The sequence below is a fragment of the Arachis hypogaea genome, chromosome 9, assembly GCF_003086295.3.
Source record: "Arachis hypogaea cultivar Tifrunner chromosome 9, arahy.Tifrunner.gnm2.J5K5, whole genome shotgun sequence".
NCBI classification, from domain to species: Eukaryota; Viridiplantae; Streptophyta; class Magnoliopsida; order Fabales; family Fabaceae; genus Arachis; species Arachis hypogaea.
Window position 1 is genome coordinate 54,311,290 of NC_092044.1, and position 72,089 is coordinate 54,383,378.

Sequence of the window (72,089 nt, forward strand, 5' to 3'; positions counted from 1 at the left end):
TCCCTTGTGTTCTTCAGTGAATTCCTCCACTTCTTTGCAAACTTCTTCCATTCCAACCATGTCTTGGTCAAAGTCTTCCATATCTTCCTCATCACTTGAGTCATAATTAGGAGGTTGAGAAAAGTCTACCTCAGCATTATTTTCGTATTCACTCGAGGAAGATTATTCTGTCTCAAAGAATTCACTTGCGGATGCAAGTTCATTACTAGGAGAACTTGACTCGTGAATCTCATCATCAAGGAAACTTGCGTCCTCTACTCAAGGGTTGATCATATCCTCCCGGCTCCATCCATCTTTGATTACTTAGACCGTGATGCATAGTCTTGAGATAGCTTCCATTCCTTTCAACAAAATTGGAACCAAACTCAAAGCGAGAGGGGTGAGAATTCATAGTAGTTATCAGAAATAAGAAGGGAAAACAAAAACAAATAAACAATTAAAAGAAAAATATTTACAATAACCAATAATAAGGCACACATTTGCAATTCCCCGGCAACGGCACCATTTTAAAGAATGAAACTCTCGCGTGATCTAGAGTTTTCACAAATAAATTCCCGTTGTAAGTATAGCTTCTAGATCAACAAGAATTCCTTTCTTACAAATGTTTCGGTTGTCACAAGTAACAAAACCCTTTAAAATTGATAACCGAAGTATTTAAACCTCGGGTCGTCTTCTCAAGGAATTGCAGGGGGGTGTGTTTTATTATTGGTTATGCAAAACAGTGTTTTTGGGTTTTGAAAAGGTTTTGAACAAGAGAAATAAATTACATGAATTAATAAATTAATAACTAATAAAACTCTTGGCAAGGTATGAAAACTGGAAGTCCTATCCTAGTTATCCTTATCAATGGTGATGAGAATTATATTTTTGCTACCACTAAGTCAACCTCTAACTATGAAGGTGAGTTAAGTGGACAAATTAATTTAACACCTAAAGTCCTAGTCAACTCCTTAAGGAAAGACTAGAGTTATAGGAATCTAAATTAATCAGCAAGAATGACAATTATCAACTACGATGAGTTTGACAACTCAAGAGTCACCAATTAATCAACCAAAGCCAATAGTAAATAATCTAAGCTATAAATAAGGAAAAGCAATCATGAGTCTGAAATACCTCAATTTATATCAATTAAGAAAATCCTAACATGAAAAGTTTATAAGCCAAATAGGCAACATAAGTAATACAAGTATTAAAGCATCTGGAAGTAAAAGAGAAATATAAAGTAAAAGGAATATTGAACCTGATGAAGAGTTGAAATCCTAAATCCTTTAAGAGGAATCCTAATCCTAGAACCTAAGAGAGAGGAGTGAACCTCTCTCTCTCTCTAAAAGCTACATCTAAATTGTGAAAAGTGAATAACTGGAGATCTAAAGTATTGAGTCTCTGCATGTTCCCTGACTTTAATCTACATTCCTGGGCCGAAATCTGGGTCAAAACGCGGCCCAAAATCATCTTCAGCGTATTCCGTAATTTCTGCAGATCGTGTATGTCACGCGGCCACGTCGTCCACGCGATCGTGTCACTCAGCATTTTTCGTACCACGCGTGCGTGTTGTCCACGCATTCGCGTCGTTCGTGCAGCTTCCAATCCACACGGTCGCGTCAAGCACGTGAACGCGTCACTCTGATTTCTTCCATTTCGCACGGTTGCGTGAGCCATGCGACCGCGTGACTTCTCGCTGGTCTTCTCCTCAATTCCTTGTGTTCCTTCCATTTTTGCACGCTTCCTCTTCATTCTTTACGCCATCCTTGCCCTATGAAGCCTGAAACACTTAACGCACAGATCACGGCATTGAATGGTACGAAGGAAAATAAAAATATACAACTAAAAGGTCTTCAGGAAGCAAGTTTTCAATCATAGAATATTTTTAGGAAGGAAATGTAAAACATGCAAATCATATGAATAAGTGGGTAAAGAGTTGATAAAAACCACTCAATTGAGCACAAGATAAACCATAAAATAGTGGTTTATCACAACCCATCAAGTTGTAGAAGGACAAAACCCAGAGGAGCAAGCCCTAGCCACTTTGGATATGCACCAATTATAAGAAGCCATTGATGGCTTGTCTAGGCAATACATGGAGAATCAAGGGGCACAGAAGGAGCTTCAATTGCAAATGATGGATCGCCAAGAAGAATCATTCTCTAGATGGATGAATCAACAAGGGGAGTGGCAAAAGCAATTGATGGAGCAGCAACTGGAACAAGGGAGACAGTGGGGTGAATCCTTCCACAGGTTGAACTAAAAGCAAGATCAACAATAAGAAGCCAAGCCCTTAAGCAATCTTCTTGTGTCTGATACACCATTTATCTTTGATGAGAAGTACATGCTAGCATTCGAAAACTTGAAAAAACAGCTGTCCTCAGCTCCTATCATTAGCCCACCTGATTTGAACTTACCATTCGAACTGATATGTGATGCATCTGATTTCGCAGTTGGGGCAGTGTTAGGACAGAGGAAAGATAATTTGGTGCATGTCATATACTATGCCAGCAAGGTCCTCAATGACATTCAAAGAAATTATACCACTACTAAAAAGGAGTTGTTGGCAATAGTTTTTGCATTTGACAAGTTTAGATCATACCTCATTGGCTCTAAAGTGATTATTTTCACTTATCACACAGCACTTACATATCTATTTGCCAAATAGGAATCAAAACCAAGACTGATAAGATGGATCTTATTGTTGCAGGAATTCAATATTGAGATTAGAGACAAAAAGGGTGTGGAGAAGAAGGTAGCAGATCATTTATCCAGGATCCCTTGTGAAAAAAGTGGTACTTATGATACAAGTGTAAATGAGTTCTTTCCAGATCAGCAGTTAATGTTGGTTCACAAGGCACCCTGGTTTGCAGATATTGCCAATTTTAAGGCAACTAGTGACTTGCCTCCTGGAATCAACAAACATCAAAGAAGAAAACTCATTAATGATGCTAAATATTTCATTTAGGATGAGTCATATCTCTTTAAGAAGTGCTCAGATAGAATCCTTAGGAGGTGTATTTCAGAAGAAGAAGGACGAGAGGTCCTATGGAATTGCCATAGTTCTAGCTATAGAGGTCATTTTGGAGGAGAAAGAACCGCAGCAAAGGTATTGCAATGTGGGTTTTTCTATCCTACTATCTTCAAGGATGCCAAGGAACTATTGAGGAGCTGTGAGAAGTGTCAAAAGGCTGGAAATCTGCCCAAGAGAAATGAAATGCCACCGCAATTCATCTTAGAACTCGAACTGTTTGATGTATGGGGGATCGACTTCATGGGACCGTTCTCAACCTCATGTTCGAACAAGTATATTTTGGTGACAGTGGACTATGTATCTAAGTGGGTGGAGGCCGTGGCAACCCCAACAAATGACAACAAGGTGGTCATGAACTTTCTTAGAAAGAATATCTTCATCCGATTTGGAGTTCCACGAGCCCTCATCAGTGATGGAGGGAGTCATTTTTGCAACAGACTATTGGAGACTCTACTCCTAAGATATGGGTAAAGCATAAGGTTGCCACACCTTATCATCCCCAAACAAGTGGGCAAACCGAGATATCCAATAGAGAGTTAAAAAGGATATTGGAAAAGACTGTGGGGGCATCAAGAAAGGACTGATCAAAAAAGTTGGATGATGCTCTTTGGGCATATAGGACAGCCTTCAAAACGCCAATTGGGATGTTCCCATATCAACTGGTGTATGGAAAGGCCTGTCACTTACCATTAGAGCTGGAGCACAAAGCCTTTTGCACTCTCAAGATACTAAACCTTGACAGCACTGCTGCTGGTGAAAAAAGGGTCTTGCAGCTGTAAGAACTGGAGGAGTTTAGGTCTCAAGCCTATGAAAACACCAAGATCTATAAGGAAAAAGCAAAAAGGAGACATGATCTCAACCTGGCACTATGAAGTTTCGAAGAAGGACAACAAGTACTCCTCTACAACTCCAAACTGAGACTCTTCCCTGGAAAACTCAAATCAAGGTGGTCAGCACCCTTTCTTGTCACAAAGGTCTCACCTTATGGACACATAGAAATCATAGAAGAAAGCTCAAGAAGGACATTCACTGTGAATAGGCAAAGACTCAAACAATACTTGGGCAACTTCGGGGAAGGCCCCAAACTGAAGTATAATCTCAACTAAAGAAGCAACCGTCGAGCTAGTGACACTAAAAAGTGCTTTGTTGGGAGGCAACCCAACCTGAGGTAGTTTTCTTTTCATTATTATCTCAATAAAAGATACAAGTAGAGTTCTATGTATTGTGAGGAGCTAAGTTTGGTGTTGCACACCAAAACAATCCAAGGGTGAATGTGGAACTCTAAGTTTGGTGTTCCACCAAAGACTCCATTTGAAGATCGTATTACAACCCTTCAATGATAAATTATTTACTCTAACAATTAGAGAAACTACTTGACAAATGTTTAATTTCTAGTTCATAGTTTGCTTTTCTAGTTCATAGTTATTTTCTTAATGAAAGCACATGAGGTTTCTGCATGTATTCAATTTTCTGCGTTAGGCAAGGAACTAAGTTTGGTGTTCACACCAAATTAAGTTCAGAAATTCACAAGTATACATGCATGCTAACTGTTTTTCAAATGCTTGGGGAGAACAAGCAACTTCCAATAGTTTTACAGGAATTCAATCAATCCCTTGGAATAACTATACAACATCATCCAAGGAGACAAAAATGGATGCAAAAGCTAGGATGATGATGACAAGGAAGAAACAGGTAAACACAAGAGGTTGTATTGTATTTAACTGTCTCTGAGTTGTAGTGCTTTAATTGGAAGTATTGTTGAATATTGTTCTCATGGACATTCATATTCTGCTTGTTCCTCTTTATTCACATATCGGGGTTGCTGGTCTAATTTTTCGGTTTTCATTTTCATCCTACTTAAATGTATACTTGTCCTTTAAGCTAAATAAAAGAAAATGTTATGAAAAACCAGAGTGGGGTTCATCTTGTGAAGTAAGTTCTCAATGTTTGTGGTGTGGTAATTGATTAGCTAAGATTGGTTCACCAACAAGGTATACAGGCAACTAGATGTTCTGAATCATATGCTTAAAGCACATTCTATGAGACTAGCTAAACAACAAGATCCTAATAAGAAAAAGAAAAATAACACTAAGAGTTTGAAAAAGAAAGAAAAAGAATATGAAATAAGGCTAGGCACCAAGGGTTTGAATCTTAAGGCATGTGTCTGTGGTGTTCTTGTGCAAAGGATCTGCTTGGATGAATAAGTTCTCAGGAATGCTTCATCACTTGGTAACTTGGGTTAACTAACCCGGGATTATCAGCTGAAAATCCACTATCAAGAGCAACCTTGCTACAAAACACTTAGTAACCCAAAGAGGTGATGGACACCAACGCCTCAAGAAAAGAAAATAACAAACCATATGCCTGTGGTGTGCATGTTTGGGGGAGAGAGACTTGAGGGAGTAGGTCCTTAGGGGTGTCTCAACACCTAGCACCTTGAACCAACTGGTTCGAGAGTGTTGGATGAAAGCTTATCTTAAAGAGTCGCCCCCTCACAAAGCACTTAGCCTAAAAGAATGCAATAAACCCTAAAAAGAAAAGGGGGATCAATGAATAAGGATCTCATAGGATGCAATCGAGCGAGTATTCAAGAGCATGATAAAGGCCTGAAAACCAGTAAAGGAATGAACCTAAGTTGCTATGCATGAAACCCCATAAACCAAGAACTTGACTTCTATAATAAGGACTTATTTATCTTGTTCCTTCATTCATCATTCTTATGCTTCAGTACTTGCTTAGGGACAAGCAAGCTTTAAGTTTGGTGTTGTGATGCCAGGGCATCTTGGCCAGTTTCACTGACCTTTTCCTTACTGTTTTAGGGTAGTTTCATGCATTTTCTTAATAAATAAGCAAGTTTTGGGTAAAAATACACTTACATCTTGATTCAAGCAAACATTGTGAACTTTACATGATTTCATGAGAATTATGCATGAATTGAATGATAAAATGGACGATGCATGATCTTATGACTTGGAACAGAGCTTTGATGCACCCTGTTTGTTTGATTTCAGGACAAAGGAAGCAAAGAAGAGCCACGTTAGCCGCCACGTTAGTCTCACTAACGTGGAATAGGAGCAAGCTTGCAGTGTTAGTGGAAAAGTTATCATCAATAACGCCTTTGAAAGCCATCATAATCCACGTTAGTTACATTAACGTGGGAACTAACGTGGAAGGAAATGGAAGCTCCAACGTTAGTGGTGAAAGTAAACACCACTAACATTCCAAAAGGCCACACATAGCCACGTTAAGAGTCACGTTAATTCAATTAACCTGAACTCTAACGTGGAATAAAGAAGAGATCGCCAACATTAGTGACACTCACCTTGGTCACTAACGCTGGATCAGGCCAAGATTGCCTACGTTAGTGGTCACGTTAAGACCACTAACGTGAATGGTAACGTGGAGCAATGAATGATGGGTCAACGTTAGTAACACTAACCTTTGTCACTAACGTTGGAGATGGCAAGCACAACCACGTTAGTGGTCACATTAATGCCATTAACGTGAGGCACTAATGTGGAAAGAAGGGGCATTTTGAAGCGTTAGTGACAAATGTGAGTGTCACTAACGCCCTCGAGCTTGGGCATACCCACGTTAAGGGCCACGTTAGTTACACTAACGTGGATCATTAACGTGGGAAAGAGGGACAAGGAGTAGCGTTATTGGTAAAAGTGAGTGCCAATAACGATTGCGAATGGCTAAGAGGCTACGTTAGTGGTCACGTTAGTACCACTAACATTGAATGTTAATGTGGATCAACTGGTTTGGAACGTTAATAACAAAGTTATCGTCACTAACGCTTTTGAAGCCAAGTTTACACTTAACGTTAACGCCACTAACATTCTAACTAACGTCCTACCATGCCTGACTCACATTCTTTCTGCAAGCAAAGCTGAGCCCACTGAAGACTGTAACTACTTCAACTAAAGATCAAGGGCCCATATCCAAGACTCGAAGAGGTAACTAGAAAATCATAAGAGTAGTATATATAGGAAGTAGTTTTGAACTAGAGACAAGGCTTGGCATTATTGGGAACTACATTCTGTATATTTACTTTTCCTGTAAATTCTAGTTTACTGGAGAATGCACTCTTCTCTATCATCTTCCATTTTCAGAGCTATGAACAAATAAACCCCTTTTCATTGGGTTAAAGAGCTCTGTTGTAATTTGATGGATCAATTATAGTTTTCATTCTTCTTCCTCTTTCTTTTCTCTTGATTTACTAGAAAGCTTTCGATCTTAAATCAATTGGTTAGTTGTCTTGGAAAAAAAACTCTCCATAATTGGATCTACTCTGAGCCTTGGAAAAGGGATGAGGAGATCATGCTATAATTGCTTTTTCATGTTGGACCAAATTGGGGTTTGGATGGATATAGTGACATATAATCCTACCAACACTTTGATTTAGAAATACATGTGGTATAATCAGTGACCTTACTTCATCTCTTCACATGAGCAATTAAATCAAGGAATTGGGCAATTGTTCAAGCTTAGAGAGATTGGGTTGCCAAGGAATTTGGATCCAATCACTTAAGATTTCCAAAGAGATCAATGAATGCATTAATTGAGGAAGAGATGAGAATGAACTTGATCCGGAGAATGCAACATCTCCTAAGCCCAATGATTCCCCCATTTCTGATCTTACCCATTCTCTTTACCTTCTATATTTTAATTTTATGTTCATCTCCCCAAATCCATATTTAAGATTCTGCAATTTACTTTCTGCAATTTACATTCCGCCATTTATTTCCAGCATTTACATTTTCTGTCATTTGCTTTCCCACCGTTTAATTTTCTGCAATTATCAACTCAACTTCTGCTTAGCTCAATTAGAACATTCCTCTAATTAAAGTTGCTTGACCAATCAATCCCTGTGGGATTCGACCTCACTCTATTGTGAGTTTTTACTTGATGACAATTCGATATACTTGCCAAAGGGAAATTTGTTGAGAGACAAGTTTTTGTGCATCAGTTGCTGCCCTTTTCTGGCGTTTGAACACCAGAATCATTCCTCTCCAGGCTCTTACTGTCCTCAGAGGGATTTTGGGCAGTGAATTGGTCATCCTCTGTCAGGTGTTCCTTTCTTGGATTTCTGCTGCTTTGAGTTGAGATATTAAATGTCTTTCCACTCCTTAGTTGAACAGCTTGGCACTCTTCTGTTATTTGTTTAGATAACTACTGTCTTGTCTGATCCAATTGTGCCTCCATGCTTTTGTTAGCATTTTTAGTATCTTGTAACATTTCTTTTAATTCTGCTAACTATTTTGTTAGAAGGAGTATTTGCTGGTTGAGTTCAGCAACCTGTTCTGGAGGATTAAGTTCGGTGGATACTGCTTTAGCTTCTTCTTTCATGGAAGATTCACTATTTAAATATAGATGCTGATTTCTAGCAACTGTATCAATGAGCTATTGAGCCTCTTCAATTGTCTTTCTCATGTGTATAGATCCACCAGTTGAGCGGTCTAGAGATGTCTGGACTTTTTCTGTAAGCCCGTAGTAGAAGATGTCTAACTGCACCCATTCTGAAAATATTTCAGAGGGACATTTCCTTAGTATCTCTCTGTACCTCTCCCAGGCATCATAAAGGGATTCATTATCCTCTTGTTTAAAGCCTTGGATGTCCAACCTTAACTGTGTCATCCTTTTTGGAGGGAAATATTGATTTAGGAATTTGTTTGATAACTGTTTCTATGTTCTTATGCTTGTTGTGCGTTGGTTATTTAGCCACCTCTTAGCTTCATCTTTTACAGCAAATGGAAACAGTAATAATCTGTAAACATCCTGATCTACTTCCTTATCACATACTGTGTCAGCAATTTGTAAGAACTGTGCTAAAAACTCAGTAGGTTCTTCCCGTGGAAGACCGGAATACTAGCAATTTTGCTGCACCATGATAATGAGCTGGGGGTTTAGCTCAAAGTTGCTAGCTTTGATGGGGGGTATACAGATACTACCCCCATACGAAGCAATAGTGGGGATAGCATATGACCGCAGAGTCCTTTTGGACTATTCATTTCCACTTAGGTCCATGATGGAGAAAGGGAGATGATGTGGACTAAAAGTTTTATTCTTTTACGATATTTTTTAAGGAGGATTTTCGAAAAAAAATAAGGAGAGAGAAGGTGGTTAGGAAGTTTTGAAAAATATATGATTTTAAAAAATTTTTTGAAAAAGATATGATTTTAAAAATTTTGACCAAGTCAACCCAAGGGATCTGAAATTTTATGAGGAATTAAAGGAAAAGATTTTTTTTTTTTGAATTGAATGAGGAAAGAGAAAAACAATAAAACGACACCAAACTTAGAATTTTAAGATCAAAACAAAGAAAACAAACAAGAAAACTTTGAATGTCAAGATGAACACCAAGAACACTTTGAAGATCAAGATGAACACCAAGAACAAATTTTGAAAATTTTTTGGAAAAGAAAAACACAAAGGACACCAAACTTAAATATTTTTATACTTGGGACACTTATAATTCGAAAATGCACAAGAAAAATAAGGAAAGACACAAAACAAGAAAAACTAAAGATCAAACAAGAGACACAAAACTCGAAAATATGAAGAACAAAATGAGCATGCAATTGACACCAAACTTAAAACATGAAACTAAACTCAAAGAAAAATTAAAGATTAATAAAGAAAAATAAGATTTTTGAAAGATTTTTAAAAAGAAAAATAAAAGACTCAAACTTGGTGACTCTAAACCAACAAAAATAAATTATTCCTAATCTAAGCAACAAGATGAACTGTCAGTTGTCCAAACTCGAACAATCCCCAGCAACGGCACCAAAAACTTGGTACACGAAATTGCAATCACACTTTACAAATTTGCACAACCAACCAGCAAGTGTACTGGGTCATCCAAGTAATACCTTTTGTGAGTAAGGATCGATCCCACGGAGATTGCCGGCTTGAAGAAAGCTATGGTTATCCTATTATTCTTAGTCAGGATATCAATAATAATTCTTAGTTTTATTTGTAAAAAATAAAAGGGCATGGAATTAACAATACTTGTTATGCAATAATGGAGAACAATTGAGGTTTCAGAGATGCTTTGCCCTCTAAATCTCTACTTTTCTATTGCCTTCTTCTTCAAACACGCAAGGCTCCTTCCATGGCAAGCTGGATGTTGGTGGATCACCATTGTCAATGGCTACCATCTGACCTCTCAGTGAAAATGGTCTATGTACATGGCTAATCATCTGTCGGTCCTCACTTGTGTTGGAATAAGATCCATTGATCCTCTTGCACATTGTCACTGCGCCCAACAATTGTGAGTTTGAAGCTCGTCACAGTCATCCCTTCCCAGATCCTACTCGGAATACCATAGACAAGGTTTAGACTTTCTAGATCTCTGGAATGTTGCTAATTGATTCTAGCCTCTACCACGAAGGTTCTGATCTCACGGAATTGAATGCTCTGTTGTCAAGAGAGACAATTAAACTCGTGAATCAGGAGCCTAAGAGATACACACTCAAGCTGTTGCAGGTAGAACGGAAGTGGTTGTCAGGCACGCGTTCATAAGTTGAGAATGGTGATGAGTGTCACGGATCATCACATTCATCACATTGAAGTACGAGTGAATATCTTAGAATAGAAGCAAGTGCGATTGAATAAAAAACAGTAGTAATTGCATTAATTCATCGAGACACAGCAGAGCTCCTCACCCCCAACCATGCAGTTTAGAGACTCATGCCGTCAAATGTACAATAAGGAATGTAAAAATGTCATAAGTTACAAAATAAATCTATAAAGGTAATTTTTATACAAGACTAGTAACATATGTTTACATAAAATGAGTAACTAGATGCAGAGAGTGCAGAAATCCACTTCTGGGGCCCACTTGGTGAGTGTTTGGGCTGAGCTTCCTAGCTTTCACGTTCTTGTACTATTCCTGGCATTAAACACCAGTTTAGGTGCCAGTTCTGGCGTTTTACTCCAGCTTTGGTGCCAGTTTTGGCATTTTACTCCAGAAAAGGGTCTCTGAGTGGCGTTTGGACACCAGTTTGAGCCATCAAATCTCGGGCAAAGTATGGACTATTAAACATTGCTTGAAAGCCCAGGATGTCTACTTTCCAACACAATTGAGAGCGCGCCAATTGGGCTTCTGTAGCGCCAGAATATCCACTTCGAATGCAGGGAGGTCAGAATCCAACAGCATCAGTAGTCCTTTTTTCAGCCTCTGAATCAGATTTTTGCTCAGGTCCCTCAATTTCAGCTAGAAAATACCTGAAATCATAGAAAGACACACAAACTCATAGTAAAGTCCAGAAATTTTATTTTTGCATAAAAACTAATAATAATATACTAAAAAGTAACTAAAACCTATTAAAAGCTACATAAAAACAATGCCAAAAAGCGTATAAATTATCCGCTCATCAGGAAGTTTAGGTTAATCAAGGATTTAGATTTTAGTCCACTTAACCAAATACAATCCTACCTTGACCCTAACTCCATTACAACCCTTGAAAAGACCTCTTGATATGTGCATTCATGCATTGAATATATGTTGATTGGTAGAAGAAGAGCAAGCCTTAGAAAACAAGATTAGTAGGTAATTGAGACAATCGACCCTTAAACACTTGAGCGATTAGAGCAGATACACTTCTGGTGAGGGTTCGATGCTCAATTCCTTATTCCCGGCTTTCATGAGCTTTCTCCTTGTAAGTTTATTTGTACATCATTTTATTATTTGAATAAGTGTAATTCTTAAATCATCATATTATTTCAGCCCTACTTATTCATATATTCTTGGAGGTTGATTTACTTTTAACCAAGTAGGTAGAAGCATTTAGCATGAGGTTGCATTCATATAGATAGGTTGCATTGCATAAGTCCTACCATTTTCCCTTCACTCTTTTGGTTCCATTGCACTTAGCATGAAAGCATGCTAACGTTTAAGTGCGAGGAGATTTGATGAGCCACTATTTTATGACTTATTTTGAATCGAATCGAGTGAATTTTATCATCTTTACTCACACTTATCCATATAATTTGTATGTTTTTAAGTTCCCTTCCGAATTTTGTGCTATGATTGAAAACATGCTTCCTAGGCCTTTAAATTATTTAATCCTCTCATATTACCATTCGATGCCGTGATGCATTTATTGAGTGATCTCAAAGATATAGGGCTAGAATGGCATGGAGGATGAAGAGAAAGCATGCTAAAGTGGAAGGAATACAAGAAATTAAGATTTGAGAAGCTGGAACCAACGCGTGCACGTGGCTGAAGCGTATGCGTGATCACGCCATCTTCCAACCGACACGTACGTGTGGCCAGTGTAGAGTTCAAACGACACATATATGTGGCTGATGCGTATGCGTAACAAGTGGCACGTGCCTCAATAAAGGGAATACGCTGGGGCAATTTTTGGGCTACTTTGGGCCCAGTTTCAAGCTCAAAAATAAAGACAAGAGGTTGGGGAGTAGAGCTGGAGGCCAATCATTCATTCACACATTTTAGTTTTAGATAGATGGAGGATTCTAGAGAGAATGGCTCTCTTCTCTCTCTAGGTTTTAGGGTTTCCTCTTTTATTTTCAATTTTATTTAGGTTTAGGTTCTACTTCTTATCTTGATTCAAGTTCCTCTTTTAACTTCTTGTTATTACCTCTTTGCGTTCTTAATTTTATATGTTGTTTCCTTTACCTTGTTGCTTTATTGTTCATGACTCCTTGTTGATCTCGATTTCCTTTCAATGCATTTTGAGGTATTTTATGTTTATTGTCACTTTCTTTAATTTGTTGTTATTGTTTTCTTGCAATTGTTAGTCTTAGATTTTACTATTTCTTGTTAATTTTCTATGATTCTATTTTGTACCTTCCAAGTGTTTGATAAAATGCTTGGTTGAATTTTAAAATAGATTTTTGTGTTTTTGGCTTGGATTGAGTAATTTGGAGACTCTTGAATTGTCAAAGTCTCTTGTTGATTGGTGATTGAAAGTTGCTAGTTGGCTTGAGCTTCACTAAATCTATTCTTTGATTAGGATTTGTGAACTTAAGTTGATTTTACTCACTTGACTTTCCTTCAATTGTTAGAGGTTAACTAAGTGAGAGCAAAAGGCCATTACAATCGTAATTGGTGATGATAATGAGGATAGAAATTCCAATTCTCAACCTTTGCTAGGACTTTTCTTAGTTGTTAGTTTATTTTCTTGTTATTTATATTCCTTGTTCATCATTCAAAAAAATCCCAAAAATACTTTTCCATAACATATGATAAGTACACTTTCCTGCAGTTTCTTTGAGAGACCATCTGAGGTTTAAATATTTTGGTTATTTTTATTGGATTGCATTGTGACAGACAAATTAAAGTTGACTGAGGATTATTTGTCAGTTTAGAACTACACTTGCAACGCGATTTTATTGAGAAATTCTTTACCGACATTTATCCTCCATCAGACCCTGGCCACGTTCCTACCAATTTTGGACTTCGCACAATTTATTCCTCTGTACCTAGTCAACATAATAGGTGACGGTGACTATTCGTCAAATATGTTTTTTTTTTAGGTAGTTAGTATAATGTTACCGGCTTTTTGCTGCAACTGATCCTGGTGTATTTGTTATTTAGTGACGATTGCAGAGTTTTCATGTATAGGTATCCTCAGTAATGGTTGCCTAAATCCTTATTATCGGCTTACAACCAGGTGAGGACACTGTCATTTCATTGAGCTATATTATGATCAAAATTATTATCGATGTCAAATTTTGGGGCCAAACATCGAGCTCAGTTATAATGTTGTGTTTTTGTACAGTTTTTAATCTCCCAAATTTTCTAGAAGAAGTTCTGAGTTTCCGAAAAGATCTCCTCCTATCATGCGCTTTGAGGGGGTTGAACACTAACCAGGACGTTCTTTGTGACAATGTGGAGGAGTACTTTAATGTGGCATGTTCGAAAGGAATATTCAATGAAGTCTCCATTAAAGTGCATGTCAAGCAGTCAGGGATAACTGCTTGAGTAAAGAATAGACCGAAACCTAGTAATAGCAGACAGAGGTTGGAACCCAACTCGCCGGGTGCGGTGTCTTCGACGAAGGAATAACCCTCTGCTAAGAGTAATAAATAAAGCAATTTCATCTTATGTTGTTTGCTTCTAACACATGGTTATGGTTTCATGATGAGGCACAACAAGCTTCTCTTTGTGAATTGTTTTAGATTAAAATCAAATAGGTTTGGAGTTATTCTATAGAATTGGAAATAATTCGTTTAGCATTTTGATTTTCATACCAATACTTTTATATAATTATTGAGGCAACTTTTCCTTATGTAATGAACTGTTGGATTTTTCATGAAGTCATAATTTATGGGATAGATGGGGAAAGCTTGTTGTTCTATGACTAATTAGTGTCATCTCACCCATAACAAACTGTATTCAAAGGTCATAAAAATTATTGGATAATTATTACACAAAAAAATTGAGCAAAAATAGGCCAACATACACCAAAAAATGTGAACTCAAACATAAATCCCTTTTTTACACCAATGTAATACTAATTATCTTCCATTCAAATTTTCCAATAACACAAATAAATAATAAATAAAACCAGTAATTAAGTTATATCTACAAATAAAAGTTAGTATATTCAACATTCTGAAGCCCATACCTAAGCCCCTACTTCTTATTCCATGTGACCTTTGCATCCTCCTTATAAACAATTGTTGTATTAAAATTGTTGTGCGCCTTCTACGCTAACCTCTGCATAATCTGCAACATCAACAACCTCATTTTGCCATCAATCAAAAGATACAATTAAAATCACAATGAAAATATAACATAGACAAATAATTACTACAACAATCTACTTCCTTACAAGAAGATCTTTGTTAAGCATACTAACTAAAAAACATTATAAACCATCAAGCCATATGTTCATTTTCTTAAAATAATTTGATTAAAAATAACTCATCATGTTGATATTATCAAACATTGAATAAAATATTCATAGTTGAAGCCAATTCATGGCAAATAATTTCTAACTATATAAGAGAACAACAGTTACAAAATCTATTAAGAATCACAAATGTTCAACTAAGATAACCACAGCTCTAGTGACAGCAATTGTTCAGCCATTTGGATAATCTCTTTGTGGGCATCAATAAAAATATATATATTTAGAGTTTTAGCACATTAGCATCTAGTAAACACAGAAGCTCATCATTATAGAATAAAATTGTATCATATAAGTGGATTGTACAATAAAATTGTAGAAATTGCAGAAAAGTCCTTGTTGAAGCTATGTATATATTAAACACTAAGATAATATACAATGAAATAATGGAACATGCATAAAGATGTTCTGAACAGACACTTGGACTATACCTTTTCATGAATGTCAGCCTTTATGTATCGATTGCACTCTCTTAATATAGAAAAAAAAATCATGACTACTTTACATTTTTTATGCATTAGCACTTTCCAGTTGCTAGAGATAGAGGAATGGCACATGTAGACAAAAAGAATAATTCATTAACTTATACTTCATAGGTTTTTTTTAAAGACAGTATAAAACTCGCATATACTGTAATTCTATTTCTATAAATAATAAAGTTAACATGAACATGATAGTCTATAAAAGTCTATTTCTATGCTTCATATCTGTGACTTGTGTTCTGTATTACGTATGTAGGACTACAATTAAGCTAATCTATTTATATTAGAACTTTGAAGAACAAATAGTAGGGGTGTTAAAAAAAACCATAATATGGTTAACCGGTTAAAAAATCATAACCACATTTTGGTTAACCAATTTAATAAAACAATTTTAAAAACCATATCCATATTTTTTGGAATTGGTTAACCAAAACCAAATTTAAAAAAACTGGTTTTTAACCGGTTAACCAAAACCAAAACCAAATTAAAATTAAAACCTAAATCAAAATCTAATTTTAAATTCACTCTTCGAGACTTCGACAAAACCCAATTCACTCTTCTCCAGTTCGTCGTTGTCAACGGTTCTTCCTCTCCGCCTCTCGCCAGAGCTCACCGGTGGTTTGTCGAACTTCTACCTCTTCGAGTCTTCACTTTTATTTGCGACTCTGTCTCTCTGCCTCGACCTCCCATTCATGACTCTGTCTTCACTTTGATTCGCCTGAGTATCTATCCTTTTCGGTTCTCTTCTTCTTTTGTCGGTGGCTCACCGGAGCTCATCAATTGAGGTAAGCCTCCTCCTTGTCCTTGGTTCTGAGTTCTGAGTTGGATTTGTTATCTGGGTTTTTTCTATTTTGTTGATTTGTTCTGTTTTGTTTCTTTATTAGTATACTTTTGACTTTTTCATTTTAATGGATTGAAAATGTGCAGATTTTAAATCTCTCATATTAAACTCTTCATTTCAATGGATCATTCTATAAGTTTCTTCTTCACTGTGAATTGAATGAAGAATTATTGTTCTAATTATCTGTCTCATTGAATGGAGAATTGTTGTTCTGGCCGCTACATTATGCTGTGTTTCTGCACCATTAAACTATAGTAATTTGGCCACTGATTTCATTTAAAGAGGGTTGTAGGATTACTTTGTATAATCATAAATTTGATACCATGATTCCACCAATAATCAAATCATCCTTTCTAACAGTAAAATAGGGTTATGCATAATCCTAATCTTTTGTTATGTAAATTATGCAATATTTAATTTAATCTAATTTGATGTTTTGTTATCATAACCTATTGCGTTTGGAGATAATAATTTTAAATCCAGATATGGATTTGATCCCTATTCCCTACAAGGTGGTTTTCCTAAAATCTAATAAGTTTGTTCATTCTTTTTGGAAGAGGGTGAAGAAAATAAAGGAAGAGAAGATAACAAAGTTGACACAAAACTTTACAGTTTCTATAATTAGGCAAACAATTATTGTGCTTTATTAGGGAATTCTGGTGTGTGACATGCTTTTCTCTTCATTTATTTATCTTTATCTGCTATCTTTTTTCCTTTCTTTAGTATTAGTTGAAAATAATTGATTTTGAACAAGTCAAAAAGATGACTTTTAATTTGTTCTGTATCCTTGAATTTATTTGCTATCTGGTTATGTAAATGGCTTTGGCAATTCAAGTGATACACAGAGGCAAAGGCAGAGCTTAATACTAAAAACTATATATAAAGTCATAATAGAAAGTAATTTAAAAATAAAAACAATGCCAATCACACTAAAAGAAAGTCCCATTTCTTCGGTTATTAATTGAGGCTAAAAGACATACAAATATAAAGGGGAAAACAACAAAAGTAGGAAAAGCCATAGACTAATAATTTGTCTTGATGAAGATAAAATTCTAATAAATCAAAATGAAGCATTAACATTTTTCTTAGATAACAACAATAAGAACATAAAAATGTCTCTAGCTAATGGATGGGGATGAAATAGTTACAAAAAAATTAAAATGTAAGCTAATAATAATAAGGGTAGTGCAGAAAATATAAAGAAGACATTACCATATACTGTCACAACTCAGAATTCACAATGCAATAATAAATGTATGTCTCTGAGTTGAGTTCATTGAAACACAACACAAAACCCTAAAAGCAACCTCATGAGTCCTTTGTTTTTGTTGTTCATCTTCCTTAGCCTACTACACTAGTCATCAGTCAGAGTACTTGTAATTCTAGATGATGGGTACCATAAGCATGCTTTTGAAATCATAGGAATCAATTTCCAAAAGATGAGTTTGGTTCAGTAATGGTATTAGTGTATATACTATAATCTCAATATGAATTCGATAAGCTGGAATTTTGCTAGTGATACACTGATGAGTCCATATTTGATGGTATATTTTGACTCAATTTGGATGGATTCTAGCACATGAACTCACACTTAAGCACCAAAACAGCATACTTTTGTGTTTTATCCCTGATAAACCAATATTTTATAGTTTATCTTATCCTAATTTGAGTGGTTTTTATCAAGCCTTTGCACACTAATTCATACTATTTGCATGTTTTTATATTTTCCCTTCCTAACCTTGTGCTATGATTGAGAACATGCTTCTTTGGCCTTAAATTTGCTATGTTTAAATCCCCTCTTACTACCATTCGATGCTGTGATATGTGTGTTAAGTGTTTTTCAGATATTACAGGGCAGGAATGGCTTAGAGGATAGAGAGGATGCTTGCAAAAAAAGGAAGGAACACAAGAAACTAAGGAGATAACCAGCGAGCAGCGACGCGCACGCATGGCTCACGCATGCGCGCGACATGGAGAAAATTGCAGTGACGCGTGCGCATGCCTGACGCGTATGCGTGGATTGGAGTTCTGCAATATAACGCGAGTGCGTGCTTGACGCGAGCATGTGCTTGACGCGATCGCGTGACACACCAAAACGACCAGCGACGCGAACGCGTGACTGACACACACACGTGACATGCGCGATCTGCAGAATTAACAAAAAACGTTGGGGGCAATTTCGGGCCGTGTTTTGACCCAATTTTTGGCCCAAAAAACACCGATTAAAGGCTACAAAGTGGAGGAATGAGGAGGGCAGCTCATAATTCAGATTTTAGGTTTTAGATGTAATTTTTAGAGAGAGAGAGAGAGAGAGAGAGAGAGAGAGAGAGAGGCTCTCTCCTCTCTCTTAGGATTTAGGATTTAGGATTTCTCTTAATTTTAGTATTGCTTCTTCTCAATTCCAGGTTCAATGTTCTTTTAATTTGATTTCTCTTCTAATTTAATTTGTTTCTTCTCAATTTTATTATTTATTTAATTGCTTTCAATTTTATTTCCATTATCATGTCTCTTTTCTATTCCAAACTCCCAATAACAAAGATGGTATGCATGATTACAGAGTAGACTCCCAACTTGACTTAGGGGTTGATTAAAAGGAGACACTTGAGTTGGAATGCTCAAGTGATTAGTTAAATTGGAAGTTGTTGGCTAATTCTGTATTTACTAACGCTAGACCTTCCCAAGGGAGAGTACTAGGATTTGCGAATAAGAGTTAGCTCAATCACTTGACTTTCTTTTATTTAGTAAGGGTTAACTAAGTGAAAATAACAACCTTTTGATACTACACTTGAGAAAATTCCAACAAGGAAAGAACTTCCAATTAATCATACCCCCAGTCAAGGCTTTTTAATTTAATTACATAAAACCTCTTGTTAATTTTCATTACTTTAATTTATAATTATTTTTGTGCCCATTGCGCAAACTCCAAATTTCCCACAAAACTCATAACCAATAATAAATACACCTCCCTGCAATTCCTTGAGAGACGACCCGAGGTTTGAATACTTCGTTTATAACTTTTTAGGGGTTTTGTTACTTGTGACAACCAAATTTTTGTACGAAAGGATTCTTTACTGGTTTAGAAACTATCCTTACAACATGATTATTTTCATTTTTGTTTTTAATTTTTATTAACTACTATGAATTCTCACTCCTCTGGCTTTAAGTTTGGTTCAATGTTGTTGTAAGGAATGGAAGCCAAAATGAGAACAGGCATCAAGGTTGGAAGAATCAAAGATGGGAGGAGCCCCAAGGATTTGATCAACCCTCTTGGCAACAACCCCCTCCAATGCGCTATAACCAACAAGCATTCTAAGATGCATACCAAGACAATAGTTGTGGTGGACCTCTTCGTGACAACCAACCTCCACCAAATTACTATGGTCAAGAGCCATTCCAGGGTGCATACCAAGATGATAGATATGGTGGACCCCCTTGTAGTTACCAACAAGCCCCACCATATGCCTATGAACTCCCTCCTCAACATAATTTTGAACCACCACACTCACAAGCCCCTTTCCACCAAACACCCCCATATGACCCTAATCCTTACCCACCATACCAAGAGCCTTATGAGCCATACTTAGAACCACCACCTCCATATTCATCATCTCCGTATCCTTATCAAGAGGAACCACATCCGTGTTATGAGCCCTCTCTCCCAACAAATGAACCTTCCTATCCACCCCAAACCTCCATGGTGAACACACTTACCTCTCTCATTAGTCTCACCTCTGAACTCCAAAATCTTATATCCCGCATGGACCAACCCTCTACCTGCAATATTCAACCCTTAAGCTCCAGTGCACTTCCCTTTCAACCACATAATGATCTCACCTTATCACCACCACCGTGGAAGAGCACCCACATCCATCAATCCTGGAGTAACATGATTCCAATGATGCTATTGACATGAAACAAGAGAGAAGAGATCGTCTTAGGGACGTAATAGATCGGTTACACGTGGCCTTATTTCCAGAGGAGCAAGAGGAGACACAAAATATGGAGGTAGGAGAGACCCTTGAAGATGAAGGAGTAGTTGAAGAGAGTTGTCATGGAAAGGAAATCATCAAGGAGGAGTATGATATTATGCTAAAACAACTGGACGAAGCCGCAATAGTTAAAGAGGAAGTGGTCGAAGACTTAGGAGATGCTGAACCTCCACGAGAAAGTTCAGTCATAGAGCCTCCTTTTGTGACACTTGAAATTGATGATGAGGAGGGTGTGCAACCTCCAAGGCATATCCTATTTGAAGACTTTGAAGAGGATGATCAAGAGATGGAGATTAAGGAAGAAGAAGCACAGCCTCCCATGCCCTTGGTAAACAATGAAGCAGAAATTGAATTGAAAGAACGCTACCAAGAGGAAGAGATTGATATTGAAGAAGCTTGCAAGGAGGTGGAAGTTGTCAGAGAAGAGCACAAGGGAGTGGATCTTGCAAGATCATTAGAAACACCCCTCCCAAGGCCATTACTGTCCAACACAACGTTCAAGTGGGTAAAATTCTTATCCTTGACCTTTACTTTCCCACTTGAATATGGGCTACTGGAGACGAATGGTCAACTTAGAGCTCTCTGTGGCTTTAAGAGTAAGGGGGAGATGGTCAGTGGGAAGAGTTGTCAAGCAAGGTTCAATATGGTTGTATGCTCCAAGTTGAAATGCAAGGGGTGGTGTAGAGCTCGAATGAATGGGTCTAGGAAGCTGTTTGGATGCCTTAGTGAGAATTCGGATCGCTTACTACCCGGATGGAATCATAATGATCAACTTGAAGACGGATGTAGAATCAAGATTTAGGATATGGGAATATATGATAATCAGTTTTGGGAGCTCAAAGCTTGTGCAGCACTCCATCAAAGCTTGAGGAATTTACCTGGTATTGATAGAGCTTATTGGAAGTCCAAGCATTGGTGAAAGTTTCAAGACGAGTTCAAGTATAAGCCACCATGACGAGGAGCCCACCAAATGTCCAACTTAAGGACTTTAACTAAAAGTGTTAGTTGGGAGATAACCCACCATGGTATGATCGTTCCTTTTTCTCTTCTTAGTTATATTTTAGTGGCTCTTCTCATAATTTCTACATATTCATCTGCATGCTGCATTTTGCATATTGCATAAAAAAAAGAAGCACACGACGCGCAAGCATCGCTGATGCGTATGCGTCATATGTGTGTGCGTGCAACAAAAGAATTAAATAGAGAGTTGGGAAGGAGCGGTGCTGGACACGTGCCTGGCGCACAAGCAAGACCACGCGTACACGTCCCTCACGCGTACGCGTCGCTTGTGATTTCAGCCCTCCACGCGTACGCGTCCCTCACGCGCACGCGTGACCATGAAAAATTGGCATAAAAGCGTGCTGAACAGAGTTGTGATTGTCTGGGGCTGGCACTGTGCTAGAGGCACAAAATCACTCACGCGTACATGTCCCTGACGCGTGCGCGTCCTTTCGCTTTCAAACCACCCATGCGTACGCGTGGGCGACGCTTACGCATCGTAGGGCCAACTCAGTTTTCACACGTACGCGTGATGCAGGCTTACGCGTCGCGTCCCATTTCTCATTCCCTTCTCCTTTCTTCTCTCCTTTCCCCTTTTTTCCTTCCCCCCACCTACTCTGTCCCCCTTCTTTCCATTATTGCATTTATTTATTTCATGTTGCCTTAGTTATCTATGGTTTCTTCTCATGCATTTTTTTGTTGATGTTGGAATTTTATTTGGGTACTATTTTATTATTTTGAGCTTGTGGATTTTATGAGGAGTGATTTAACAATTGATATTTTAATTTGGCTCTCTTATACATTTGGATTACATTATTTTGATTCCAATTATACCTTGCACACCACGTGTTTGTGAAAAAGCTTTTCTGGCACTTTGAATCCTATTTTCTTTTACTTGTTTACTTGCATGCCTCTTTTTCACAACACTTGGATTCCACATGTATTTGAGATTATTATTCATAATTGTCTTCATTAAATATGCCCTTTAATTTGGTACATTTAATAATTGATACTTGAATTATGCTTCTCATGCCAATTACTTGCATGTTTTTACCATCTTGCATCTAATTTTATGAATTGCCTTTTTGATCCGTATTGATGTTTTACATACATGTTGTAGCTACCATATAGTTGGGCTAACAGCTTTCCTTTGGCATTCATTATCACTTGGAATTTTCTCCCTTCCGGTCTTAGTTGTCTATATTTCACACTCTTCCTTTTCTTTCTTCTTTAGACATGGGTACCAAGAAAGGAAAAGAGAAGGCCACTAACAAGACACCGGCACAAAAAGGAACCACGAGACCGCCAGCTAAGGCACTTCCATCTACAAGCGTCAGTTAGAGCAACCCGTCCACTTGCACATCTTAGCATGCACCGAGGACGGTGCAATCTTTAAGTGTGGGGAGGTAGATACCGACTTCCATGGGTTAGTTACCTTCTTTTCAACACCAATCATTTATTTTCCTTGTTAGTTGTTGCATTTGCTTGTTTGTTTGCATGTATGTCTTGCTTGGTTAAAGTAATGAGTTTCTTTTCAAGACCCTTTTTACAATATTTCACTAATATAAATTAAAAATTTGTGTTAAACTTGTTTGAAACTTGTATTTGGAACATAGTTTATAGCTAAAAACACACAACCTGTGAGACTTGAGCTTAATTATATGGTTACATTATAGCCATAAATTTTTATTCTTGTGTGTTTTCTTCTCTATGATTGTAATCTATATTTTGTTCCATTCTATATGTCCATTGTTTAGTGTATTTACATGTTTGCATATTATTGAGGCCATCATTTGTTATTAGCTCACTTATCCCAAATAGCCTACCATTCCAGTTACCTTTGTTAGCCATTTTGAGCTTTTTAATCCCATTTGTTCTGTATTTTACCACATCACTAGCCTTAAGCAGAAAAACAATTAATTATCCCATTGAATCTTTGGTTAGCTTAAGATAGAAATTTTGTGTCAACTAAGTGTGGGGAAACTGTGGGAAACCTGGGTTAATAGGAATGTGTTATGTTTCTACTTTATTTAAATATTGGGAATTTGGGTGCCTACTCATGTGAGACCAGAAAAATCCAAAAAAAATCCATATGTATTAATATGTTATGTTTGCTTTTATATTTTCAAAAAAAAGACAAAAAAAAAGAAAAAGAAAAAGAAAAAGAAAATATATATATATATATATATATATATATATATATATATATAATAAATAGATAGGAGACAAAATTACCCCAATGTTAAGTTTAATGAAAGGTCAATGCATATGTGATAAAATCAAAAGAAATATTTGGTACATGAGTATGTGATACAAAAGTGGGAATTATGGGTAGTTAGGCATGATTTTAGAGTTACATAGAATATGTGTGTGTTAGGTGAAAGCTTAGGTTAGTCAAAGATTCATATTTTGGCTCACTTAGCCATACATATATCCTCACCCTCACCTTAGTCCCATTACAACCCTGAAAAGACCTCATGATGTTTGTATTGGTATACTAAATATTTGTTGATTAGTTAGATGAAGAACAAAGTTTTAGAAAGCATGACTAGAGAAGAGTAGAGTGATCAACCCTAGACACTTGAGAGATTAGACTGCATATACACTACTAGTGAGGGTTCAATGCTTAATTCTATGTTCCCTGCTTTCATGAACTATCTTCTTACAAGTTTATTTGTCTTTTATTGTATGATTTAAATTAGTGGAATCTGATCTATTTTTGTCTTGAAAAACTTGTGTACTTTTGACCAAGTAGATAGAACCATCTTAGCATATAGTTGCATTCATATATAGGTTTCATTTCATGAGTCTTACTTTCCCCCATTCATTCCTTTTGTCTCCTTGAGCTTAGTATGAGCACATACTAATGTTTAAGTGTGGGGAGATTGATAAACCACTATTTTATGGTTTATCTTGTGCTAATTTGAGTGGTTTTTATCAAGCCTTTGCACACTTATTCATACTATTTGCATGATTTTACATTTTCCTTTCCTAACTTTGTGCTACGATTGAGAACATGCTTCTTTGGTCTTAAATTTGCTATGTTTAAATCCCCTCTTATTACCATTCGATGCCATGATATGTGTGTTAAGTGTTTTCAGAGATTAGAGGGCAGGAATGGCTTAGAGGATGGAGAGGAAGCTTGTAACAAAAATCGAAGGAACAAAAGAAACAAAGGAGATAACCAGCGAATAGCGACGCGCACGCACGGCTCACGCGTGCGCGCGACATGGAGAAAATTGCAATGACACATGCACGTGGCCGACACGTACGCATGGATTGGAGTTCTGCAATATGATGCGAGCGCGTACTTGACGCGAACGCGTGACACGCCAAAACGACCAGCGACGCAAACGCGTAACTGACGCGTACGTGTGACATGCGCGATCTGCAGAATTAACAGAAAACGCTGGGGGTAATTTCAGGCCGTGATTTGACCCAGTTTTTGGCTCAGAAAACACAGATTAAAGGCTGCAAAGTGGAGGAATGAGGAGGGCGGCTCATAATTCAGATTTTAGGTTTTAGATGTAGTTTTTAGAGAGTGAGGCTCTCTCCTCTCTCTTAGGATTTAGGATTTAGGATTTCTCTTAATTTTAGGATTGCTTCTTCTCAATTCCAGGTTCAATGTTTCTTTAATTTGATTTCTCTTCTAATTTAATTTGTTTCTTCTCAATTTTATTATTTATTTAATTGCTTTCAATTTTATTTCCATTATCATGTCTCTTTTTTATTCCAAACTCCCAACAACAAAGATGGTATGCATGATTACAGAGTAGACTCCCAACTTGACTTGGGGGTTGATTAAAAGGAGATACTTGAGTTGGACTGCTCAAGTGGTTAGTTAAATTGGAAGTTGTTGGCTAATTCTGTATTTACTAATGCTAGACCTTCCCAAGGGAGAGGACTAGGATTTGCGAATAAGAGTTAGCTCAATCACTTAACTTTCCTTTATTTAGTAAGGGTTAACTAAGTGAAAATAACAACCTTTTGATACTACAATTGAGAAAATTTCAACAAGGATAGAACTTTCAATTAATCATACCCCCGGTCAAGGCTTTTTAATTTAATTACATGAAACCTCTTGTTAATTTTCATTACTTTAATTTATAATTATTTTTGTGCCCATTGCCCAAACTCCAAATTTCCCACAAAACTCATAACTAATAATAAATACACCTCCCTGTAATTCCTTGAGAGACGACCCGAGGTTTGAATACTTCGGTTATAACTTTTTAGGGGTTTTGTTACTTGTGACAACCAAATTTTTGTACGAAAGGATTCTTTGCTGGTTTAGAAATTATACTTACAACGTGATTATTTTTATGAAATTTTTTACCGGCAAAAGTCAGTTCGTCAATCCCCAATTTGACCCTAAATGTGAAAACATGCAATTTTGTACCTAGATTGAGTAATTTAATCCGACTTTCATGCCATTCGATGCCATGACTTGTTTATTGAGTGATTTCAGGTCATTTAGGCAAGAATGGATGGCCAAAAGTGGAAAGCATGTACAAGGGAGAAAACATGAAGAAAACAAGGAAAAGCACATAGAGCGAAGTGTGAGAACGCACATCTCTACGTGCGTACACACAAGCGAGTATTTTTATGTGTGCATACGCACAAGAACCTGTGCATACGCACAGATCAACTTTCAGCTGAGTGTGCGGTCGCACATGTCTGTGCGTCTGCACAGGTCCCTGCACGTGATTTCATTAATGAAACATGTGCTGAGCGAAATTGGAGGTCTTTTGGCCCATTTTGGAAGGCTTGGATTCTGAAATCAAGTTGCTATATTAAGGGCATATCAACACATTAGAAGAGAGACATCTTAGAATAGGAAATACACATAGTAGGAGTAGGACTAGTATAGTATAGTTTAGGTTTTCTCTCTTAGGGTTCTTAATTAGGGTTTTGTAGCATTTTATACTTCAAGTCTTGCTTTTGGATTTTGCAATTTACATTGTAAGTTTTTCTTTAATTGTCTCTTTCAATTACATTACTTGTTCTACACTTTCTTATATTTCCATTTCTCTTGTCAATATTTACTTTGCCTTGCAATTTTGGATTTCTAGTTGTTTAATTTGATGTTGATGGCTTTTATATGTTTGTTGTGTAGCTTTTATTGGTTTTGATCATTTATGGTTCGTAGCTTTTGCCAATTTACCAATTTTGCCATGTTTTATATTTATGCCCACTATGTGTTCGATAAAATGCTAATTTTGATTATGGGGTAATTTCCACCTATTGGCTTGGAAAAAATGAGTTTATGGATTAACAGAGCCATAATGTCCAACATTTAGTGATAATTCTTAGGTTGTTAGTTGTTATTGTTTCCACTAATGCTAGCTTTTTACCAATTAATTTGGTAAGTTAGCTAGGACTTGTGGACTAATAACAATTATGCTCAGTTAACTTATCCTTCAATGTTAAGGGTTGACTTAGTGAGATTAATCCATCATAATTATCATAGTTGTGGTTATGGCAAGGAAAGGATTCCATAACTCACCCCAAGTCAAGGTTTCATTTATGTTTTAAACCACTTTTCTATCACTTTAAAGCTTTAATTGTTCATATTATACATAGTTCTTTTGTTCTTTTATTACTTTATTACTTGCAATTTTGTCTCGTTCTTTTATCTCTTTATTTGTTTGCTTCCTTATCATTGAAAACCCCCTTACTTTCTCACAACCAAAATTGTGTGCACTCTTTGGCATTAGTTCCTAGGGAGAACGACCCGGGAGTCTAAATACTATCGGTTTATATTTGCTTTGATTTGTGACATCATTAGGATTATAATTTGATTGAGATGATTCATTGCCGATTCGGACTATACTTACAACAGAAATCTATTTAATTCTGAATTGGTATAATTCTCTCGCATCAAATTTTGGTGTTGTTGCCAGGGAGCTAGCCTCATGAGTGTTATATTGAAGGAGATTGATGATTCAGTTGCCAAAATTCGAGATGCTATGAAGTATATCAGATCTTCAAATTCAAGATTAACTAGGTTTAAGGGATATATTACACAAGAGAATATTCCACATAAGACTCTTGTTTGCCTAGATGTTGAAACGCGATGGAGATCTACATACTTAATGTTAGTAGCAGCCTTAAAGCATCAAAAGGCATTTGAGCTATTAGAGATGCAAGACAAAAAATTTGTTGAAGAATTAAACAAGGGAAGAGGGGTACCTTTAATTCAAGATTGGGATTATGCTAAGTTCGTCTTACCGTTTTTAGAGATGTTTTGCTATGCTACACTTCGCATCTTTGGATCCTCTCATATCACTATTAAATTATACATGAAAGAAGTGTTTGCTCTTGGAAGGAAAATTCAACAATATCATGATAATGATGATTTGAGCATAAGTCTTATGGCAAGTAAGATGAAAGCACAATACAACAAGTATTGGGGAAATGCAAAAACTATTAACATGTTGATGTTAATTGCCGTAGTTCTAGATCCCTTCCATAAGTTGGATTATGTTGAGTGGTGCCTAGTTAATTCTTTTGGTGCAGAAGTGGGTGGTGAATTGAAGACAAAGTTGTCTTCTTGTCTTCATTCACTTTATAATTTATATCAAGGTGCAGATGAAGGAAACCAAGATGATACCCTCTCCCAACCGAGTGCAAGTGATAAAGCCAAAGAAATTTATGATACGGGGTTATATCATCGATCAACCGGTCGCAAATCCAATCTTAAATCTGAGCTTGATCGTTATTTGAATGAAGACTGTGAGCCAGATGATAAGCCTTTGTATATTCTAGGATGGTGGAAGGATAACTCGAATTGGTTTTTCGTCTAAGCAAATATGACACGGGACATATTGGCTATACCAGTTTCAACAGTAGCTTCCGAGTCTGCTTTTAGTATAGGGGGAAGAATCATCGATCAATATCATAGCTCATGGACTCCTAAGATGGTAGAAGCCCTTGTATGTACCGAAGATTAGCTTAAAGGAGACTTTTTCTCTTCTCTTGCACCTGAGAATTTCGAAGAGTTTAAAAAGGTCGAGCAAGGTAAATTGAATAAAATTAATTATGTAGATTCAAACGATGAATAAAATTAACTAAATTATTCCGTTAGTCTTTATAATTTTTTTTAAATTTATAATTATAGTTTTTTTTTGTGTAGATTTGATTTTATCAGAGGACATTACTTGTTTAGTGGGTCCAGGTTCAATTGAGCTTGAAGATAACTAGAAAGTCTTGATTGTTTATGTTTTCTTTAGTTATGTTCTACACACTTAAGTGGTAAAGATATTAGACTTGCTTTTCCATATATGATTAGACTTGCTTATGTTTATGTTTATGTTTATGCTTATGTTTATGTTGGTTTATTTGAGGCACAACTTATAGCAGTTTCAATGTCATTTTTTGGATGGGGATATTGGTGTCAACAATTATAGTAGTTGGAATGTCATTTTTAGCCTCAATGGGATTATATCCACAGTGAATTTCTTGTATGGTTTGGGGATGTTGTTGAAATTTTGCATCGTTTCTTTGGCTTAAGAGAAAATTTTCATCACTGAAGAGGCCTTTTGAAGTGCCATTGGGAATGAAGGGTTTGATCCTAATGTGCCTTATACCTTCTTTGTTTTTGGTGTATGTGATAAGTGTTGCCACCTAAAGTTTAGAAAAGTAATTACTATTTATAATGGAAGGGATTTCATTATTTACAAATGTTATTTGTATTATTTAGAAAGAAAAAAATTAATTTTTAGATTAAAAAAATCAATTTAAAAAAAAGGTAAAAATTTGGATTTTTGTATGTGAAAAAATTAATTTTTGTGTAAAAAATGGTTTAATGTAAAAATCAATTTTTTGGTGTGAAAACCAATTTTTTGGTGAAAATCGTTTTTTTTTTATGTAAAAACCGATTTTTCTAAATGTAATATAAAAATTGGTTTTGAATTTTACTAACCGATTAATAACCAGTTTTATAATGTAAAACCAATTTGGTTAATAACTAAGACTATATTTCTGGTTAACAAAAAAAAATGTTTGAGTTTTGGATTAACCAAACTATGAACACCCTTAAAGTCAAATAGAGCTGACATATTACAGGTTACATATAAACAAGTATCAAATAAATTAACAAATCCTGCAAGTTCAATTCATAAATCACGATAACAGGAACAAGTTACACAAATAGAAACTTAATTTCTTAATAAAAACACATAGTAGGAAATTGATTAAAACAGATTGCATAAATACAAATTTAATTTTAACATCAATAAAAAGGGCAACACAACAATTAACTACAACTTTGAATCCTTCCATTAATTGTTTCAAATCCTTCAAACCAGAAAAAAATGAGAAAAAAATCTACATTAAAGTTGAAGTTTCAGTGTATCGAAGAATCTAAAAAAGGGGATGGCATCGATGAGAAGGAGAAGTGAAGTGACAGACTTATCGTAATTGACAATGACAGTGAACAACACTTGTTATTGTAAACTTCAGACAAACAATGAAAAAAGCCGCTCAACCCAGCTCTTGTGATAACAAGAAGAGAGAAATTGCGAAGGGAAGGATGAGAGTAAATATGGTTCGTGATTAGAGGAATCTTGTTCGTGGAGGAGCTTGCACAACCCATGCAGAAGTTGTGTACGACCCGTGAAAAAAAAAATCTTGCTAATGAACTCTTCTCCTTTCTCTAGGACGACGAATCGATAAAAAATGTTAGAACGGGAAAAGGATGTGAAATAGTAATGAATGAGTGAAAATTGAAAAAATGGGAGAATGATGGAGACTCAAAATCAGTGGATATGAAAATGGATTGATAATCGAAATATGATTCGAGAGAGATGTTTACATGGATTCATTTTGGTGGTTAATACTTGAGAATTTTTTGAATTTTAGTAGAAAACAATCGAACTGAAAAGTTGAGAGAGAACACATGCGTTACTTTTAATCAAAGGAGAAAAGCGTGTCTTACTTTGATCGGCACTACCGAAAGAAAATGGATTTTATATATTAACATATGTGCCTGTGTCATAATTGGTATTGATAAATTTGGCATTTTGTTGGTAAAATAGACTTTTTTTATATATAAAATATCATAATCTCATGCGTCATTTAGAATATAACGATTACTAAATTATCAAAATTTCAAATAAAAAAACACCACAAATATTACTAAATTAAGCGGGTGACTTTTGGCATTATATAACAGTAGCCTTTTTAACCCCATGAAAATGACATGATGTATTATATTTCCGTTCTCTTGTTATGCAACGCAACCCAGAAGAGAGCAAGTGATGATGATTAAAAAAAATGGTTTAGTTAATCCGTAGTTTTAGACCCATATTAAGATTATAAATTAAAATTGTTTTATTAAAAATATAAAAAATTTAAATTATTAATATATTTATATTATATTTATGGAAAATATTTAAAAAATGTTATTAATAAGAGATAGTTAAACCTTTAAACAAATGACAAGTGCTAATATTCTAATAACATTATTACAGCAATCACAACTAAATACTAAATAGTAATACTCCATTAATAAGCAGCAACGCCGGGCAATGTTGGCGTTAGAGTATTTTTAGAGTATTATTGTTATTTTTTAATACTTTTAAAAATAAATTGATTTAAAATTAAAATATATATTAAAATTAATTTATAAAATAAAATTAATATCACTTTAAAAATATAATATTATTTTGATAGAAAATTAATAAAATTTTATTATTTATATAATTATATTAATAAAATAATTTAAAATAATATAAAATTTTAATTAAATTAATACTACATACTAAAAAACAAATTTTATTTTTAATTTTAAATTATTATTTATGAGATAAAATTTTATAAATTTTTTTTATAAAATTTAAAATAAAATAAAATTAGAATTAACATTGAAAGGCTCTAATTACTGTTTGCTTTAGCACAAGTCTCCGACACGGTCTCATAATTAATTAATTACTTAATAGTAAATAATATGCAAAAGTGGGTAATTAAGCCAACAAATGCAAAAGCAAAAAAGCGAGAAAGCACAAATGGAATAGAATAGAATTCCAGAGCAGATAGAGAGTAGTAACTAATAATAACTAGAGAAGAGAGGAGAGTGTGTCTCTGAGAAACTGAGAAGGGTGCCTTAATTTCATGTGCTTTTGAGTTGTGTTGTCAGCATTTACCTCTCTCTCTCTCTCTCTCTGGTTCGTACTGTTAGATCCAATCTCCATATCTCTCTCTAAACTCTTTTCTTTCTCTTCAATTCAACCCTAACTCTGAAGTGTTGCCCAATTTCTCTCTCTAACCGTTTCAATCTCCTGGCTCTTTCGTTCAATTTCATTTCCCAGGTGCTCTGTTGCTTTGCTAATTCCCTCTGCTTAATTGTTTCGTTGTGATTTCTTTTGATCTTTTGCCCCGATTTATTAACTATCTGGAGTTCCGAATTTGCGAAATTTCCGCTTTTTTGTCCGTTTCTTTCTTTGTATATGTATCATTTTTCGTATAATTTCGTTTTTATTTAATGTTTTAATTTAAGGAGAAAAAGGTAACTGATTTTTAGGCTTCGAATCTGTCTGGTTCTGCTACTGTTTGGTGATTTGGTTTCTGCTTTCTGAGTTACCTTGAATGGGACTTAAGATCAGCTAGTGTAACAGGATTTTTAGTGTGCAAGTGCAAAATACAGGAGCATAAATACAAAATGTTGAAATCTGAAAAGGTATCGGAGCAAAAGTAGCTCCGAATGGATATGTAGCTTTTTAATTTTAAATTAACTTGTGTTCTTAATTATTGTTGTTAAGTTATTTATTGCTTCTGGCAATTTAACAGTGGAATTGAACAAGGAATACACTCGGCAGTTTCCCATTATTGGTGGTCTGTAATTGAAATTGTTATCTAGTCCTTGAAGCTTAAGAGGCAAAAGTATGAGTGGAGGGTGCCTTATTTCTGATTTATAGCTGGTAGAGTTACCAACCATGGGAGCAAACAGTATCACTCGTGATTATAGATTAGGGACCTAGAAAAGGAATAGAGAGAGTGTGTTGGGAGAGAGATCTATGGAAGATTTGTCCAAGTATGCTCACAGTCCTGCTCACTTGGCAGTTGCCAAGCGTGACCATGCTTCCCTAAGACATATTGTCTCTGTACTGCCCCGCCTTGCCAAGGCTGGCGAGGTCAATACGGAGGCTGAATCTCTGAATGCTGAGCTTCGAGCTGATGAGGTCTCGGCCGTTATTGATCGCCGTGATGTTCCTGGTAGAGAGACCCCTCTTCATCTTGCAGTCCGTATCAAGGATCCAGTGTCTGCTGATATTTTAATGGCTGCTGGTGCTGATTGGAGCTTACAGAATGAGAATGGTTGGAGTGCTCTCCAAGAGGCTGTGTGCACCAGAGAGGAAGCAATTGCTGCGATCATTGCGAAGCACTATCAACCTCTGGCTTGGGCTAAATGGTGTCGTAGACTTCCCAGGATTGTTGCTTCTGCTGCTCGTATCCGTGACTTTTACATGGAGATTTCTTTCCATTTTGAGAGCTCTGTCATTCCTTTTATTGGTCGGATTGCCCCTTCAGATACATACCGAATTTGGAAGCGTGGTTCCAATCTCCGTGCTGATATGACCTTAGCAGGTTTTGATGGCTTCCGCATACAACGATCAGACCAAACATTTTTGTTCCTCGGAGAGGGCTATGCTTCAGAAAATGGTAATTTGACTCTGCCACCAGGCTCTTTGGTTGCTCTTTCCCATAAGGAGAAGGAAATCACCAATGCCTTGGAAGGAGCTGGTAACCAGCCAACAGATGCTGAAGTTGCTCATGAAGTTTCACTGATGTCTCAAACAAATATGTATAGGCCGGGTATTGATGTTACTCAGGCTGAGCTTGTTCCGCATTTGAATTGGAGGCGCCAAGAGAAGACTGAGATGGTTGGGAACTGGAAGGCAAAAGTTTATGACATGCTTCATGTGATGGTAAGTGTGAAGTCAAGACGGGTTCCAGGTGCTATGACGGATGAAGAGCTTTTGGCTGTGGAAGATGGAGAAAGTATGGTGAATGGAGAAAACAATGATGAGTATGACGATGTATTGACTGCTGAGGAAAGAATGCAATTGGATTCTGCATTACGCATGGGGAACAATGATGCCACTTCTCAGGATGAGGAAAATGGAGTCTTTGATGGTCATGAAAACGGTTCAGCAGCTTCCTATGAGAATTGTGAAGCCAATGGAGTGGTGAAAGACAAGAAGAGCTGGTTTGGTTGGAATAAAAAAAACTCAAAAGGCAACAGTGATGAACCTGAGGATCCAAAAACCTCAAAGAAATTTTCAGCACTGGGTCCTGCTGGTGGCCACCAAAGATCTGGTGATCAGCAAAAGCCATCGTCTGAGTTTCAGAAGGAGGACCCAGAGGACACAAAGAAGGGAAAGGATAAAAGCAATAAAAAGAAAAAGAAGAAAGGAGCAGCTAATGAATTTAAGAGTGAGAGTGAGTACAAAAAGGGTTTAAGGCCTGTTTTGTGGTTAACACCAGACTTCCCTTTGAAAACAGATGAGCTTCTGCCACTACTTGACATCTTAGCAAACAAAGTTAAGGCTATCAGGAGACTCAGAGAACTTTTGACGACTAAACTTCCTCATGGAACCTTTCCTGTGAAGGTAATTCACTTTCTAGTATAACCCTCAGTACTTAAAAATTTTTATAGACGATTGCTCTGTGCGCTTGTGATTACAGTTTGCTAACTTCTTTTCTAATAACTAATAAGTTTATTTGGTACAACTACATAATATATGCTTTATTCACATGTTTCTTTATACATGATAGTTATAAGTTTTCCCCAAGTGAATTTTAATGTATCAAATTCTTGTAGTTAAGTGTATATATGTGGTTCATCTAAATACAGTTATTCCTCCTTGAAACTTGAAATATTTTCCTTTCTTTTTGGGTTGAGAGACGGTTATCTTTTGTTTTGCAGGGGAGATAAATTATTTTCTTGTGAATCCTGTCACATTAGATTTCTACCTGTCTGGCTCTGAGTGTTGATAGTTAATTGTTGCTACGAGAGTCTATTGATGTACAAAAAAATGGATAATTCTCCTGAAATAGCAATTATCACTTTATCAAATATGTAACTTAAACTTTGTAACTTCATTACTGAAGATGTTGTGTTGTCACATATAATGCATGGTAAATTCTTCAGAGATAAACAAAAATTCAAATTACAGTTGCTTTCTTAATTCCTTTTCGTATTTCACCCAGATTTATTCTCTAAATTTATTCAAGAGAGGAGTATGCTGGTGTCCTGAATGGAATGGACATCTACATCTGAATGATTACAGTTTTCCTGCTAAATTACTGGATCAAAAAATAGTGAAACTCCTGAACATATATGAGACATGCTTGAAGTTGGCAGATATATATTGCAGAATTTGTTTGTTGGTTAAATATTCACACACGTCTTTTGTATTTTATAATAGACTTCATATATTAAGTTGTCTATTACGATAGTAACATGCCATTTTGTTGATTCACGCACTTCTTTTGTTGTTGTATATTGTGTTATTTTCTGGTATGAATTGTGGTGTATACTGCATCCATGCATGTGTTTCATAGGCCCATAATTTTGTTACTTCCCTTCAGGTAGCGATCCCAATAGTCCCGACGATACGGGTTCTTGTCACTTTCACAAAATTTGAGGAGCTTCAACCAGCAGAGGAGTTCTCTACTCCACTATCCAGCCCAGCATACTTCCAGGATGCCAAATCTAAGGAATCCGAGGGGTCTTCTTCATGGATTTCATGGATGAAAGGAGCTCGCGGCACACCAACCATCGACACTGATAGTCACAGGTATAGTAAGGATGAAGTGGACCCTTTCAGTATACCTTCAGACTACAAATGGGTGGATGCCAATGAGCGGAAACGGCGAATGAAAGCTAAGAGAGCCAAAACCAGGAAACACAAGAAGCAAACTGCTGCAAAAGGAGGAGATGGAGTTCATCTAGGCAGTGAGAATGTGGAAGAACAACAGTAATAATAATAGCATGGTGTCTCTGTAATTGTTGCTTTGATAATCTTTGCCCGAAAAAGTGTTAGTCTTTGTGCACAACTGACTTTACTTTCCACATTGGATTAATTCGCGAAGACTTCGCCAAGATTTTCTGGCAACCAATTATTTCTCATTCCAATAGGGTGCCTGTGTTTTTTTCCCTGTCGCAGTATTGGCTTAAGAAGAGAGAGCTCTAATCATCCGGAAATTGTTGTATACTTGTATTGTCCACACGAGTCGAAATTGAAGGGGAGAGAGTCCATGCATATCAATATTTGTATCTACATCAGTATCGACGATTATTGACTTTGCAGTTTTGTGAGTTGTATTTCAGTCTTCCTGTTGTATCCTCAAGTTTTGGTTATTTTGTCAAACTGACTTTGCTGTAGTAAAATTTGTTCAAATATTGTTGTATCCAAATTATTGAATTACAGGAACACTTCTGTTTTCTTTTCTTGCAATGATAGGCTGAATCTTTCTTTTTTATTTCTCATCACTTTTGTCCTTCTTCCAAAGTGGAGAATCCAAAGCTCCCTTCAGCTATATTGCAACTCCTTATCCAACTCTAAAGAAATGTGTGTATCCTGTTTTCTCTGCCCATGTGAAAACGAAGCTAGAGATGTTTTATTGTCGAGCGATGTTATATGAAAATTTCAAATTAATGTATTTGTTAGGACATATACTAATCATCATTTAAAACTGATTTGTTATTTCAATTAGCTATTATTTGAATATGGGAAGAAAGTACATAACAGATGTATATTAGGTCTTTGATCATGCCACGTGTTATATTGGAATGAGCAAATTATAAAGCTTCCGCGCTTAGTTAGTTTTAAATAATTCAATATCCATTTTCTTCTTGAAATCTTCAATTCGGATATGGTAAATGAAAATGTTTTATGGTAATTGAAAATGTTTTAACAGTAAAAAAGTTACAAAATGTTGATCAAACTAAAATTAATACAAAAAATTCAGGGGGAATTTTGATCCTAAATAAAAGTAAATACTTGTCATTAAAATTCATTTTTGACGAGTAGAAATCACTTTAACAACTAGCAATTACCAAATACCGTAAAAAAAATAATACCAAAAGAGAAATTTGCATATAAAAAATTTGTGAAAAAAAGTGTTTTTTTTTTCCCCATAATTTTAAACTAAAGAAATGGATTAAAATTGTGAAAAAAAAGTGTTTTTTTTCCCCATATAAAAGTCTTTTCTTCGGCATTGATGATCTTCCAACACCTCTTGTTCATATCCTTCTGTTACTCACATCTAACTCAACTCGCTTTTCTTTCATTCCACTTTTTCTTGTTAGTTGATAAGTACAAGATACTCAAGGGAAAGGTGAACTGAGTATCGAAAAACAATGATAAATTTTCAATATATGGAAGCGTACTTAAATTAATTATGCAAATAATTTTGTACTAGTATTTTTCTAAGGGTTTGTGAGTGAATCCTAAGTACATATAAGGAGCTACTGTTATTTTCAACTTTGGAGGTTTTGAATATATCAAATTCAAAGGAAAATTTGAATGAAATCAGAATTACTTGGAGAGTCGTAGATGGATTCATGTGGGAATTTGGGTTTGCCTATAAATGGAAGACATATCAACACCAAGGAGAGTGCATCAAATAATCAGAGAAGTGAAGTAGCAAAGCAAAACAAAACAACATTAGCTTGTTTTGCTTGTTACATTTAGTGAGATACTTTCTAGTGAGTGTAATATTGTAGAGAAAGTGATATAAAATCGGAATATTGTGAGAAAAATATACTAGATTTTAGGTAGACTCTTTAGTGCTCATTAGTTACTACAAATTATAGTAGAAGAGTGTCCACTGTGATCACACTATATTATAGTTACGATTAAATATAGTGGATATTTTCAGAGTTTGGCTTGTAGTTTTTTCCGTGACAATTTTGGAAATTTTCACATTAGATTGAGGGTGTTATTCTTATTCTGAAATAGTACATATTTTGCTGTTCATTGTGCGGTACTATTCACTTGTACGGATACTGATCACCTATACAGTTATTATTCACTTGTACAATTATTGTTCACTTGTACGATTTTACAGCATCCACAGTTTTGTTTGCTGTAATTACTAGGGATACTCTATATCAATTTTGGTGCGCTTCCACTCATGCTCGTAGTGTTTAATACGCTAGGAGTGTACCTAACTCTGATTATCCCTAATAAGTGATATCAGAGTCACTTGGTTTCAGGATAAAGTTCAATTTGAGTATGCTTTATCTAATCTTCCACAACAGAAGAGTTATTCTTTATTAACAGAGAGTTATTCTTGGTTTCAGATCCAAGATGTTGGTACCAAAATTTAAAGTGGATAAATTTGATGGTTCAAATGATTTCAGCTTATATGGAAGCCGAAGGTGGCGTCTCTACTAGACCATTATGGGATAGTATGCATTACAAGGTGAAGGTAAATTTTCAACAATATTTTCTGATTGAACAGTCAGAATAACAGTAGAAGATGTTGATCAAGCTATAATGTTGTTAACATCACTACCTTCCTCGTACGATAATTTCTATGATACCTTGGTATATGCTAGATCCGAAATCATAGTGCAAAATATCAAAGATGCATTGATGACAAAGGAACACTAGAAATTAGTATCTGAATCCATTGTTGAATAAGCAGCAGATGGATTGTTCGTGACAAAAGGACGTAGTAATGATAGAGGATCCACAAGCTCAAACAAGAGAAGGTCAAAATCTAGAAAGCACAAGTCTGTCAAGTGCTTTCATTGCTAGCAGCTAGGACACATTAGAAGAAATTACCTACAAAAGGACAGAGAAATCAGAAAACTATGCCAACATAATCTGGTTCTACTCTAACCATATTTATTGATAACTGCAGAGACGAAAGGATCATGGATTCTAGCGTATCCTTCCACATGACACCTAGCAAAGATCTTTCCATTTCTTACAAAAATAGAAAAGAAAAGGTGAGACAGGGAGATAATAGACTAATTACAATTGTAGGTGAAGGAGAAGTGCATATTGAATTAGATGATGACATTAGTATATTGATATATTCATGGCACATACTAGAATTGGGTAAAAACTTGATTTCATTGACCATTGTTCCGGCCCGGCCCATCTGGTGCAACGCCCCGACCCGAGCAGCCGACCCAGCGAGCGCGACACCCGAACCGAGAGGAACACCCGAACATTCTCTCTCCTCCAGCAAGGCATATGATATCTGGGAGGGAACATTTCTTGGAAGGCAGGTTTGCCCCTATGGGACCCGCCCTAGGCATAGAATATATAAGGGGAGGGCCCTACCCCTCCTCCACGGTACGTTACTATCCCCTCACTTTTATTACCATCTTGTACGGATTTTGACTGGGGCGTCGGAGTCCCTTTTGAAGGTGGCTCCCCTCCACTTCACTACAACAACTCGGGAGTTCGCGTAGCTGTTTCACTCACCCTCCGACATCAGTCCAGGAAGTCCAGTCGCGCTCTAGCGACCCAGATCCAAGTCCCTCGTATCCTCCACACACTCTGTTCACCCGACCCGTTTGTCACCAGACTAGACGACCGTCTGTGGGGACCCTAACTGAGGTGGCCTGAATGGACTTCCTGTTGGGCCCAGTGGAAGGGCAAGATGGAGGCATGTAAGAACCAGAGTTTTCACGAATAGAATAATTTACATGCCCAAATTAGGTTCCGAAAAGTTAGAACGAGAATTTGGGGATTCAAATATGATTTTTGGACTCAGTAGGCTTTTCTGAGTCAGAATCGGTCGAACCAGGCAAAAAATATGCTAACAGGTTGTACCGGACCCAAGTTGGGCCCAACCCAACATATATAAGGGTTCATTAAATGAAGCCATTCAACACACCACACTCACAAACACAACACACCAGTTGAGAAAGAGAAGAGGGAGAAGAGAGAAGAATTACTATTCACTTTTCACTTCAATCCGCGATATCTCGAGCCACGTTGCTTCGATTCGCGTGCCGTCAGTGGCTACGCGAAGCTCTCGTCGAGCCCGTCATTTCTCTCCAAGCTTTGTGGTAACCTTTTCGAGTTTCCTTACCCAGTTTTTGTGCCCTTGTGAAATTCGAATTTTGGTGTTTGGTTTTGAGTGGAATCTTGTGTTTTGGGTGTTTAGGTACACTCTAGCACTTGATTGCCTGTTGTTTTGGCTTCCAAAACTGTTGTATAAGGTTCGTTATTCTTCATATCTTGTGATTTTGTGATTAGGTTAAACCCTAGGTTGGTTAGTCATGATTTATGTGTATTATAGCTTGAGGTTGTGGTTTTTCGCAATTTTTGGAGCTTGTTGGTGCTTGTTCGAGTCATATTGGAGGCTTGCTTGTGGTTGAAAGCTCAACTTGTGCTCTTTTGGGGGTTTGGTTCATATTGGAAATCAGTCAAGGTATGGTTTCGGTTTCCTCTATGTAGTATATAATATTCATGGACACTTAGGCTAGTGACCCGTAGGATAGGGATTGAATTGATATGGTTGATGATGTTGGTTGGTTGAATGAGGTGTGATGAATTAATATTATTTATGTTGTTAAATAATGATGTTGAGATTATGATGTATGATGAATGATTATTGTTGGTCATTGATTTGGAGTATGAATGAGTTTAAGGATGAAAATTGATAGTGATAGAATGATGAATGGTGAATGTGTTGGTGGAGAATTGTTTGTAATTGTTATATGTTTATATTTGAGATTTGAGAATGATGAAGTGTGATGGAAGATTGGTATCAATTGTGAATTGTGACCCAATAGGGTAGATTTTGGTGAAAAATGGAGTTTGGAATGGTTTTATCTGGTTTTGGTTGGCTTAAGTAGTGAAAATTGAGAAATTGGATTTTGGTAAACTTTTGGTAAAAGTTGGTTTTTGATGAACTTTGTCCGATCATAACTCATGTCTCAGTTTTCAATATTGATTGAAATTTATTTGAAAGTAAAGCTTATTGAAAACTCTTCAAATCGATATAAAGTTTGTGAAATTTGGATCTTTATAGAGGGAGTTATGATCATTCAAAGTTTGGGGTAAAAATTTGAAATTCTGCAGAGTTGCAGAATTTTGTGATTTCTGGTATGTACGCACACACAGCCTTGTGCACACGCACAACCTTGTGAAAATTTAAACCCGTTCGCACACACACCCCTGTGCGTATGCACACGCAGGGGAGGGCTTCCTGTTCACAGCGCTAGCATAGCTTGTGCGCGCACATACCCAATGAGGATTTACAACCTGTGCGTATGCACAGCCCTCTGCGCACACACACGTTGGGAATGTCAGTCTGTTGGGGGTGCTAGCATGCCTTGTGCGAGCGAACAGAATTGCAAAATTTGGTACCTGTGCATACGCACATCCCTATGCATATGCACACGTTTTAAAACTTCTCTTGGGCATGCGCACGCACACCCCTGTACGTAAGCGCACGCCCTATTTCTCAAACTTAAACTTTATTTTCAACTATTTCACATTCCCAAAAAGCTTGTAAGCTTCTGTGACACCCTTTTAAGACCCTTGGACTTATTTTTGGGCTTTGAAATAGGGGAAAAGTCCTAGGAGGATTTGATTTGGTATTCTTTTGAGAACTTAGACAACGGAGGTTTAGGTTTCTGGTGTATTGAGCATGAGTTTGGTTGAGAGGGAAGGAGGAGTAGTGAACTGGGTGATTGCTGACAATGAATTGAGAAAACTAATGAACTCTGAGTTCGGAAAGAAAATAATGAACTAATGATGGTTGTGATGGGTTTAGGGCTCAGAACAGAATGATGAATCTTGATGAATGTTGAGAGTGTGCTAGACACTATATCCTTGGAATGATCGTGTTTGAAAGAGAGTGTGCCGACACTATATCCTTGGAACGTTAAGTATTGATAATTGAAAGTGGATTGAGATGAGAATTGGTGATGACTAGTGATGATTGGAGGCGTATGGACTTGTTGGATGTGGAAAGTGTACCAGGCACTATATCCTCGGAACAATAGTATGCCAGACACTATATCCTCGGAACAAAAGCGTGCCAGGCGCTATGTCCTCGGATGTGGCAGAAAAGGCGACATTCGAAAGGATGTGTCGGGTTGGCATTCATAGACCGACAAGTGATATCAGGAGCCAATAGGACAGGCATTCATCATGTGCATCTACTATGTGTTTATGTTTGCTTTGCCTAATTGCATCTCTTGCCTAAATGAACAACATGCTTAATTGCTAGTTGTTTTATTTGTTGTATATGTACATTTCTTGTGATTTACGTGCTTGTATTAATTGTGGCTGTCTGGGATTAAGGATGTTTGGAAGGCGGTGGTGATGGGATCGCATGGAGAAAGGGTTGGCGAAGGCTGTGGGACAGCGGTGTTTGGTTAGAATAGAAATCCCCTAAGATAGAGTACCCCATTTATTTATGTTAAGATTTATATATATATATATATATATATATACATATATATGCTTTACTATTTTAGATATGCCTTAAGATAAATCTTGTGATGGATATGAAGCCTAGGATTGCCTTTGGCGTCTCGGGGTCTTATATCCTACATCATTAGGCACTGTTACCATACTGAGATCCTCCGGTTCTCATACCATATTTCTGTTGTATTTTTCAGATGTAGGTCGCAACCTACCCCGATGAGTTGCTTGGGATGGTGACAGAAGCGGAGGTTCATGATACTTTTGGAGTCTTTTGATTTTGTTTATGCATCTTTCACTTTTTGTACTTTGCTTTTGGCCCAGAGGCTTGTATTGAGAGAGGAAAAACTTGTATAAGCTATTTTAAACTTCATATTCTGTTTTGTCTGTATATAGCTAGCCGGCATAAACTCCACGAGCAGTGGCTAGATTCTTATGATATTATATACTTATCTTTTGTTATATTATATATGTTTCTTGTGCTTTATGTTAGAAGCTTCGTTAGTACATTTTGCGCTTTTTAAATCCTATTTTTGAGCTATATCCTTCATCGGGCTTCTAGATTATATTAATTCTTTTTATATATTATACGTATGAGCTTAGAACTGTCGTAATCTCTGATTAACCTTTGCTTTACGAGGCGAGGTAAAGCTTAGGCTAATTAGCGTGTTACATTTAGTGGTATCAGAGCGGTTCGTCCTTGTGAGCCTGAGGGATAGATTGATTGTGCTTCATTGCATACTCTGTGTGTCTTTTTCTGTGATGCTATTAGGTTATCTACTTGATATTGCTTAGCATGCTTCTTTGTGAGTGCCTGTTTGGGATAATTGAAGCACTAGGCTTTTGATATTGAGACTGATCACCTTGCTATCGATTGTTTGGGGTAGACAGGAAACCTAATGGTCACTCGCGAACGAGGTCATACGCGTTCACAAGGAAAGAGTAGGAATGAGCGACCGGCCAATAACTATGCCGAGTTCATGGTGGCAATGGTGAATCTTGCAAACACCATGGAGGTAAATGCTACTGCGACTCTACAAGCTGTGCAGAGGTTAGGTTAACCGGCGGGAAATGACAACGAAAATGGCAAAGGAAATGCTGAGGGAAAGGACGATAACACGGGTGGTGCTTCGATAACCTTGGCGACTTTTCTCAAGGTTCACCCTCTGGGTTTTCGTGGTTCAACTAATCCTACGGAAGCGGATAACTAGTTCCAAGCTATGGAGCGTGCGCTGCACGCACAGTATGTCCCGAACAACCAATACGTGGAGTTTGCCGCTTATTAGCTTGCGGGAGAGGCCGAGCACTTCTGGCAAGCCGAGTGCCACTTATCAGCTAGCTACAGCTCTACAAGAAGTATTTTCCTGAGTCTGCAAGGGAAACGAAGGAGATTGAACTGATGCAGCTGAAGCAAAGTTCCTTATCTCTGGCGGACTATGCAAGCCAATTCGAGTACCTCTCTAGGTTTTCTAGGGTGTGTCAGAGTACCCCGGAGACCCATGATAGTTGGAAATGTATCAAATATAAGAGGGGCTTGAAAGATAGCATCATGACTGCTGTGGCTCCTATAGAGATTAGTACCTTCTCTGAGTTGGTGAACAAGGCGAGGGTCGTTGAGGAGTATACAAAAACGGTAGCTTTGTCTAGGGACACTCACGGAGAAAACACTAATAGGGAACGTGACAATTACCTTGTACCAAGGGGACAGAACTTCAAGAAAGATGGACACACTCCTCAGCTTCTGCTAAGTCAAGAGAACTTTAGAAGTGACAACAATGCCCAATCTAACCACATGAGGGGAAGTGATGCCAGGGCATTTTGGCCAGTTTCACGGACCTTTTCTTCACTGTTTTTAAGGTAGTTTCATGCATTTTCTTAGGAAATAAGCTAGTTTTGGGTAGAATTTCACTTACTTCTTGATTCAAGTATATATTGTGCACTTTACATGATTTCATGAGGATTTTTCATGAATTATATGATAAATTGGATGATGCATGATCCCATGATTAAGAGCAAGACTTTGATGCACTCTGTTTGTTTGATTTCAGGCAAAAAGAAGCAGAGAAGAGCCACGTTAGTGGCTACGTTAGTTACACTAACGTGGGCACTAACGTGGAAGGAAGGAAAGTTGGAACGTTAGTGGCATTAACTTTGAAGAAAGGAAATGGAGCCAACGTTAGTGACACTTAACATTATCACTAACGTTGGACCAAGCTCATAAGTGGCCACGTTAGAGTCCACGTTAACTTAGTTAACGTGGCCTCTAACGTTAAAAGGGGGAAGGAAGCCAACGTTAGTGACATTCAACATTGTCACTAACGTTGGCCTAAGTGCAAAATGCAATGTTAACTCCCACGTTAACTTGGTTAACGTGGGAGCTAACGTAAGAGGCAAGGGTGGTCGACAACGTTAGTGACACCCAACATTGTCACTAACGTTGGAAGGAGCCACACAAGCCACAATGAGCCACGTTAACTCCCACGTTAACTTAGTTAACGTGGAAGTTAACGTGGGCAAAAGTCCCATCTGGCAGCCTGACCATGCCTTCTTCAAACATGCATAACTTGAGCCACAAAGCTCCAAATGAGGTGATTCCAGTGGCATTGGAAAGTAGGATTCCAGATCTTTCCAAGCATATATGGCACTACATGGTTGACACTAAAGTTGAGGGAGAAAACCTGACCCGAAAGTGCAATGATGAACATAGTATCAACCTGTATTAAGGCCAACTGACCTCTTCACATTCCAAGAAGTATAACTCGAGTTGTAGAGCTCCAAATGATGCGCTTCTAAAGGCGTTGGAAAGTAGATATCCAGGGCTTTCCAAAAATATATAATAGTATGGGGTGGACACTAAGTTTGAGCTTCAAAAACGAGAAATCGCTAGCGTTATTGAGACTCAACATTTTCATTAACGTTGGCGACCATGCCAGCGACCATGTCCACTTCAAAGGAGCATAACCTGAGCTACAGAGGTCTAATTGAGGAGATTCTAGTTGCTTTAGAAAGCTGATATTCAGAGCTTTCCAACGATATATAATACTCTATAGTGGGCATGAAATTGGAGCACAAACAAGAGGCATCTTTTAAGCCCCAAAAACACCAACTGGGCAGCAAGTGCAACGTTAGCCACAATAACTTTAGCACTAACGCCACACTTGTAGCGTTAGTGTGGCTAACTTTAGCACTAACTTTAGCACCTGGACCTCAACTTGACTCACTTCTCTCTCAAGTCCACTTCAAAGCTCAAGCAAGCAAGCCCACAATTGTCAACCAATCAAGGCCACAAGACGCATCTAGAATAGGAATTTTCATTTAAGTGTAATTTGCTTTTAATTTCATTTTGTAATTTAGGAAAGCCTATATAAAGGCCTTAGTTTTTACATTCAAGTCATTCTGGAATGGGGGATTGAAAAGGGGTCTTCGGACTTCCCCCCCCCCCCCACACACTATCTTTGTTTTCATTTTCTAGAGCTATGAACAACTAAACCCCCTTTCGTTGGGTTAGGGAGCTCTGTTGTAATTTGATGGATCAATACTAATTTTCTTATTCTTCTTCTATCTTTTCTTTTGATTTTACTTGAAAGCTTTTGATCTTCATCCAATTGGATAGTGTTCTTGGAAAAGAAGCTATTCAAACATGGATCTCTTCGGATCCTTGAAAGAGGAATGAAGAGATTAGCTAGAAATGCTTTCTCATGCTGGACCAAATTGAGTGTGGATGGGTATGTGGCTATAACCCTCTAAGCATTTGATTTGGGAAGTGCATGTGGTATAATCAGTGACCACACTTCATCTCTTCTCATGAGCAATTGACCAAGGAATTGGCTATTGATCAAGATTTGAGAGATTGAATTGCAAGAAATTGTGATTCAATCACTTAAGATTGCCAAGGAGATCAATGAGTGCATTGATTGAGGAAGAGATGAAAATGAAATTGATCCGGAGAATGTAACATCTCCTAAGCCCAATGAACTCCCCATTTCTGATCTTACCCATTCTCTTTATTTTCTGCAATTTACTTTTATGAGCAATTCCCCCATTCCCATTTACAATTCTGCTATTTACTTTCAGTCATTTATTTTCCTGCCATTTTAATTTTTGCAATTATCAACTCTATTCATGGATTCGCTCAACTAGATCATTCCTCTAATTAAAGTTGCTTGATCAATCAATCCCTGTGGGATTCGACCTCACTCTATTGTGAGTTTTTACTTGACGACAAATTCGGTACACTTGCCGAATGGGAATTTGTTGAGAGACAAGTTTTACCCCGATCAAGTTTATGGCGCCGTTGCCGGGGATTGATTGTGCATCGACAATGATTAAATTAGAGGATCACTAGATTGAGTATTTTTATTTTGTTTGCTTTAATTTTCTGTTTAAGTAATTTACTTTCTGTCTTAGTTAATTTCTTTCCTTCACCCTGTTTCTTAGTTTTTCTGTGTTATTTACAATTCAGTTCACTAACCCACTAACAGTGCGTGATATTGCCTCACTGGGAATTTCCTCATCTGTGACAATGGAGATTCCAATTTCTTTTGGTGATTATTGTTTGAGACAGAGCTTTTTGCAGGAAAGAAAGGAGCATCCATCATCTTTTGGTGATTATTGTTTGAGACAGAGCTTTGTGCAGGAAAGAAAGGAGCATCCATCATATTTTAGGCAATCAACTTTCATGGGAAACTCTCCACCACCCCAGAATGATTCACTTTACTATGCTCATGGTGGGTGGGAGTATCAAGAACATGAAATGGGGTACTTTCCAGAGCCACAAAATGATCCATATTTTGGTGAAATTGATCACTACTCAAGTTATGGCTGGGAAGATCATAATCAAAGAGATTTCACTCATTCATACCCCATTCATCAAGAGCCATCACCTCTCAATTATACAACCTCACCTCCAAGTTTTACATGCCTAAATTCTTCATCACTTGATTATGCCTCAACACAAAGTCCATACAAGTCATCCCATCAATCACACAACTCATTCCACACTCCTCAGCACAACTTCACCACAACACATCCATGTCACCAAGATTATTCTCAACATTCATACGTAGAAATACATAGAAAACTCGTGGAAAGATACACATGACCCCAATCCTGGAAAGAAATCATCCTCAAGAAGATGAATGGGCCCTTAGAGCAGACAAGGGGGAACTTAGAACCATCAAATAGTGAGAATGAAGACCAATTTATGGGTGAGGAAGTGGAAAAACAAGAACAAAAGGTCCCTGTGTCAAGTGAAATTGCAATAAAAGATGAGGAACATGCAAACTCACTCCCAAAGGACACAATGCAACATCATGTAAAAGAAAGGGAGGAAGTCAATCAAGGGAGTCCACACTACTCCAATAAAACAGAGAGTTGCATAGAGGGTGAGTTCATTGAACCACCAATTCAAGAAGTTCTTGATGAAGATGTTGCTCCAACCCTCATACAACACCCAAGTACTGAAACTAAGGTGGTGAAGGCAATCAACATGAGCACTAAAAAGAGGATGGTGACCAAGAAAAGAAGGACAATATCCATGAAGAAGAAAAGATCAACCAAAAGCCATCCCACCCCTACCCCATCAAGCAAGTTTACACAAGCTAACAACAGAAGAAGGCTTGCTGGAGAGAGGCACTCAAAACAAGGGGCATGGTGGACGAAATTGTGATACAAGAGTTCCAGGTACTGTTAGAGAAGCTTTTTCTTTCCACAACTCCGTTCAACTTAACTAGCAAGTGTACTAGGTCATCCAAGTAATACCTTACGTGAGTAAGGGTCGATCCCACAGAGATTGTTGGTATGAAGCAAGCTATGGTCACCTTGTAAATCTCAGTTAGGCAGATTAAAATGGTTTCTGGTGAATTCAAAAATTAATAAATAAATAGAAAATAAAAGGGATAGAAATACTTATGTAAATTAATAGTGGGGATTTCAGACAAGTGTATGGAGATGCTGTGCTCCTCTTGAATCTCTACTTTCCTATTACATTCATCCAATCCTTCTTACTCCTTTCCATGGCCAGCTGTATGTAGGGCATCATCGTTGTCAATGGCTACATCCCATCCTCTTAGTGAAAACGTTCCTATGCTCTGTCACAGCACGGCTAATCATCTGTCGGTTCTCAATCAGGTTGGAATAGAATCCCTTGATTCTTTTGCGTTTGTCATCACGCCCAGCCTTCAGGAGTTTGAAGCTCGTCACAGTCATTCAATCCCAGAATCCTACTTGGAATACCATAGACAAGGTTTAGACTTTCCGGATCCTCATGAATGCCGCCATCTATCTAGCTTATACCACAAAGATTCTGTTGGGGAATCTAAGAGATATGCGCCCGGCCTAGAGTAGAACGGAAGTGGTTGTCAGTCACGCACGTTCATAGGTGAGAATGATGATGAGTGTAACGGATCATCACATTCATCAAAGTGTTGTGCAACGTATATCTTAGAATAAGAATAAAAGAGAATTGAATAGAAAGTAATAGTAATTGTATTGAAACTTGAGGTACAGCAGAGCTCCACACCCTTAATCTATGGTGTGCAGAAACTCCACCGTTGAAAATACATAAGTGAAAGGTTCAGCCATGGCCGAATGGCCAGCCCCCCCTGAGTGATCAAGAGACTGAATAGTCAAAATATTAAACTGTGAAAAGATGTCTAATACAATAGTAAATTATCCTATTTATACTAGACTAGCTACTAGGGTTTACATGAGTAAGTAATTGACGCATAAATCCACTTCCGGGGCCCACTTGGTGTATGCTTGGGCTGAGCTTGATCTATCCACGAGCTGAGGCTTTTCTTGGAGTTGAACTCCAAGTTATAACGTGTTTTGGGCGTTCAACTCCGGATCATGACGTTTTTCTGGCGTTTAACTCCAGACAGCAGCATGTACTTGGCGTTCAACGCCAAGTTACGTCATCAATTCCCGAATAAAGTATGAACTATTATATATTGCTGGAAAGCTCTGGATGTCTACTTTCCAACGCCGTTAAGTGCGCGCCAATTGGAGTTCTGTAGCTCCAGAAAATCTATTTTGAGTGCAGGGAGGTCATATTCCAACAGCATCAGCAGTCCTTTTGTCAGCCTTTTTCAGAGTTTTGCTCAAATCCCTCAATTTCAGCCAGAAATTACCTGAAATCACAGAAAAACACACAAACTCATAGTAAAGTCCAGAAATGTGAATTTTAACATAAAAACTAATGAAAACATCCCTAAAAGTAGCTTGAACTTACTAAAAACTACCTAAAAACAATGCCAAAAAGCGTATAAATTATCCGCTCATCACAACACCAAACTTAAATTGTTGCTTGTCCCCAAGCAACTGAAAATCAATTAGGATAAAAAGAAGAGAATATACTATAAATTTCAAAATATCAATGAATATTAATTCTAATTAGATGAGCAGGACTTGTAGCTTTTTGCTTCTGAACAGTTTTGGCATCTCACTTTTTCCTTTGAAGTTTAGAATGATTGGCTTCTCTAGGAAGTTAGAATTTCGGATAGTGTTATTGACTTTCCTAGTTAAGCATGTTGATTCTTGAACACAGCTACTTATGAGTCTTGGCCGTGGCCCTAAGCATTTTGTTTTCCAGTATTACCACCGGATACACAAATGCCACAGACACATAACTGGGTGAACCTTTTCAGATTGTGACTCAGCTTTGCTAGAGTCCCCAGTTAGAGGTGTCCAGAGCTCTTAAGCACACTCTTTTGCTTTGGATCACGACTTTAACCACTCAGTCTCAAGCTTTTCTCGTGGACCTTCATGACACAAGCATATGGTTATGGACAGCTTGATTTAGCCACTTAGGCCTGGATTTTATTTCCTTGGGCCCTCCTATCCATTGATGCTCAAAGCCTTGGATCCTTTTTACCCTTGCCTTTTGGTTTTAAGGGCTATTGGCTTTTTCTGCATGCTTTTTCTTTTTCTTTCTATATTTTTTTCGCCAAATATATTTTTTTTTTCACTGCTTTTTCTTGCTTCAAGAATCAATTTCATGATTTTTCAGATCATCAATAACATTTCTCTTTGTTCATTATTCTTTCAAGAGCCAACAATTTTAACATTCATAAACAACAAGATCAAAAATATGCACTGTTCAAGCATTCATTCAGAAAACAAAAAGTATTGTCACCACATCAATATAATTAAACTAAATTCAAGGATAAATTCGAAATTCATGTACTTCTTGTTCTTTTGAATTAAAACATTTTTCATTTAAGAAAGGTGAAGGATTTATGGAATTATTCATAACTTTAAGACATAGTTACTAAACACTAATGATCATGAAGTAGAGACACAAAACATAGATAAACACAACATTAAAAACCGAAAAACAGAAAGAAATAAAAAACAAGGAATGAATCCACCTTTAGTGGCGTCTTCTTCTTGAAGGACCAACAATGTCCTTTAAGCTCTTCTATGTACCTTCCTTGCCTTTGTTGCTCCTCCCTCATTGCTCTTTGATCTTCTCTTATTTCATGGAGAATGATGGAGTGCTCATGATGTTCCACCCTTAATTGTTCCACATTGTGGCTCAAATCTTCTAAGGAAGTGTTGATTTGCTCCCAATAGTTGTTGGGAAGAAAGTGCATCCCTTGGGGCATCTCAGAGATTTCTTGATGATGAGCTTCCTCATGCATCTTTTGAGATCCGTGGAGGGTTTCTCTTGCTTGCTCCATCCTCTTCTTGGTGATGGGCTTATCTTCTTCAATGGAGATGTCTTCTTCTATGATAACTCCAACTGAGTAACATAGATGGCAAATATGGTGAGGAAAAGCTAGCCGTGCCATGGTGGAGGGCTTGTCGGCTATTTTGTAGATTTCATTGGAGATGACCTCATGAACTTCTACTTCCTCTCCAATCATGATGCTATGAATCATGATGGGCCGATCCACAGTAACTTCAGATCGGTTGCTAGTAGGAATGATGGAGCGTTGAATGAACTCCAACCATCCTCTAGCCACAGGCTTGAGGTCCAGTCTTCTTAGTTGAACTGGCTTGCCTTTGGAGTCTATTCTCCATTGAGCTCCTTCCACACATATGTCCATTAGGACTTGGTCCAACCTTTGATTAAAGTTGACCCTTCTAGTGTAGGGGCATTCATCTTCTTGCATCATGGGCAAGTGAAACGCCAACCTCACATTTTCCGGACTAAAATCTAAGTATTTCCCCCGAACCATTGTGAGATAATTCTTTGGATTCGGGTTCATACTTTGATCATGGTTCCTAGTGATCCATGCATTGGCATAGAACTCTTGAACCATTAACATTCTGACTTGTTGCATGGGGTTGGTTAAGACTTCCCAACCTCTTCTTCGGATCTCATATCGAATCTCCGGATACTCATTTTTCTTGAGCTTGAAAGGGACCTCAGGGATCACCTTCTTCTTTGCCACAACATCATAGAAGTGGTCTTGATGGCTTTTGGAGATGAATCTTTCTATCTCCCATGACTCGGAGGTGAAAGCTTTTGTCTTCCCTTTTCTTTTTCTAGAGGATTCTCTGGCCTTAGGTGCCATTGATGGTAGTGGAAAACAAAAAAGATTGTGCTTTGACCACACTAAACTTAAAATATTGCTCGTCCTCGAGCAATAGAAGAAAGAAGAGAAGAAGAAGAAGAAGAGAATATGGTAGAGAGGGAGAGATGTGGGTTCGGCCAAGGTAAGGAAGAGGGGGTTGTGTTGTGTGAAAATGAAGTAGAATGGAAGGGTATATATAGGGAGAGGGGGTAGTGTGTATTCGGCCATTTAGGGTGGGAATGGGTGGGAAAATGTTTTTGAATTTTTGAAAGTAGGTGGGAAGAGTGGATGGATTTGAGTGGTGAAGGGGGTGATTGGGAAGAGGAATTGAGGTGATTGGTGAAGAGTGTTGGGAAGTGTGACATGGGGAAGAGTAATCACAAAAATAGGATTAGGAGGTAAGGTGGGAATATAGTAGGTGGGGATCCTGTGGGGTCCACAGATCCTGAGGTGATCCTGTGGGGTCCACAGATCCTGAGGTGTCAAGGAATTCCATCCCTGCACCAAATAGGCATGTAAAATGCCTTTGCACACCATTCTGGCGTGTAAACGCCCATTGGTGCACGTTCTGGGTGTTCAACGCCCATGTAAAGCATGTTTCTGGCGTTGAACGCCAGTTTCATGCTTGTTACTGGCGTTCAGCGCCAGGTTGATGCTCTGTTCTGGCGTTGAACGCCGGCCAGATGCATCTTACTGGCGTTGAACGCCAGCCTGTGCTTCCTCCAGGGTGTGATTTTTTTCTTCTTGCTGTTTTTGATTCTGTTTTTAATTTTTATGATTTTTTCGTGACTCCTCATGATCATGTACTTAATAAAACACAAAATAAAAATAAAATAATATAAAATAAAAATTAGATACAATTGGGTTGCCTCCCAACAAGCGCTTCTTTAATGTCAATAGCTTGACAGTGGCTCTCATGGAGCCACAGGGTGATCAGGTCAATGTTGTATAGTCCCAACACCAAACTTAGAGTTTGGATATGGGATCTTAACACCAAACTTAGAGTTTGGTTGTGGCCTCCCAACACCAAACTTAGAGTTTGACTGTGGGGGCTCTTCTTGACTCTGAACTGAGAGAAGCTCTTCATGCTTACTCTCTTTTGTCACAGAGGGATGGCCTTGTGCCTTAAAGACAAGGTAGTCCCCATTCAATTGAAGGACTAATTCACCTCTGTTGACATCTATCACAGCTTCTGCTGTGGCTAGGAAAGGCCTTCCAAGGATGATGCATTCATCCTCTTCCTTTCTAGTGTCTAAGATTATGAAATTAGCAGGATGTAAAGGCCTTCAACCTTTACTAACACATCCTCCACTATTCCATAAGCTTGTCTCAATGACTTGTCTGCCAGTTGTAATGAGAACAAGGCAGGCTGTACCTCAATGATCCCCAGCTTCTCCATTACAGAGAGTGGCATAAGATTTATCCCTGACCCTAGATCACATAGAGCCTTTTCAAAGGTCATGGTGCCTATGGTACAAGGTATTAAGAACTTGCCAGGATCTTGTTTCTTTTGAGGTAGAGTTTTCTGAATCCAAGAATCTAGTTCATTAATGAGCAAGGGAGGTTCACTTTCCCAAGTCTCATTATCAAACAACTTGGCATTCAGCTTTATGATAGCTCCTAAGTATTGAGCAACTTGCTCTCCAGTCACATCTTCATCCTCTTCAGAGGAAGAATAGTCTTCAGAGCTCATGAATGGCAGAAGGAGATTTAATGGAATCTCTATGGTCTCTGTATAAGCCTCAGATTCCTTTGGATCCTTAATAGAAAACTCATTCTTGCTTGAGGGACGTCCCAGGAGGTCTTCCTCACTAGGATTTTCGTCCTCCTCCTCCCTTGTGCATTCGGCCACATTGATCACATCAATGGCCTTGCACTCTCCTTTTGGATTCTCTTCTGTATTGCTTGGGAGAATACTGGGAGGAGTTTCAATGACTTTCTTACTCAGCTGGCCCACTTGTGCCTCCAGATTTCTGATGGAGGATCTTGTTTCACTCATGAAACTGAAAGTGGCTTTTGACAGATCAGAGACTAGATTGGCTAAATTAGAAGTGTTTTGTTCAGGATTCTCTGTCTGTTGCTGAGAAGATGATGGATATGGCTTGCTATTGCTCAGCCTATTGCGTCCACCATTGTTAAAGCCTTGTTGAGGCTTTTGTTGATCTTTCCATGAGAAATTTGGATGATTTCTCCATGATGAGTTATAGGTGTTTCCATAAGGTTCACCCATGTAATTAACCTCTGCCATGGCAGGGTTCTCAGGATCATAAGCTTCTTCAGAAGCTGCCTCTTTAGTACTGTTGGATGCATTTTGCTATCCATTCAGACTTTGAGAGATCATGTTGACTTGCTGAGTCAACACTTTGTTCTGAGCCAATATGGCATTCAGAGCATCAATTTCAAGAACTCCTTTCTTCTGAGGTATTTCATTATTCACGGAATTCCTCTCAGAAGTGTACATGAATTGGTTGTTTGCAACCATGTCAATGAGTTCTTGAGCCTCTTCAGGCGATTTCTTTAGGTGAATAGATCCACCTGCAGAATGGTCCAATGACATTTTCGAAAATTCAGATAGGCCATAATAGAATATATCTAATATGGTCCATTCTAAAAACATGTCAGATGAACATCTTTTGGTCAGCTGCTTGTATCTTTCCCAAGCTTCATAGAGGGATTCACCATCTTTTTGTTTGAAGGTTTGAACATCCACTCTCAGTTTGCTCAGCTTTTGAGGAGGAAATAATTTATTCAAGAAGGCAGTGACCAGCTTATCCCAGGAGTCCAGGCTATCCTTGGGTTGTGAATCCAACCATATTCTAGCTCTGTCTCTTACAACAAAAGGGAAAAGCATGAGTCTATAGACTTCGGGATCAACTCCATTCGTCTTTACAGTCTCATAGATCTGCAAGAACTCAGTTAAAAACTGATAAGGATCTTCAGATGGAAGTCCATAAAACTTGCAGTTTTGTTGCATTAAGGCAACTAGCTGAGGTTTCAGCTTAAAGTTATTGGCTCCAATGGCAGGAATGGAGATGCTTCTTCCATCAAACTTGGACGTTGGCTTTGTGAAGTCACCAAGCATTCTCCTTGCATTATTATTATTTTCGGCTGCCATCTCCTTCTCTTGTTCTAATATTTCTGAAAGGTTACCTTTAGATTGCTGTAACTTAGCTTCTCTTAGTTTTCTCTTCAGAGTCCTTTCAGGTTCTGGATCAATTTCAACAAGAGTGCCTTTATCCTTGTTCCTGCTCATATGAAAGAGAAGAAAACAAGAAAAGAAAAGGAATCCTCTATGTAACAGTATAGAGATTCCTTTATGTTAGTAGAAAAAGAAAGGGGAGAAGAAAGTAGAAGAGGGGATTCGGATATTAGGTGAAGAGGGGTGAACAGAAGTGTTAGTAATTAAATAAATAAATAGAATAAGAAAAGAGAGGGAGAATTTCGAAAATAATTTTTGAAAAAGAGGTTAGTGATTTTCGAAAATTAAAGATAAAATAAGATTGAAATTAAAATTTAAAACAAAAAGAATTTTTGAAAAAAAGAGAGAAGTATTTTCGAAAATTAGAGAGGGAAGAGTAGTTAGTTGGTTTTGAAAAAGATAGTAAACAAACAAAAAGTTAGTTAGTTGATTGAAAAAGATATTAAAATCAAATTTGAAAAAGATAAGAAGATAAGAGGTTAGATAAGATATTTTGAAATCAAATTTTGAAAAAGATAAAATTTTTGAAAAAGATAAAATAAAAGATAAAAAGAATTAAAATTTTTAAAATGACTTAACTAACAAGAAACTACAAGATAAGATTCTAGAACTTAAAGATTGAACCTTTCTTAACAAGAAAGTAACAAACTTCAAATTTTTGAACTAATCACATTAATTGTTAGCTAATTTTCGAAAATTAGATGTAAAGATAAGAAAAAGTTTTTTGAAAATATTTTGAAAAAGATTTTTGAAATTTTCGAAAAATAGAACAAAAAATGAAAAAGATATAATTTTTGAAAAAGATTTTTGAAAAGATAAGATTTTTAAAATTGAAATTTTGACTTGACTTGTAAGAAACCACTAATTTTAAAAATTTTTGACCAAGTCAACCCAAAATTTCAAAAATTTGGAGGGAAATAAGGAAAAGATATTTTTTTGATTTTTGAATTTTTTTATGATGAGAGAGAAAAACACAATCATGACCCAAAACATGAAAATTTTGGATTAAAACACTTAATGCATGCAAGAACACTATGAATGTCAAGATGAACACCAAGAACACTTTGAAGATCATGATGAACATCAAGAACATATTTTTGAAAAATTTTTGATGCAAGGAAAACATGCAAGACACCAAACTTAGAAATCTTTAATGCATGGACTCTAACAAACAAAAAATGCACATGAAAAACAACAAACAACACAAAACAAGAAAACATCAAGATCAAACAAGAAGACTTACCAAGAACAACTTGAAGATCATGAAGAACACTATGAATGCATGGAATTTCGAAAAATGCAAGAAAGATTTTTAAAGCATGCAATTGGCACCAAACTTAAAAATTGACTCAATACTCAAACAAGAAACACAAAATAATTTTTTATTTTTATGATTTTATGATTTTTTTGTATTTTTATTATATTTTTCGAAAATAAAGTTTGGAAAAACGAAAAAGAAAAGAAAAATTTTAAAAAAAAGATTTTTTGAAAAATTTTTGAAAAGAAAATTACCTAATCTGAGCAACAAGATGAACCGTCAGTTGTCCATACTCGAACAATCCCCGGCAACGGCGCCAAAAACTTGGTGGACGAAATTGTGATACAAGAGTTCCAGGTACTGTTAGAAAAGCTTTTTCTTTCCACAACTCCGTTGAACTTAACCAGCAAGTGTACTAGGTCATCCAAGTAATACCTTACGTGAGTAAGGGTCGATCCCACATAGATTGTTGGTATGAAGCAAGCTATGGTCACCTTGTAAATCTCAGTTAGGCAGATTAAAATGGTTTCTGGTGAATTCAAAAATTAATAAATAAATAGAAAATAAAAGGGATAGAAATACTTATGTAAATTAATAGTGGGGATTTCAGACAAGTGTATGGAGATGCTGTGCTCCTCTTGAATCTCTACTTTCCTATTACATTCATCCAATCCTTCTTACTCCTTTCCATGGCCAGCTGTATGTAGGGCATCATCGTTGTCAATGGCTACATCCCATCCTCTTAGTGAAAACGTTCCTATGCTCTGTCACAGCACGGCTAATCATCTGTCGGTTCTCAATCAGGTTGGAATAGAATCCCTTGATTCTTTTGCGTTTGTCATCACGCCCAGCCTTCAGGAGTTTGAAGCTCGTCACAGTCATTCAATCCCAGAATCCTACTTCGAATACCATAGACAAGGTTTAGACTTTTCGGATCCTCATGAATGCCGCCATCTATCTAGCTTATACCATGAAGATTCTGTTGGGGAATCTAAGAGATATGCGCCCGGCCTAGAGTAGAACGGAAGTGGTTGTCAGTCACGCACGTTCATAGGTGAGAATGATGATGAGTGTCACGGATCATCACATTCATCAAAGTGTTGTGCAACGTATATCTTAGAATAAGAATAAAAGAGAATTTAATAGAAAGTAATAGTAATTGTATTGAAACTTGAGGTACAGCAGAGCTCCACACCCTTAATCTATGGTGTGCAGAAACTCCACCGTTGAAAATACATAAGTGAAAGGTTCAGGCATGGCCGAATGGCCAGCCCCCCCTGAGTGATCAAGAGACCGAATAGTCAAAAGATTAAACTGTCAAAAGATGTCTAATACAATAGTAAATTATCCTATTTATACTAGACTAGCTACTAGGGTTTACATGAGTAAGTAATTGATGCATAAATCCACTTCCGGGGCCCACTTGGTGTATGCTTGGGCTGAGCTTGATCTATCCACGAGCTGAGGCTTTTCTTGGAGTTGAACTCCAAGTTATAACATGTTTTGGGCGTTCAACTCCGGATCATGACGTTTTTCTGGCGTTTAACTCCAGACAGCAGCATGTACTTGGCGTTCAACGCCAAGTTACGTCGTCAATTCCCGAATAAAGTATGGACTATTATATATTGCTGGAAATCTCTGGATGTCTACTTTCTAACGCCATTAAGTGCGTGCCAATTGGAGTTCTGTAGCTCTAGAAAATCCATTTTGAGTGCAGGGAGGTCAGATTCCAATAGCATCAGCAGTCCTTTTGTCAGCCTTTTTCAGAGTTTTGCTCAAATCCCTCAATTTCAGCCAGAAATTACCTGAAATCACAGAAAAACACACAAACTCATAGTAAAGTCTAGAAATGTGAATTTTAACATAAAAACTAATGAAAACATCCCTAAAAGTAGCTTGAACTTACTAAAAACTACCTAAAAACAATGCCAAAAAGCGTATGAATTATCCGCTCATCAGGGCATTAACTGGCTCGTCTTTCCTCTTGAGGTCATTCCTCTTAACAAACTGGAAGAAGAGGAAGAAAGTCATGAACAACATGTCAAGCTAATGACATTAAAAGAGCGCTTGTTGGGAAGCAACCCAACCGTAGGTAACATTTCCTTGCTTTGCTTAGTTTGCTTTCAATAATTTGGCATATGATTGCATTCTAAGTTTGGTGTTGCTATGCAACAATTTGATTTTCAATCTTCACTGGGTACTTGCAACATTCTAAATTGATAGTGGCACACTAAGTTTGGTGTTACCACTTAACTTTCAAGCAAGTACCATGCCAACACCACTTATTAATGCAATCAAAATGTCTCTGTTTGTATCTCTTGTGTCTTTATTGTATCCTTAACCTTGCTTGCTGAAACACATGCATACTCACACTTCATTCTAAGACATTCATGATCCATCATGGACCCCATCACCACTGTTTTAATTGTTGCTTGAGTATAAGCAATCATTCTATGTCTGGTGTGGGAAGGGGAAGAATAGGAGGAAAAGGGCAACAACAATGAAGATAAAATACAAGGTGGTAAAGTTCCTTTCTCCTCTTACTTATTTCCAGCACTTTAATTTGCATGATTGTCTTCTAAGTTCCTTGTATGTATGTGTGCTTGCTCCTTGTGAATAAGCATGTCAATTCTGTCTTTTAAACATTTTATTGATTAAGGCTGTGTTTTCTAGTCTGAATGTCATTACTGCATCCTTACTTTGCTTACTTGTATGCTTATCCCTTTTGAATCAAATGAAAAGAGAATGAATGTTTTATAAAAGACCAGAGTGGAGTTCATACTATGGAGTAAGTTCCTGAGTTTGTGGTGTGGTCATAAGTTGGCTAAGTTGGTTCAACCACAAGGAGGGAGGACAACTATCTGTCATGAATACTATGCTGGAGACACACCCCATGAGACTAACTAAATAAGAAGATCCTAAGAAGAAAAAGGGAAAGAACAATAAAGGTTGAAAAACAAAAGAAAAAGAGTAAGCAATAAGGCTAGGCACCAATGGTTTTGAGCTTGAGGCATATGTCTGTGGTGCTCATGTGTGAGGGATCTACTTGGATGAATAAGCTCTTTGGGGTGCCTTATCACTTGGTAACTTGGGTTAACTAACTCGGGATTATCAGCTGAAAGTCCACTATTAAGAGTAACCCTCACTACAGAGCATTTAGTAACCCAAAGAGGTGCTGGACACCAAGGTCTCAAGAAAAGAAAATAAATAAACTATATGCCTGTGGTGTGTATGTACAGGGGAGAGACTTGAGCAAGTAAGTCCTTAGGGGTGCTTCAACACCTAGCACCTTGAACCAACTGGTTCGGGAGTGTTGGCTAAAAGCTTATTTTAAAGAGTTGCCCCCTTACAGAACACCTAGCCCAATAACACAAATAAACCCTGAATTGACAACAAAAGGATCAATTAATAAAAGTCTCATGGTATGCAGTCACAGTGAGTATTCTAGGACATGATAAAGGTCTGAAAGCCAGGAATGAACCTAAGTTGCTATGCATGAAACCACCATAAAACCAGGGACATGACTTCCACAAGAATGACTCATTACTCTTGGCATTCCATTCATCATTCTCTTATTCCAGTACTTGCTTAGGGACAAGCAAGCTTTAAGTTTGGTGTTCTGATGCCAGGGCATTTTGGCCAGTTTCACTGACCTTTTCTTCACTGTTTTTAAGGTAGTTTCATGCATTTTCTTAGGAAATAAGCTAGTTTTGGGTAGAATTTCACTTACTTCTTGATTCAAGTATACATTGTGCACTTTACATGATTTCATGAGGATTTTGCATGAATTATATGATAAATTGGATGATGCATGATCCCATGATTAAGAGCAAGACTTTGATGCACTCTGTTTGTTTGATTTCAGGCAAAAAGAAGCAGAGAAGAGCCACGTTAGTGGCTACGTTAGTTACACTAACGTGGGAACTAACGTGGAAGGAAGGAAAGTTGGAACGTTAGTGGCATTAACTTTGAAGAAAGGAAATGGAGCCAACGTTAGTGACACTTAACATTATCACTAACGTTGGACCAAGCTCATAAGTGGCCACGTTAGAGTCCACGTTAACTTAGTTAACGTGGCCTCTAACGTTAAAAGGGGGAAGGAAGCCAACGTTAGTGACATTCAACATTGTCACTAACGTTGGCCTAAGTGCAAAATGCAACGTTAACTCCCACGTTAACTTGGTTAACGTGGGAGCTAATGTAAGAGGCAAGGGTGGTCGACAACGTTAGTGACACCCAACATTGTCACTAACGTTGAAAGCAACCACACAACCCCCAAGGAAGCCACGTTAACTTCCACGTTAACTTAATTAACGTGGAAGCTAACGTGGATGAAAGAAGGTGATGGCCAACGTTAGTGACACTCAACATTGTCACTAACGTTGGAAGGAGCCACACAAGCCACAATGAGCCACGTTAACTCCCACGTTAACTTAGTTAACGTGGAAGTTAACGTGGGCAAAAGTCCCACCTGGCAGCCTGACCATGCCTTCTTCAAACATGCATAACTTGAGCCACAAAGCTCCAAATGAGGTGATTCCAGTGGCATTGGAAAGTAGGATTCCAAAGCTTTCCAAGAATATATGGCAGTACATGGTTGACATTAAAGTTGAGGTAGAAAACCTGCCCCGAAAGTGCAATGATGAACATAGTATCAACCTGTATTAAGGCCAACTGACCTCTTCACCTTCCAAGAAGTATAACTCGAGTTGTAGAGCTCCAAATGATGCGCTTTCAAAGGCATTGGAAAGTAGACATCCAGGGCTTTCCAAAAATATATAATAGTATGGGGTGGACACTAATTTTGAGCTTCAAAAATGGGAAATTGCTAGCGTTATTGAGACTCAACATTTTCATTAACGTTGGCGACCATGCCAGCGACCATGTCCACGTCAAAGGAGCATAACTTGAGCGACAGAGGTCCAATTGAGGCGATTCCAGTTGCGTTAGAAAGCTGACATTCAGAGCTTTCCAACGATATATAATACTCTATAGTGGGCATGAAATTGGAGCACAAACAAGAGGCATCCTTTAAGCCCCAAAAACACCAACTGGGCAGCAAGTGCAACGTTAGCCACAATAACTTTAGCACTAACGCCACACTTGTAGCGTTAGTGTGGCTAACTTTAGCACTAACTTTAGCACCTGGACCTCAACTTGACTCACTTCTCTCTCAAGTCCACTTCAAAGCTCAAGCAAGCAAGCCCACAATTGTCAACCAATCAAGGCCACAAGACGCATCTAGAATAGGAATTTTCATTTAAGTGTAATTTGCTTTTAATTCCATTTTATAATTTAGGAAAGCCTATATAAAGGCCTTAGTTTTTACATTCAAGTCATTCTGGAATGGGGGATTGACGAGGGGTCTTTGGACTTCCCCCCCCACACACTATCTTTGTTTTCATTTTCTAGAGCTATGAACAACTAAACCCCTTTCGTTGGGTTAGGGAGCTCTGTTGTAATTTGATGGATCAATACTAATTTTCTTATTCTTCTTCTATCTTTCCTTTTGATTTTACTTGAAAGCTTTCGATCTTCATCCAATTGGATAGTGTTCTTGGAAAAGAAGCTATTCAAACATGGATCTCTTCGGATCCTTGAAAGAGGAATGAAGAGATTAGCTAGAAATGCTTTCTCATGCTGGACCAAATTGAGTGTGGATGGGTATGTGGCTATAACCCTCTAAGCATTTGATTTGGGAAGTGCATGTGGTATAATCAGTGACCACACTTCATCTCTTCTCATGAGCAATTGACCAAGGAATTGGCTATTGATCAAGATTTGAGAGATTGAATTGCAAGAAATTGTGATTCAATCACTTAAGATTGCCAAGGAGATCAATGAGTGCATTGATTGAGGAAGAGATGAAATGAAATTGATCCGGAGAATGCAACATCTCCTAAGCCCAATGAACTCCCCATTTCTGATCTTACCCATTCTCTTTATTTTCTGCAATTTACTTTTATGAGCAATTCCCCCATTCCCATTTACAATTCTGCTATTTACTTTCAGTCATTTACTTTCCTGCCATTTTAATTTCTGCAATTATCAACTCTATTCATGGATTCGCTCAACTAGATCATTCCTCTAATTAAAGTTGCTTGATCAATCAATCCCTGTGGGATTCGACCTCACTCTATTGTGAGTTTTTACTTGACGACAAATTCGGTACACTTGCTGAATGGGAATTTGTTGAGAGACAAGTTTTACCCCGATCAGGAAGTCGCTTGTGTTATGCTTGTGGACTACCTGGGCACCTAGCTAAGAACTGCCGTCAGAAGGAAAACCAGAACATGAGTCAGAATCAATAGTCCAACCATGTGCTTACCTTGGATGCATGCGATGCGACGGGCTCGAGTCCTCCGATGAGAAGTAAGCGTATGTTTTGAGTATTATATATTACTTGGACCTTAGGGTGGCTTGGTTCTATCTTTTGCAAAGTCGTCATTAGGATTACAAGAGCTTAGGGTTTCATTGGAAGTAAACCATGGGTTACGAGTGGCGGAAGCCGAGGAATTTGGACATGTGATGACGAGCGATCAAAGTGACGCAGCGAAAGCATGCTAATTAGCATTTTCGAGGGCAAAAATCTTTTTAAGGTGGGGAGGATGTAAGAACTAGAGTTTCCACGAATAGAATAATTTAAATGCCCAAATTAGGTTCCGAAAAGTTAGAACGAGAGTTTGGGGATATAAATATGATTTATGGACTCAGTAGGATTTTCTGAGTCAAAAAATGTGTTTTCTGCAAAAAATTGAGAGAACTACAAACCGGCTGTTGAACTGGTCAAACCGGTTCAAGTCTGCCCGGTGCTACGCGAGAAAAGGTGAAAATAGTAAAAAAAATCTTAGAAAAATATTAGAAATGAAAAAACCGGACGTTAATTTTAAAGGTTTGGCCCAAAGTTGGGCCAAACAGGCCAAAAAAATGCTAACGGGTTCATTAAATGAATCCATTCAACACACCACACTCACAAACACAGCACACCAGCTGAGAAAGCGAAGAGGGAGAAGAGAGAAGAGTCACTATTCACTTCTCACTTCAATCCACGATATCTCGAGCCACGGTGCTCCGATTTGCATGCCGTCAGCGGCTATGCAAAGCTCTCGCCGAGCCCGTCGTTTCTATCCAAGCTTTGTTGTAAGATTTACGAGTTTTCTTTCCCAGTTTTCGTGCCCTTGTGAAATTCAAATTTTGGGGTTTGGTTTTGAGTGAAATCTTGTGTTTTGGGTGTTTAGGTACACTCTAGCACTTGATTGCTTGTGGTTTTGGCTTCCAATACTGTTGGGTAAGGTACGTTATTCTTGATCTCTTGTGGTTTTGTGATTAGGTTAAACCCTAGGTTGATTAGTCATGATTTATGTGTATTATAGCTTAAGGTTGTGGTTTTTGGCAATTTTTGGAGCATGTTGGTGCTTGTTGGAGTCATATTAGAGGTTTGCTTGTGGTCTAAAGCTCAACTTGTGCTCTTTTGGGGTTTTGGTGTATATTAGAAATCGGCCAAGGTATGGTTTCGATTTCCTCTTGTAATTGTTATATGTTGATATTTGAGATTTGTGAATGATGAAGTGTGATGGAAGATTGGTATCATTTGTGAATTGTGACCCAAGAGGGTAGATTTTGGTGAAAAATGGAGTTTGGAATGGTTTTATTTGGTTTGGTTGGTTTAAGTGGTGAAAATTGAGAAATTGAATTTTGGTAAACTTTTGGTAAAAGTTGGTTTTTGATGAACTTTGTCCGATCATAACTTATGTCTCTGTTTTTGAAATTGATTGAAATTTGTTTAAATTTAAAGCTTATTGAAAACTCTTCAAATTGATATAAAGTTTGTGAAATTTGGATCTTTGTAGAGGGAGTTATGATCATTCAAAATTTGGGGTGAAAATATGAAATTCTGCACAGTTGCAGAATTTTGTGATTTCTTGTATGTGCGCACGCACAGCATTGTGCACACGCACAACCCTGCAAAAATTTAAACCTGTGCGCACGCACACCCCTGTGTGTATGCACACACAGGGGAGGGCTTCCTGTTCACAGCGCTAGCGCAGCTTGTGCGCACACATACCCATGAGGATCTACAACCTGTGCGTACGCACAGCCCTGTGTGCACGCACACATTGGGAAGGTTAGTCTGTTGAGGGCGCTAGCACGCCTTGTGCGAGCGAGCAGAATTGTAATATTTGGTGCTTGTGTGTACGTGATGAGTTCGGAATACACACCCATAAATGTTTTTGATTATGAATCCGCTCTTTTGGCAAGCGCACTAAAATTATCGTCAAGTATTAACCCACAGTGGAGTGGGATCGTATCCACAGAGATTGGTAGTTTTGAGCAATTTCAACCAATTGGTGAATTAGTCAAGCTAAACAGAATAGATTGTGATTGCAGAATTATAAATGGGCAGAAACGTAAATGACGTGAAAGTAAAGAAAAGTAATAAAGTGCAGAAATAGAAACGGCAAGAATATAAAGGGCAGAAACATAAATGACTGAATTATAAACGGGAATGGGGATTTGCAGAATGTAAATGGAAGCTATAAAGAAAGTGATTGATGAGAATAGGGGAATTCATTGAGATCAGGAGATGTTGTCTCTTTGGATTGAATCCAGCTTATATCCTCTTCAATCATCCAACTCATTGACCTCTTGGCAATCATGATTGATTGAGTCCCAATCCCTTGGTGACTCAATCTCTCAGATCTTGATCAATAGCCAATTCCTTGGTCTAATTGCTCATGAAGAGAGATATGCTTGGTCCCTGATTATACCACACATCATCATAGGTCCAAGTAGAGGGAGGAGTTTATGTCACCATATCCAAACACCAAAACCCAGATCCTACTCAAGTGTGAGAAGGGATTTCTAGCATGGTTTCATGATTCCTTTTCCAAGGTTCCCATGAAACCCATTTTGCATTCAATCTCTTTCCCAAGATAATTGAACACTAAGCCTGAAGAACGAAATTCCTTCTAGCAAATCAAAGAGAAGATGAAGAGAAGAAGAAATTTGCTATCATCAATCCATCAAGTGCAATAGAGCTCCCTCTCTCAATGAGAAGGAATTTAGCTACTCATAGCTCAGAGAAAAGTGCTCAAGATGAAGAAGATGATGAAGTAAAAAATAAATCTAAAAGCTATTCTACACTTAGCTTTCTAACTGCTTTCACCCCTTTCTCAGTACTTCTTGGTGTTATTTATACTACTCCTAGTTCTAGAAATAAAAGAAATACAAAAAGTGAAAAGGAAAATTACAATTTGGAGGGAGAAAACTTAATAAACGTGATCTTCCAGCTGGCCTGTGGCTGGCGCTTCAGTGGTGTGCCACGCCCTCCTCTAATTCTGGCTTGGCGTGCCACGCCTAGCTCTTCAAGTGGCACGCCCTCCTTCATTCGCCTCCCTGGCGTGCCACGCCTTCGAGCCCAAGTGGCACGCCCAGGTCTTCTCCCTCTTCTTCTTGCTTCTGGAAAATTGAACTAGCGTGTCACACCCAAGGTCTGGCGTGCCACGCCCTTGCTGTGTGCTTGATCCATCTCTTTGGAAAGTTGAACTAGCATGGCACGCCCAGGATCTGGCGTGCAACGCCCAACATACAAGTGGCACGCCCGGCCCCTTTCTTGGTGAATTGGTGATGATGGCGTGCCATGCCTGAGACTCAAGTGGCACGCCTGGGTGGAGGATGGATGCTGGCGTGCCACGCCTTCAATACCAAGTTGCACACCCTTATAGCTGGCCTCCTAACTTCCTCTCTGGAAAATATAACCAGTGTGCCACGCCATGAGGCTGGCGTGCCACGCCCATCATTTTGCCTTGGTTCCAGTAGCTGGCATGCCACGTCCTTGACACCAAGTGGCACGCCCAGCCTTTGCTTTGGCTTTCTTGTGCATTGGTGTGCCACGCCTTGCTACTCAAGTGGCACGCCTAAGTGAGGATGGGAGCTTGGTGTGCCACACCTTCGATCTCAAATGGCACACCCAGGCCTTTTTAGTCTTCAACTTCTTCTTTGGATTCTTGTACTAGCGTGCCACGCCATGTTGCTCAAGTAGCACACCCATTCATTTGTTGGTTCCTCAAGCTTGGCGTGCCACGCCTGGCTCCTCAAGTGGCACACCTAAGTGACTTTTGAAGCTGTCGTGCCACACCTTCGACACTAAGTGGCACGCCCTATAGTAAGTGATGGGTTAGGCGTGCCACACCCAACCTGGCGTGCGACGCCCCTCTAATCACCTTCATTGTTGCTTTCTGGAAAAATGTATTAGTGTGCCACGCCTAGCTTCTGGCGTGCCACGCCCATGTAAATGCTTGAGAACCCCTCTGGACTTCAGTACTAGCGTGCCACGCCTAGCTCCTGGCATGCCATGCCAGTGTATTTTTATGGCGTTTTCTCCAAGTGGCACGCCTGTTTCACACGCCCCGCTTGTTTTGTTATTTTCTCCCCATTTTTTATGTCTTTTTCACCTGAAATTCAGCACAACCTCATTTCAAAGCAATGTACTATACTATTCATCAAATATTGCATGAATTGCAATGATCAAATGAGATTATGCTCTTTTGTGGTTCTTTTTATGCAAGAAAGAAGGATAGATGATGCTAGTCATCACAACACCAAACTTAAGTTTTGCTTGTCCCAAGCAAATCAGTGTGAGTAGTTTCTATAAGAATTGAGACTTAACCTTGAGTGGATATAAACACAACTAAGGATAGGGCTAAGTGTTTAACACATGCATGCATATTTTAGTTTAAATGCCATAAAGAGCTTTAAATCCTTGAGAGTTCTTTTAAACATAGGTTTCAGAGGTCATTTTTAATTATTGTCACCTTGAAGTAGTAAGAGTCACTTCATTTTCTTCTTTGGTTGTTCTTTTTCTTCTATTTATTGACCACGACTCTAAGTGTTTTGTCTCAAGACAACCCTTTAGTTAAGCTTTCAATTAGCACTCCCAAACCAGTTGGCTTTAGGGTACTAGGTGTTAAAACACTCCTAAGAATTTACTTGCCCAGGCCTTTTCTTGACACATCTTTACCACAAGCATCTACTAAGATTTTCAACTCTTTTGAGCTTTTTAATGTTTCTCTTCGTCCTAGAGTTGATGCTCAAAGCCTTGGGTCTGTATTGCTTACTACTTCTTAGTTCTATAGATATTCAAGGAACACCCCTTATCCTCTATTTGTCATACTTTCTAAGACTAGTTGCCTTTCATGGCTCATTTTCTTTTTATTTCATTCAAGGTTCTACACTTAGTTCCTGGTCTTTTAGTTTTTGAATGATCTCTCTTGGTCTTAGTCTCTTTGACTATTGTTCTTGCACAACTCACAACAACTCTTATGGAGACAAACTATTCTTTATTGATGATGAAAAAAACTTGAAATTAACATTGCATTTTCTTTCTTGTAATTCAAAGGACTCACAAAAGACTTCAGTCTAAAAAAAAAACTAAGCATGAAACATAAACTATCCTAGCAGTACCATTTATTCTCAACAGAAAGTAAAACATAGAGATAAAAACTTAAGCATCATTCAGAAATTAGAGAGTGTCAACCATGGGACTTAACAACCTTGAGCAGCTTCAATTCATTGGCCCATTTTCCTTTGTCTTTCTTCTTGGAAGGGGAAGAATCATCTTCATCCTTTTTGGAGGGCCCCTCTTGTACTTTGGTCTCCTTGGGCTTCCAAAATCCTAGCCTTCTCATATAGTTTCTTTCATCCTCTTTGTGTTTAGCTAGAATCTCCTCCTGTCTACACTCAACTCTTCTAGCCCTTGCATGAATGTTGGGTATCCGGGGTTAATGGCGGCCACAGCATTGCACAAGTGATTCAGCTTCTCTTGTGTGTTGATATCATATTGCCTCCTTGAGATAGTCCTAGCGTCATAGAGGTTCCTGAACTCGGCCAGATTCCTCTGCTGCCATTTGTTTTGCTCCACTATTTTGTTGAGTGCACCTTGCATTTCTCCCCAGTCAAACTGTCCTTGTTGTTCCTTCAGCTGCTCCATACTTCCTTGGAGTTGTTGTATGTTCTCATTTACTTGGTTCCTTTGTTGTTGTTGATTGTCCTTAGATTGATTGATGATGAGCGGATAATTTATACACTTTTTGGCATTGTTTTTAGGTAGTTTTTAGTATGTTTTAGTTACTTTTTATTATATTTTTATTAGTTTTCATGCAAAAATCACATTTCTAGACTTTACTATGAGTTTGTGTATTTTTCTGTAATTTTAGGTATTTTCTGGCTGAAATTGAGGGACCTGAGCAAAAGCCTGATTCAGAGGCTGAGAAAGGACTACAGATGGTGTTGGATTCTGACCCTCCTACACTCGAAGTGGATTTTCAGGAACTACAGAAGCCCAATTGGTGCACTCTCAATTCGATTGGAAAGTAGACATCTTGGGCTTTCCAGCAATGTATAATAGTTCATACTTTACCTGAGATTTGATGGCCTAAACTGGCGTTCAAACGCCAGCCAGAGACCTTTTTTTGCGTAAAACACCGGAACTGGCACCAGAATTGGAGTTAAATGCCCAAACTGGCATCCAAGCTGGCATCTAACTCTAGAAAAGGCCTATGCACATATAAAGCTCAATGCTCAGCCCAATCACACACCAAGTGGGCCCCGAAAGTGGATTTCTGCACTTTCTGCACTTAGTTACTTATTTTCTGTAATCCCTAGTAACTAGTTTAGTATAAATAGCACTTTTTACTATTGTATTTTCATCTTTGGATTATATTTTGATCTTTTGATCACTTTGAGGGAGGCTGGCCATTTGGTCATGCCTAGAACTTTCTCTCTTATGTATTTTCCAACGGTGGAGTTTCTACACCTCAGAGATTAAGGTGCGGAGCTTTGCTATTCCTCATGAATTAACGCAAGTACTATTATTTTTCTTTCAATTCACACCTACTTCTTCTCCAAGATATACTCTCGTACTTAATTCAGTTAAGTCAGAATAAAGGGGTGATCCGTGACACTCACCCACTATCTTCGTTACTCGCTTAGCCAAGATTTGCGTGCCTAACAACCACAAGCGGTCTATGGTGTGGTATTTTAAAACCCACACTACTAACCGGCAAGTGCACCGGATCGTACCAAGTAATGCCTTACGTGAGTAAGGGTCGATCCCATGAGGATTGATAGATTAAGCAACAGTTATTGAGTGATAAGCTTAGTTAGGCAAGCAGAAAATGGTTTTGAGATATTCAAAGAGCATTAAATAGCAAATTTGGAATATTAAAGACAGACAGATAAATAAGTTGAGAATAAAGTATTGAGAAAGCAGTTAAGGTTTCAGAGTTATCTATTTTCCGGAATAAAATTTATTACTAATTAATTTAATCATGCAAGATTTAATTTCATGGCAAACTATATGTGACTAGACCCTAATTCCTTAGACCTTCTTAGTCTCATCTAAAATTCATTAATTGCCAATTCCTTGGTCAATTAATTCCAATTAGAAGGTGATGATCAATTTCTAGTTTATATGCCAAAAGAATCCTAAATATCCACAAATAAGGGGATTATATGTCACGTATCCCTTTAAATACAAACAATTAAAAATTCAGTATAATATATTTTCAAGCTGTTGTTCAAGTAAAGAGCTTTTCCAAGTTTTACGAGAACTCAATTAGAACATGGATCATACTTCCGTTCCACCCATATTCATAAAATAAAGAACGAAAACACTTATTGACATATAAATCAAGACATGAATTAAATTAAAAAGATCAAACAAATCAATCCATGAAAATAGACAGAGCTCCTAACCTTAACAATGAAGGATTAGTTACTCATGGTTCAGAGAGGAAAAATAAGGGTTTTGGTAACAATATGTGTCCCTGTCTAAATGTACAGAGTTCCTATTTATAGCTAATCCTAATAAATTTAAAATCTAATTATCTAAAAATAATATATAATATCTTTTCCTCCAAGATAAGATTTGAATTTAAATTCGAATTAATTAACAAGTCTTCAGCTGATGGGTGGAGATCACTTGATTGTCCAATTTGCAGCTTCCAATCTGTGTTTTCTGGGCCAAAAACTGGGTCAAAACGTGGCCCAAAATCATAACTATCATTTTCTGTATTATTGCAGATCGCGCATGTGACGTGTTCGCATTGTCCACGCGCTCGCATCATTTGTGCAGATTCCAGTCCACACGTTCTCGTCAGGTACGCGAGCGCGTCATTGCGATTTCTCCATTCCGCGCGGTCGCGTGAGCCATGCGTCCGCGTAGGTCTTCGCTGGTCATCTCTTTGGTTTCTTCTTTTTTTCTGCAGAAACTTCATCAAATCCCTTTGAATGCTACCTAAAATAAATAAAATTTCACAAAACTCAAAATAGCATCCATAGTGGCTAAAATATAATTAATTCTTAATTAAACTCAACAAATTAGATGCAAATTCACTAGGAAAAGATAGATAAGATGCTCACGCATCACAACACCAAACTTAAACTGTTGCTTGTCCTCAAGCAACCAAAACTAATATAGGCTTAGGATGTGAATTTGCATGAGAATGAGATTTCGATTAAGCTCATGTCTCTTTTTATAGTGGGGTTTATAACTGTAATCCTGAATAGCTTTGGCATCTCACTCTCCTTTGAATCAAGAATGTTATTGTCATTTGCAATTAGAATCTGGATAATATTATGAATTCTCTGATCATTATATTTCAGTTTAATCCTTGAACACAACAAAATTTACTTTAATTTATTTTTCTTTGGTGCTATACACCTTGAGCCTAGCCGTGACTTTAAATGTTTTGTCTCAAGCTTTACTTGACACAGAAACATCACAAGCACTTAAGTGGGGAACTCTCTTTGAGTTCTGATTTTTCTTTTAATTACTCCCAGACAGTGGTGCTCAAAGCCTTTGGCATACTCTGTTAAATGCACTTGGTCTCGACTCTAAGTGTTCTGTCTCAAGAATTACTTGACACAATCACACCACAAGCATATAACTAGGGAAACAACTCTTTGAGCTTTTTAATCATGTCTGACCTCCCTAGTCATTGATGCTTAGAGCCTTGGACCTTGCTTTTATTATTTATTTATTTATTTATCTATATTTTTTTGCTGTTTCTTTTGCTTTAAGGATTAAATTTTTCTAAATTTCAGAGAAGTCATAATAATTCTTTAAATTCCTGTTCCTTATACATTAACATCCCTTGATTCAAATTCAAATATGCACTGTTCATATCATGCATTCAAAAATCACAGAAAATACCACCACATTTAAGTAAATTAGACTATTCTTAGAATTAACTCAATATCTCATGCAATATTTCACTTTAATTTTTTTTTGTTTTTTTTTATTTTAAGCTTAGTGGGCAATACATGAGACATCTTTCAGAATTAATGCACTAAAGGGAAAACTACACCTAGGATTCTTACTAATAACAGATCATGCAACAAACAATGCAAAATAGGACGAATAAAATAGAACATAACATAAAAAAAAGGGAGGAATAAAAAATGAAAGGAACTCAACCACCTTAGTTACCCTAGCAGTCACTTTATTCATCAGGTTGTGTTCCTTAGTGAAGATGATTCGCCTCCCTTTTGTGCCAGAAAACCAATAAGCGCAGCGTCAACACCAAACTTAAAGGTTTGCTTGTCCTCAAGCAAAGAAGAATTGAAAATAGGAATAAATAGTGAGAGGAGAGAGGAATATAAAGATAAAAGAATAAGAGAGACTTAGGAATGACAGAGAGAGAGAGAGAGAGAGAGAGAGAGAGAGAGAAAGAACAGTGAAAACGGTGCGGCGATGGCGACATGTACGCGTGCAGCATGCGTACGCGTCAGTTGCGAATTTATCATGATGACGCATAAGCGTCAGGCATGCGTCTGCGTGCTAATGATTTTGTGCAAATCGCGCGAAGCCAGCCGTGCGCCCGCGTGACTCTCTGTTCACATGGCTTGGGAGCCAATTGTTCATACGACGCGTTCGCGTCGTGCACGCGCTCGCGTGGATGGCCATATGTGTAACTGACGCGGACGTATCAGTCACGCGTCCGCGTGCCCAAATTTGTGCTAAAATGCTTTTAGCACACTTTCTGCCCCAAACCAGCACAACTCTCTACCCAAACACTCTTTTACGTCGAATTTACAGGTCAAGCGTTAGCGTCAATGATGCGCCCACGTGAATGGCGAACATCACAAACGACGCGAATGCGTGGGGTACGCGAACGCATAGGATCGTTTGTGCGAATGGCTCCATTCTGGTGCTACTCCTGCACAACTCTCTGTTAAATTTATTTTTTTCACTCACACATGATCCACGCGTTCGCTTCAGTGATGCTTGCGTGTCGTATGCACGTTTTTTTTATCTTGAGGTGTTCGGTTCCTGCAATAAAATAGCTGCATGATCAGAAAATTAGTAAGAACTCAATAAAATAACTAAGAAACTACTACTACGAAAATTGGCTAAGGATACGAAATTATCAGGTTGCCTCCCGACAAGCGCTTCTTTATCGTCACTAGCTTGACGGTCAGCTC

The 72,089-nt window shown here is 37.8% G+C and overlaps 2 protein-coding genes across 2 annotated transcripts; both read left to right on the forward strand.

The window, feature by feature from the left end:
* Window positions 1-27,130: 27,130 nt before the first annotated feature.
* On the forward strand, window positions 27,131-28,021 carry LOC112709138 (zinc finger BED domain-containing protein RICESLEEPER 1-like). The gene has a single exon (XM_025761034.1). It carries the CDS (start codon window positions 27,131-27,133, stop codon window positions 28,019-28,021), a length of 891 nt encoding a protein of 296 aa, XP_025616819.1.
* A 3,161-nt stretch (window positions 28,022-31,182) lies between these two features.
* Window positions 31,183-35,709, forward strand: LOC112710917 (uncharacterized). The gene is made up of 3 exons (XM_025763391.3): window positions 31,183-31,525; window positions 32,004-33,826; window positions 34,809-35,709. Exons 2-3 carry the CDS (start codon window positions 32,231-32,233, stop codon window positions 35,199-35,201), a joined length of 1,989 nt encoding a protein of 662 aa, XP_025619176.1. The 5' UTR covers window positions 31,183-31,525; window positions 32,004-32,230; the 3' UTR covers window positions 35,202-35,709.
* The last annotated feature ends 36,380 nt before the right edge of the window (window positions 35,710-72,089 follow it).

What these genes read in the sequence shown, in the direction of transcription:
- LOC112709138 (XM_025761034.1), top strand. Translation starts at nt 27,131, where the DNA reads ATGAGTGTTATATTGAAGGAGATTGATGATTCAGTTGCCAAAATTCGA.
- LOC112710917 (XM_025763391.3), top strand. Translation starts at nt 32,231, where the DNA reads ATGGAAGATTTGTCCAAGTATGCTCACAGTCCTGCTCACTTGGCAGTT. An exon ending in ATGGAACCTTTCCTGTGAAG is followed by an intron (nt 33,827 to 34,808) that starts GTAATTCACTTT and finishes ACTTCCCTTCAG; the next exon opens with GTAGCGATCCCAATAGTCCC.